At 32.7% G+C, this 72,089-nt stretch overlaps 2 protein-coding genes, 1 long non-coding RNA gene and 1 pseudogene across 3 annotated transcripts; 2 read left to right on the top strand and 2 right to left on the bottom strand.

Moving 5' to 3' along the window:
• Positions 1-11,045: 11,045 nt before the first annotated feature.
• On the bottom strand, positions 11,046-12,875 carry LOC129306380 (receptor-like protein kinase FERONIA; annotated as a pseudogene).
• A 279-nt stretch (positions 12,876-13,154) lies between these two features.
• Positions 13,155-13,487, bottom strand: LOC129306383 (receptor-like protein kinase FERONIA). The gene has a single exon (XM_054946967.1). The coding sequence runs from the start codon at positions 13,485-13,487 to the stop codon at positions 13,155-13,157; it is 333 nt and encodes a 110-aa protein (XP_054802942.1).
• Positions 13,488-14,340: 853 nt separating this feature from the next.
• LOC129303380 (uncharacterized) lies at positions 14,341-15,914 on the top strand. Its single transcript, XR_008591467.1, has 3 exons — positions 14,341-14,892; positions 15,029-15,054; positions 15,643-15,914. It is a non-coding gene; the product is annotated as an uncharacterized LOC129303380 (long non-coding RNA).
• Positions 15,915-40,155: 24,241 nt separating this feature from the next.
• LOC129316444 (receptor-like protein kinase FERONIA) lies at positions 40,156-43,508 on the top strand. The gene has a single exon (XM_054960875.1). It carries the CDS (start codon positions 40,513-40,515, stop codon positions 43,225-43,227), a length of 2,715 nt encoding a protein of 904 aa, XP_054816850.1. The 5' UTR covers positions 40,156-40,512; the 3' UTR covers positions 43,228-43,508.
• The last annotated feature ends 28,581 nt before the right edge of the window (positions 43,509-72,089 follow it).

The raw sequence follows: 72,089 nt of genomic DNA, 5'->3' as shown, positions 1-72,089 counted from the left end.
TATTTTGAGAGTTAATTTGTGTTTTGAAACTTAAAGGACTTGCACAGAAATTTAAGAAAATATAAGGGATCAAATCAACAAAAATTAAATTTGAGGGATCAAATTAATAATTGAAGCAAACTTGAAGCACTGCAAGTTTCATTATCTTTATTTTTAATATATTAAGCTTAAATTGTTGGAGGCATTTGGTTTTCTACAGTTACCGCCTCTGGATGAGTGTCACTTCTTATAATAGGCTACAATAATATTATTCTTAATTTATTCAACTTGAGAATCTTTGTTGATCCAATAATAGTAATCAACCTCTTAGCTTTTTCTTTAATATTTTAGCTTTTTTCAGAGAAAATTTCATTAAACAAATAATTCCAGTACAACAACTACAAAACAAAATGCAATACATAATTTAAAATGACCTAAAATACTTAAACAATTTTTTTAAGAAATAGTTTAATTAAATTGCGTTCCATGGACAGTCAGAGCATGCCTTTGGACTCAAAAAGTGTTTACTAAAATATTTACAAATTACTCATTACTATTGTTCTCACATTAAAAGTGAGATTTAAATTCGCAACTTTATAAATTATATATCAAATTCTTATTAGCCGGATCAACTGTAGGATCCCAATGCATAAACATGGGCTTAAGCTAGGCGACTTTGTTCCAAAATAAAATAAACACGAGCCTAGTCTCTAATCACAATCCATATACACTCATAAAGCAATGTGTATATATATGTAACAATTAAATTTCATTGATTCATATATAATTAACATTCTCCAAATAGGGATCACGCCCAAACGTTATTCCTAAATATGAATAAATAAATCTTTTCCAAAAATCCATGTAAAGCTAAATATTAAACATTAAATATTATCAAAGCATCCTAGGTCATGACAAAATATAAAAAGCAAAGACATGTGCCCATGATATAGGAGCTCTACAAATTCTCTGTAAGGCTCATTCTTTCTGCGCCTTTCGTTGGTTCTCAATTAGCTTATTCTTCACCTGAAAAGTGATAGATAATGGGGTCAGATTCAACGCCTCATCAGCACTACAAGCAAAGTAAACAAGTAAATCCATAAAAAAAGGATTAAATCAGCTGCGAAGTAATATAAATTTTCTCAAATCTTGTTAAAGTGGCGGTGCGTTATATTAAGCCACTTATTATTTATATATGATAAATAATGTTTAGTGTGGCTGATCTCAGGGCAGAGCTAGAAAATTTTATTAGTGGTTTGAGATGATTAAGTATATATGATAATCAAAAGAAGTAAATATATATATATATATATATATCACTAACATAACATAAATATTTCAACATATAGATTTATATTCAATTTTACATGTATATAACAAAAATAAATATATACATTCAATTTTTAAGTTTTGCTCATCAATTTTTCATGACATAAGAATAATTAATTATTATGTATACAATAAAACTTTTAACAATTTCCTTCTTAATATAAATTATCATTAAATTAGCAAAGATTTTATCTTTCCCATGAGCATTGGATAATTTAAATGTATTCTTGAAATCTAAAGTTCTGGTTAATATAAAAAACTTTATTACTTGTTTATTGAATTTACTATTTAATTCTTTGTAGTAAATAAATATATCAACATGGTAATGATACTTAATTATCACAAATTCTTTATATTGATGAGATCTAAGTATACCATAGTAAAAATCATTCATATAATAAATTTCAATAGCTTGGTTATTATAAGAAAAAGTAATTGCTTTTAGAAGAGCATATCTTAACTATAACATCTTAACTTTTAGACAAGTAATTTTATGATAAATATCAAGCACATAGCATTCAATATATCTTGATATTTTTGTTGCAGTGCTTGACAGGTTTGTTAGTAATAATTGTTATAATTTCTTTCATCAAATATAAAATCAAAGCAAAAGAAAATGATATCAATGCTTTAAGAGTAATTGTAACATTATATTATTGAAAATAAGTAGATCCTATAACAATTATATTTTCAAGTTACTGAAATATTTGGATTATATATGCATAAAAGACTACTATATAATTCAAATGCAAACTTTATTTAGTATCTTAAGGCTTTTATAATATTAGGGGGCTAAAAATATTACCCCTACATTTTACTAAAAAAATTAAAAAGTTATGGACTTGTGACCACTATTGGTCCCTCTGTCTCTACCCTTGGTTAATCTTGAAGTGTCTCTAAAAATACATGAGCCACTTGAATTTTTATATATATATATATATATATAAAATAAAAAATGGTTTATTGACATGTTTGGTTCATACAAATACAAAATTAAATATAGCATCCACAAAAGTTCTCACCTTTTCTACTTATGATTTCGTAGTATAATTTTCTTTTTTATTCTTTTTCTTGCGTCCTGCCGAGATGGTTCCAATGCGCATTCGCTAACTTTTAAAACCACGGCAGGGACCAATGTTGGACACCTACTTTACATGGTCCAATAATTGAATCAACACATCCAAGTCCAATCTAGTTTTTTAGTCCTAGTAAAACACCAAAACTGTACTCTTATAATAATTCACAATTTTCAGAGTATAGGTGTTCCAATCTCTAACAAACTAGGAAAATATATTGAATTCTTGGATGGATGTGGGAAGGGACAAAAGGTTTACATATCAGTCCTTGATCAATGCAGTCAAGAGCATAATTAATTCACTAACAATAATTTCACGCTCTAATAGAGAAGGGGATTCAACAACAATTTCCTCATCGATCTACATCATCATCACAAGATTCATTAACCACCTCATTACCTATATTTGCATCTTTAGTAGAATCAACCTCTATAAAGATTGGAAAGTTCGTTGTTACCTAATAAAGGAGGTGCCTCTTGGATTAGTGGTTGCTCTTCGCCTCTTGCATTTATGAAGGTACATGGCATATGTAATTCGAACATGAAGGTTCCACCACATGAGAATAATTAGCATTGAAGTCTTCTATTTTCCTTTCACGTGAATCTATGAATGCTTGAACATTTGTTGAGTCATGTCTCGATTTGATGGAACCAGCGAGCTTATGAAGAATAGTGTCAAGGCTATCCGGCTTGGTGTATTGTTTTTCTCCCATTTCTTATCCTAATCATGTTCTCCAAAATCTTCCATTTAGTTTTCATACTTTGCTCAAAGGAATCTTGAATTGGAGTCTCATGATTTGGTTGGGGGGGATTTCTCGTGGCTCTCCCTGGAGCGGAAGACTGTGAAAAAGATACATACAAAACATACAAGTCTCTTGATAGGTACAAGTCTCTTGTGGTCCTATTTGAAGTGTAGGACCACTCAAGTGATTTATGTGCAAAAGATTTGCGAAAGAGATAAGCCTCACATACTTGGTTAGTGGGGAGAGTGGGGGAGAAGCAGGGTAAGGACCATAAATGTATTGGCCAGGGGACTAGGTTTGCCTCTTTCTTGGTGGACTTGAGCAATGAGAATCCCTTCATGTGGCTTATAGCAATTGCTCACTTGAAATTCATTTTGTGGTCTTCGTGACAATCCCAAAAGTCAAGACACTCCTATGAAGGATGTGAAAAAGAATTACATAACACACAATTTTGGTTCTTTTGTAATTGGGGGTAGTCAAACATCACTACACAAAAAAAAAAAAACTTTTAGTGACGACTTTCAACAATGATTCTACAAAATTGCCGCTATAAATGAACAATCTACGGCGACAATAAAAGTCGTCATTAAAAGTCTCACTTTCTGCGACGACATTTAAAGTTACCGCTAAAATGGTGACTTTCTACGGTGATAATATATAGTCACTGCTGATTGTCAAACTTTCAAGTTTCAACAGTGACAACTGTATGTCATAGCAAAAGGTCTAAGTTTCAGCGGTGACATATTAGTTGAGAAAGACATTAATTTTTAATATTTAACATTTTAAGGCATTAATTTTATTGTATTTTTATAATTTTATAATGAATATAGAAAATAACATAATAAGTTTTCATTTAATATATTTTAGGGTTAAATTGTAACTTTAAAATAATGAAATTATTTTAAGATAAGATTAAGGTATTATTTAATACTAATGAGTCATACTAAAGAATTAAGGCAAACCGTATTATTTTATGTCACTTTTTGCTATCAAGTAATTTTTGGTTTGATTCGGTCTAACTATTTAGGCTAGTTTAGTTAATTGATTTTGGTCAATTAACACTGAATCTAACTGAATTGATTAATGCATACCCCTACATGAAGTTATAAATTCATCCAAAAGCCTAATGTTTGATATTTTAATTTGGACTGCATATAATGGAGTAATAAGTTTCTATTTTTAAATGTTTTTTGATTAAATTGAGATTTTAAACAATAACACTACTTGTTTATATATAATATTAGACATATGATAGTTAAATTTATTCATTCATAAAATGATATTTAATCTAATCTAATTTCTCAATTCAAATTCTACATTTAATACTAATAACTTTAAAACTTGATGCTAGTTTAGATATTCTCAATTTGATGGCTAATAATAGGAAAGAGAAAGATGAAAAGAAGAAAAATAAGATATTTTAAAATTCTACTTTTAACTTTTACAATATATGAAATATATCTATATATGTGATGCTATATGATTATTTTTTTTTCTTGCTATCTTGTGACATAAATATAAGAAAATATATAATATAGTGTATAATTTTCTTATAAAATTATAATTTAAAAATGAAAACTAATTAAAAAATTAAAATTTAATGTAAAAATAAGCCAATTACATTACTTAAGAGTTTTAAAAATAAGAACAAAATTTTAAATAAAACTAGCTAGAAAAATAAATAATTATGATCTAATGTAGAGTCATCTATATTTTTATTATTTATTCTTATATATTTTTATATTATAATTATAAATATGAATATTAAAAAAATAGTACAATAACCTCAAGAAGTAAACGAAATTAAAATAAATAATATAAATGATATTGTATCAATTATATTTATAGTTCACTTTAGACAAAATTAATAATATAATTTTGAAATTTAATAAATTAAAAAAATCAAATTGAAGTATTTAATAATAGCAATGATATTTTATAATATTTAATATTTAAGTTATATATGTGTTTGTTTATTTTAATAATATATATTTAATTATGTAATAATAGACTGTAGGTTCATTCTAGTGTAGCGGCAAAATGGTGGGATACAAAAGGAGAAGGTCATAAGTTCAAATATTGGAAGAGAAATTTGTGAAGTAGAAATATAAATTGGTGATACGATAACACGTGACGTGACAATACTACAAGCTTTGGTTTTCATTATAAGAGCTAATGGTAAAAGTTGGTAATGCTGAGTGAAGGTTTTTGGTTGATTAAAAATTGTATGATTTGGAAATTGGCCTAATGGTAGCTAATAAATGATTTTAGTGGTTAAGTGATAATATGAAAATAGTTAGTTTAATACATGGACCATTGTGATGGATTATGACTTATTGACTCAAGTTGTGTTGTATGAGTTATAGTTTTCTTTTATGCTATTTGCCATAAAAAGTGATGTGGATCACTTATTTATTATAGAAAATTATTGATAAAACTTATTGAGAAGTTAAAGAATAAGTCAAGTCTTATTTTGTATAAGAAAAACCCTTTTGGTATCAAAGGGTTGAAGTAATAGGAGAATTTATATTTTTTATTATTTTGTTTAGCTATTTTTGAATAAATATTACTAGCTATCATGCATTAAATGTTTTAAAAGATTAGATGTGCTTTATCAGAGCTTATGCAGTACTACTTGGGTAATAGTGCAAATATATTTTCTATTTATTTAACAACAATGTTTTTATGTAAACAAAATTGTTTGCATGTATTGTAATCATAAAGAATAAAAGTTGCACTTAAGAAAGTGTAACTAGGTTAAGTACCTTAGATAGGGTAAGGAACCGTTTAAGAGAAAATTATAAATGTTATACTACCTTAGAGTGTTGAAGTGGTCAATACTCAGGAAAGGTAGATAAAAGTAAAAGGCATGATCTCAATAGGAATTTACCAATGAGAAGGTGTGGACTTGTGATATTCTATGGCACACTACCAGTACTCAGTGTTGCCGTACATATTGTGGGTTTAGTGCACTAAAATGGTTAGTGTATTGAGCATTCGACACCTCTCAGTGGAGGAGAGAATCTGACATTTAAAGTGTGAGGTTGAGTGCCTAGGTCAAGGTAGCCTCACATGAAGAGTAAATCGGGCTGGTTTTAGGAGGGAATTAGCTTCAACTGTTCAGGATTCACATCTAAGGGCACAGGTGGTTTAGTGGATTAGATCATGCCTTAGATTATATTTTATACCTGTGGAGGTACAAGTGGGTATAAGGTTTACCTGCGAGTTGAAGAGTGTCAGGGGGCATTCCGCTGGTTAGGAAAGGCCATACCAGCCTATGTGATGCATTTTAAATAGCTAAATTACATATTATGTTGAATCTATTATTCATTTATTCGATTGTGACTTACTTTGTAATAATCAATGTAGATTTCTCTATTACTGAAACTATGGTTGTCTCACCCTTTTCTTTAAAATATTTAAAGTTCTAGGTGAAGGATCCAGTGGTGGATGGAGAAAAGAGCCAAGCTAGATGTTTTCTTGTGATTTGTAAAGAACAGCATCCCCTTTTCTTTTGAGAAAGTATATTGTAATGTATTTAGGATTAGGGTTCTAGTAGGACGTAACTATACATATATGTGAATATGTGTGGATTGTGTGCTTGTGTATGAACTTTTGCCACTTGTAGACTTGTGTTTAGGAAACTTGGTTATAGTGTGTGGTTTTGATGGATTCATTTAATAGACTAATTTTTTCACAACGAGCAAATGTTTATTTTGGTGTATATATATGAATATATGTGATTCTATAGGCAATTGCAAAGTGGTTGCATTGTGAATTATATGTTAAAGGCAAACATACACCTAGAATTGAAAGAGTGGGTGCGTAGGCCCTATAGGGATCTCTGAGCCAAGTAAAAATATATATTATGTGAATTTATATAATTTGACCACTCTTGTATGATTTGTGCATTTTGAGGGTTTAGGGTCCATTTTGGGAAATGGCACCCATGTAGTCAAATTTTGATGTATGAGGGTTTTTCATCATTTGAATATTCTATTAGGTACTCTTAGTCCTATTTGATATTTTCAAAGTGTTCTCACAAGTTTGTGACTCTTAGGATAAGATTTGGACAATTTTAAAAATAGTTTTTACTAAAAAACTATACTTTTACATCTAGGTGTTTAAATCTCAATCCAACCGTTAGATTTTTCTAAAATTTAGGTCACAAGTAAAAATTTTCATAAGCTTCGTGTGGGCTTTGGAATCACATCGATCGGACACCAGACGGAAAAACGGCGTACTTTAAAATTTGGTCCGAAGGTGCTGTATTGCTGTCATGACAGCAATGACAGCAACAGTGTTGATGTTGGGACACGCACAAATTTTAACTGTCCGTTGGATCTTTTTAAAATTTGGTACACTAGTACTACTCTTTGAAAATGACAAGTAGGCTCTAGAATCACTCTGATCAAAGGTCGGATAATGAAATGGTGCACTTCAAAATTTGGTCTGGAGGTACAGTCAAAGCTATCATGACAGCAAAAATGCCCAAATTTGTAACTTGTCTAAATTTTAATCCGACTATTGGATCTTTTTAAAATTTGAAAAACTATTGATACACATTAGAAGTAACATATGAGATTTGAAATCACTTCAATCGGAGGCCAGACGGTGAATTGGCACCTTTGAAAATTTGCTTGGGAGGGCTGGCATGATGGTAGATTAATCCTATCATGATAGTAACTAAATGCCCTTGTTTTCCTAGTTTGTTTCTGTGCGCTATACCATAATTCTTCAGACTTTTCTAAAAAGAAATTAATTTAAATGTGTGTTTTGCTATTGTGTAGATTATTTGGTGTTTTAAATAGTGTGTTTCCTAAGTTAGTTTTAGGATCAATTCTTTAATCACACTTAGTTTGTTTGACTTGGGTGATTTTTGGATAACACTCAGGGCAAGTGTTACATTTGGTATCAGTTTTAGGTTTATGATTCCTCTTTTCTAGTTGGTACCCTAAATATATTACTCTTATGCTCTTTCCCTAATGCCACTAACTTGGTTTAACATTCTTTTTCATTTTCTGGCTTGTTCCTTTAGGAAGGGAGAAAGGTCTGTACATGTGTGACTGAACACCTTTCAATTGTAATATGGCTTGAAGAGGAAGAGGTGGACCAAGGAATGAGGAACAACTATCACCTCTACCTCCTGTGCTTCCACCACCACCACTACAGGGGATAGATGCAATCATGGTTAGGCTGCTTGATGTGATTGTGGATATACAACAAAATCTTAGAGGTTGTGCTATTCCAAATCAACATGTTAACCCAGGTGGTGGGCAAGGAGCTTTTAGTGCTATGTGAGCTCATGGATTGGTTGCTGATAATCAGGAGGATGACATATTCGAACCTTGTAAGGAATTCTTTAGCTCCAATCTAACCACATATGATGATAGTATGTTTGATGGGAAAGCTAAGGAGTGGTTGGATCGAATGGAGCAACTATTTATTATGGTAAGATGTACATATGAGCAGAGGGCTATCTTGACTACAATACAGCTTGTTGGTGAAGCCAATTATTGGTGGGATTATGTTAAGCTCACGGATGGTAGATCTATGGCTTGGGCCGAATTTAAGAAAAGGCTTTATGATTTTCACTTCCCACCAACTTTTAGGGATGAGAAAGAGGTAGAGTTTCATGCTTTTCAGCAGGGAGACTTAGATGAGGAGATCTTTATAAGGAAATTCAATCAGCTGTCTAAGTTTTCGACTTATCTAAATGCTTCTAATGATAGCAAGTAGAAATTGAAGAGGTTATTAGAGAAAATAAGGCCAGAGTACCACTAGCAATTATCTTTACTGGGCGAGACGACATATAATGAGATGCACAATTATCTGACGGTTGTTGCTTGCCGAAGTCGAGCACTTAGATGGAATAGGTATGCTTATTGAACAATTACCCTATGATATAGAAGTTTCCTCTACTTTTGGTTTAGTTGGTCGATCTAGCATGGTGTGTAGGAGTAAGATGACTTTTAATGGGTGGTCGACTTAGGTGAATGTGATCAAATTGCCTATATAAGGAATTGATTTAATCATTGGTATAGACTAGCTGACAGCTTATGGTGCTATCTTAGATTGTGTGGCTAAGACCGTGACTTTAACTGAAGTGTCAGAGGTGATCGAGGAATACCTTGGTCATGTTGAAAGGTTGATTGAGCAGGGTTGTGAGGCTTACATGGTAATGCTTGCTATCCAATGGTCTGAGGCAGTAAAGTGGATGAAATTGTGATTGTTAGGGAGTCCTTAGAGGTGTTTTCAAAGGATGTGTCAGGATTGCCTTCAGAGCATGAGGTTGAATTCTATTAGATTTTCATATTTTCACAAATGATCATTTTTAAATTCACAACCAATTTTCGTTAATTTTATGAGTGATCTATTATTTCAATAATTAAAAATATTTTAATTGCAAATAAAAACCATAGTCCTTTGCTAGCATTTCAATATTCCATGCTCTTCAAATTGTTATTAATATCTTTATAAAGTCCCTAATTGTTATTTTTTTAGAATAAAACCCTAGGACCTAGTCAAAAGACAATCATTTTGACTTCAAAATTTTTTTTGAGAGAAAAACAAAGAAGTCCCAAAAGGATCAATTAATTTAAATTAAGTCTTAAGTACTAAATTCTAAAAATTTGCAACTCAATATTTCAATTTTACAATTGTATTGTGATAAATTTGAAACTTATTTTTTAATTTTAATTTGGTTGAAAAATAAAAAATTATTTTTTTTGTTAAAAATTAGAATATAAGATACAAATTCATCACAACATAGTTGTAAAATTGAGAGATTAAGTTATAAATTTTTAAAAATTAGCAATTGAAAGCTAATTTAAATTAATTAATTATTTTAAGATCTATGTCATTTTTCCCTTTTTTTTTTTTGTTTTGGCCGACATTCACTTTAAATTTAATACTCAATAAATAATTCCATAACAATTTATAGAGTATTAAATTTGAAATCGAAGTCAATGTTTGACTACAAATAAGGGTTCTCTCATGGACGTGAGTATTTGCCAAGAAGTAGCTGGTGATTGTGAGAGTACGCAGTCCCCTTAAAAAAACAAAGCACTTACGTTGAAAAGTAGAGAATACGCGTGAACGTGATGTGATGGTCCTCCCCACTCGCAAGAATGACACTGTACTATGTTATTGGGTAGATCTATTAAATATGAAATATTTAGATATATTGTTAACCAAAAAAAATTTGGTACAATAATTTTATTAAGTATTCTCTTTAATATTTATCTACTCCTTTTCTAACTATTTGTTCATTGTTAATGCTCTCATAACCAGTGCTTCCAATAGCCTTCTGATCTTTGTATATGTCCAACCATGCACTTTAAACATTGTATCATTTTCTTTTCAATAGATATTATATGCCAACTCTTTTACACAACAAAAAGAATAAAAAAATTAAGATTGCACTACTGAATATAGGAACAAAAATGTGAGATTTCTTTTTTGTGGATACTATATTTAACTTATGTATTTGTATGAACTATACATGTAATAAAATAGAAAATATCAAAATAATGCATTTTTTAAATTTTGATATATATATATATATATATATATTCATATATATTTGATTCAAGAAGGCCAATCTTTTTGTAGACGCAATTGATCAAGATCAGCCGGACTAAAAATTATTTACAATTTATATATTATACTAATTAATAATAATAATAATAATAATAATAATAATATTGGGCTCATGATGGCAATTATGTATGGACATAAACGAAAGTAAACATCGGGCATGACATCGCATTAACCTGTACATCAGCAAACTGCTTTTTTTTTTTTTTTTTTCATTTTTCTTTTTTTCCGATGGGTACTCTCATTTTGTTTTTTTTTTTAAATTATATTTTAAGAAAGAAAGAAAACATTTTATATTTTATAAAAAATAATAAAATAAGTAAAATTAAAAAGAAAATTTTATATAAATTCACCAATTTAATTTCAGAGGATTTAAATCATGATCGGATCAAACTTTACAAACATCGTTCCAGAGAGCAAAACTCATTTCTCCATTGGTGCGACCAACCTTACTTTCTTCCATGCTGGTCCCTTCACTTAACAACGCCCTTTCTTCTTCGCTTTTTCCTTCAGTTTACTGTGAGTTTTCTTGAAGCTGCAGCGCAAACTCTAGGCCCCACTCAACGTCACTCATCGATGGTCGCTCATTGGGGTCATCTTCCAAACATTTTAGCGCCATGTCGCTGAATGCTTTAAGGCTCTCTGGTGTGATGCTTTCTATCAGGAAGGTATCAACAGTTTGATGAATCACACCCTCGTGATGGCATTTTCTGACCCATTCCACTAAGCTTGCCTTCTCCTTCTCCACGGTAGGTAAGAAAGGTGGCCTCCCACATAATACTTCAAGTAATACCACTCCAAACGAGTAAACGTCAGATTTTAGGGTCAATCTCTGACGCTTGTAATATTCTGGATCCAAATAACCAATGCTTCCTTTCACCACTGTGCTAATGTGAGTCTTGGATACCCCTGTGGGTCCTATTTTTGATAATCCAAAGTCAGAAAACTTAGCGATCCACTTCTCGTCCAATAAAATATTCGTCGTCTTCACATCACGATGAATGATATTGCGGATCGCACCTGTATGAAGATAATGCAATCCACGCATTTCAATCTCAGTCCGGAACTCATGGTGGCCTTGTTGCGAACCTTGTTTGAGCCGTTTGATGGCGACCGGAGTGTGACCACCACCAATGTACCCTTTGTACACGTTTGCCGAATCCTCCGACTCCGATGTTGAAGTGTTCGTCAAAGTTGCTGGTGGCAGCTCTGATCTCAGCGATAGAAAAGTGACGGCACAGTTCCGAAGGTAGAAATGAACCCTTGAATGTTCCGCCGCTCGACTTAGAAGATTGCTTGACCTTTTTCCGTTGTCTGACGACGAATAATGCAACAGCAGAGGAAATCAAAATGATGATGGAAGCTACAACTCCAATGACGACACCTACTGTAACTGTGCTTTTGGTTTTTCTCTGTGTTTTTACGGGCAGATGATTCAGATTGGCCGGAGATGGTGGAAGAGGATCAGGGTTAGGTCCGGCGAGATTATTTTGTGAATCACTTATTTTGAAAATTTCAAGTCCATTCAAGAATGCGTCGATGTACTCATTCATCTCCTCCTTGGCAGGATGCATTTTAAGTGAGAGAGAAGCTGACTTTGCATCACCTGAAATAATGACTGCATAGTCTCCATATACAGGAACACCTTTTCTGTTGCCCCAATTCAAAACATTTGCCCTTTCCTCAGCCAACTGGTCGGCTATGTAAATATTTTTTCTGTTATAGGGATCGTTGATATCAGGATTAAGCTCACAAAAATGGAGTCTCAGCATGTAGGTAAAGCCTGAATCGACAGGAAACCCCCACTTAAGGTTAGATGTCACGTTGAAATCTTTGTTCTTTCCCATATCGCGTTCTGTTCGATAGACTTCTTCAGGTGCTGTATAATTTGGAGCTCGACTGAACACCAGGGGTCTACTCTTAAATTGAACATCAGTAGGCAGAGAACTCCTTCCAATAACGAAAATTTCATCGGCATCCCAAAATCGGAGCATTCCAGTGTCTTACATGACAGAAATTGGGCCTCCACCGACGTTTAACCTGAACTTTGTCTGAAGTGCAGTGTTGCCGGAGATGCTAGACATGCCCACCAAACCAATTAATTTGAGTCCTAAGTCGTCTGATTTGGTGTAATGGAGATCATCAGGCATGGAGACGATCTCAATTCCGTTAACAAATGCATAAAAATTTGAGTTTGTTGAATTCGGAGTGAATGTTAAGTTTAGCCTCTCACCATCGCCGACGTTGATGCAGTATTCCAGGATGAAGGTATCTTCTCTGTTGGCATCTGCAGTGAGTGAAGCATTGAAGTCCTTAAGGAGCGTGAAGTCACCAGATTTGACTGTGAAGAAGGCATCAAAACGATCAAAACCTGGGTATGAAGCTGGGTAGAAGAGGGGGAGGAATTTCTGGCCTGGAGAGACAGGGAATCAATAGGAAAATTGAGATCGAAAGAGACGAGCTGTGGTGTAAGGGACCTGTGAAGCAGAAGGAGATTGAGGAAGTGCTGTAGCTGGAACTGATCCGTCTTGTTTTGATAAGAACTTAGTGTCGACGTCTCCGGTCCATGTCCCACCATTTCCCGATGAGTTGCCGGACTTGCCATAGTTGATGCTTAGAAGATCATCGGGGGTGTAAGAAGAAGCAAGAATGGAAGGGAAAAGCAGGGGCAAACAGAGGAAGAAGAAGGTCCTTGATGATGAAGCAGAAGTTGTATGGTTGAAGCTCATGTTTGGATGAAGAAGACGAAGTATGGTCTTCATGGAAGTAAATTCTACAGAGCCAAAATGGAAATCAGTTGAGGGTCAAGAGTAGTTGTGGTTCTTGTTGATGCAGAGCAGCTGCTTGCCACGGCACTGCTTGGGTTGTGGGAGTAAACGTCCAGAGTCTTCACTACGCCAACACTCTCTCTCTCCACTTCTGGACCATTTCATTAAAATTTTATTACCAAATAAATTGACTTTTGCCCCTTTTATCTTTACTGTACTTTTGAATTATCAGATTAAATTTAAATTGTTTATATACGTTTATATATTTATCATTTAATATTGACATTATAAGACTTTTAGTAACTTAAATTTATTTTAATTATCAATTCAATCTCTATAAATTAAAGTTCCTATAGTTTTACAATCATACATAATTAATTTTTGTCCTCATGGTTTAAAAGCAAAATAAATCTAAAAAAAATTGTGAATAGTTCTGAAAATGTAGGGACTTTATTAATAAATATTAAATTTTAGGAATCAAATTAATAATGGAGGCAAATTTAAGAATTAAAAGTTTCATTATTTTTCTAATATTTTAATAATAATCCCATAACAATTTATAAAACACTATATCTGAAATCAAAATCAATTTCTCAGCCAAAAAAAAAGTGAAAATCAATTTCTGATTAGGACAATGGGACTTGGCGTTCTCATGAATACGAGTGTTTGCCAGGAAGTTACCTTGTGATTTTTAGAGTAAACGTTCCAAGTCCACTAAAAATAAACAAAGCACCTCACAGGCTTACACACATTACACACCAATCAACTATCAACTGTATTCCACAAATCATCAATCAGTATATATTAACAAATGTCGTAGAAGTCTTCTGATTGGCTGACGGAAGCACTAACTCTAACCGTCTCCATGTCTCCATTAACTCCGCTTCTCCATCCTCCACTCCTTCCCCGTGCATCTTCACGTCTCTCAATGCTCTCTATCTTCAAGAAATGTTAGGCCTCTCCCGACGGTTCGGATTCAGTGCAAAGTGAGAAAGGGAGTGAGAGAGACACAAATATCTTCATTCTTCTTAATCGTGCGGCATATAACCCAACAACAAACAAAGTTAGCGATCCCTTAGTGGCGACGGAGATCTGGGTTTGGTCTGGGCAACATGGAGTCGGGAGAGGACCAGAGGATGAGTAGCAAAGGAGGGCAAAATCAAGAAAATCCTCAAGATCCTGTTTATGGCGTATTAAATTTACGGCTCGTGTCCTAGCATGTCTAATGAACTAACTGTTTTCTTTAATTAGCAGTTAGTTTTACTAGGTAGTGACAATGTCGACTCCTGCAAGGAAGAGGCTGGTGAGAGATTTTAAGAGGCTACAACAAGATCCACCTGCAATAATCAGCGGTGCACCTCAGGACAACTATATCATGCTGGAATGCTGTAATATTTGGGTGAGTTGGAATGAAACTAGATGTAGATCCATCATTTTGTTTCTTTGCATAATATAATCACTTCTTATTATTTCTCACTTCGTTTAAGTACCGATGGATAAGCAATTTCTGCTTTCTTGTTTGCTTTGGATTGCAGTCATGATGATGTTCCATGGGACGGAGGTGAGTTAATCCTTGCCCCGCATCTCTTAAAATAATGTTGGTTCATGTGTGACTAGATTCTTCTTGAAAAACAAATTATTTCTCTGCCCTCCTTTTATTAATTTGTACATATTCTGATCAATTGGATTTAAATTTGCGGACTCCATAGATGGTTGTAATCCTGACGTTGAGAATTATGCTTGAACAGTCATGTAGACGCAACTCTTGTCTGGTGATAGATTATTTTTTCATTTATCATATTCATATCGTGATTCTTGTAAGCTGTATATTTATTGTACTGTTGACATGCTACCTAATTGTGCCTGATAGAGGTTGTGTGCTGTATACTTTCTCTGGGTACTCATAGTGTAGCCTGCTTTGCTTTATACCTTTTCACTTAATGTAGTCATGTCCGGAATCACAATAGATCTGAGTGCTCATGTCCAAAATCAAAATATGTCTGATAGTTCTGCATTTAGTGATATGGGTTGTGCTCAGATTCCTTCTCTTGTAATCACAATAGCTTTTTCAAACTTTTTTTCTTTTATATTATTGTTCTCATTCAATTTCTCCACCTTCCTTCAATTCCCTTTTTCTTTTATGTCCAAGGGAATCATGGTAGTTGAACATAGCAGGGAAGATCGAGGCAGCTGTAAAGAAAAAGGAAGACGGGATATAAGAAGTATATTTCAAGGCTGATATGGCAGAGCATCAAAGAGATATAAGAAGGTATATTTACGGGTGTCATTGTGTATTAGTAGTCATACATGTTTATATGTATTATAATAATTTCCTTTGGAAGATAGACACATATTATTGGAAAAAGATGTTTCTCTTGCAATCATTTTTCTGTTACTTTCTTTTGACTGTAATTTTCTCCATTATATCATACCAACACCACCACATGATCTTTTCTAAGGGAGTTTAGAGCTGAAGAAAAAATTTCCTAAGCTTCTAATTAGTTTTGATCTAGGTGGCTTCACCGATAAAATGTTCATGTAATGCTCAATGCTTTGTTTGAAAACTCAAGACTCAAAAGAAGCATGGCTTTTAGGGTAGCTTAAATCCAAGATCATATAAACCACAATTAATGAATGCTTTTAAAATGACAGAAGGATTTTAAAATATATATCCTCTATTATTTGTCCTAACATTTTTCTTAACTTCAATAATGATATTTTAAAATAATTCATGATTGCCTCTCTCATTACAATTTTTTCTAATTTTTAGTTTAATATCATATTAAAACAAGTTCCTCATACATTTGTATGACTTAAAACCTGTGCAAATGCATAGGAATTATTTCTTAAATCCAACCCGTACAACACACGAAAAATTGTTTAGTCTTATGGAAAGAAAGTGATTGGTTCAAAAATCATAGAATCTTAGGTCACTATATTTTGATTATTTTTTAATATCTCTCTCATTGGTTAAATCAAATTTGCATATATCCTGCTCATCCTCCTCATTCCATGTTCAATGTTCAATGTGTCCACATTATCAGGGTATGTGACTCTTCAATTTTCCGATTAATATTTCGAGACTGTCTATCTTCTCCTATTATATATGTTGGCCTTTCAGTTCCCCATGCTTTTTCATCTACACCATTTTCTAGACTCAATTCCGTCCGTTTTTGAAGGTATTGTTCTTTCAATCATTCCTCTTCTCTCAGACTGTACCTCCCTAACCACCTCTGGATATATTGCATTGCTTTTCGATCTCGACGATGCTCCTCAAGAAGCAGAGTTTGACTAAAAAGCAAATTTTCCCCTGCTACGATGTAACTCAGACAGCGATTATCTGATATTGAAGTTGACCCAAAAATATCTCTCATTGGTCATTTTTTCACAATCTAAATACCTTCCTTAGATTCGCACCATTCCTCTCAATGCTGGTAAGTTGATGATTTTTTCTTTCCTATCTTGGGTGTTATAATATAAATTGCATATTAATTTAATCATCTCTACCATTACCAAAATTGTTAAGCTAATGAGTTTAATACACTCATAACAAGAATATAAATTTAAAAAATAAACTCAAATCGTAAATTCATAAGAGTTTATCTCTATTAATAAATATCCTTTAAAAGTATATGATTAAATAATTAAAATATAAAATATGATTATAATTTAATTAAAATATATTTCAATTATAAACTATTAAAATTAAATCATCTACATTTTTATATTATTATACTCGACATAGAAATTTCAAAATAAGGCAATTTATTTTTTGTATTTTTTGTTTTCTTTTTTATTAATATTAGTTTTCATTTTTTTATTTTTACTTGTCATTGAACTGGGTTTTACCGCTTCAATGAACTAAATTCTACATAATATATATCTATCTTACTCAATGAGATTATGAATAGATTATCATAATTTTATAAGTTAGAAACATAGACATGGTAAAAAGAATACATAAGGAAAATAGAATTTGGAAAAGCAAAATGTAGAGAGTAGAAAGGGACATGCATTGTTGATGAATGAAGAAAAGGACATTGGCTATAGAACTGCGATGAGTGGCGAGGAGAAACACAAGAGTGAGAAAACAGGGCTGTTTGGGGGCGATCATGCTGGTGATCGTGGGGGAGGTAGAGAGAGGGACAAGTGTGAGCAGCCGTCCAGTTTGGTGTTCTGTAGTGGGGTGGATGAGATTCCTAATAGTGTTAAAGACAAGCTATTATCGTTGAGCCGATCGGGTTTCTTGATGAAGCATAATGAAGAGGAAGACATTGTGCATGGCTGGAGGTCGTATTTTACGAAGAAACATAAGGATGCTGAGACCATTAAGGAGAAAGCAGGCATGGTGCAAGAAGAGGAGGGATATGAAGGTGGCATTAGAAAGAAGCTTGTGTTACAGGTTACAGCTGACAAATATGAGAGCTGGTGCCATCCTTGGATGAACTCTCTGATTGTGAAACTTTTAGGAATGTCGATTTTGAAGCACATGTTAGAGCAGAGAATGCAGTGAATGTGGAAACCTCAGGGATCCATAAAGGTCACTCCTCTAAACAATGGGTATCACGTAGTATCATTCATGAATAAAGAAGATAGGGACTATGCTTTCCAAGAAGGCTTATGGATGATTAATGATCACTATTTACTCGTGCAAAGGTGGAGACCGAACTTCAACCCTTGGAAGGCAGACGCGTAAAGGAAAATAGTAGTGTGGATTCATATATTAAACCTGCCGATCGAGTTTTATAATGTGGAGTCCTTATGGAGGATTGGGAATATGATAGGGAAGACTCTCAAGATTGATCTTTCAACCTCTATTTATGATAAAGGGGATTTTGCTCGAATATGCATTGAGATAGATCTCTAGCAACCTTTGCTCTTAGTCTTTGAAGCTTTTGGTGAAGATCGTCTAATAGTCTACGAGGGTCTACATTTGGTTTGTTATAGATGTGGGAAATATGGGCATCAATGCAAGGAATGTCCTCTAGAGAAAGAACCAATGGAGAGAAAACAGAAACCAGAGATGGTAGAACCAGGAGTTCTGACTAGAAATGACAAGCAAAGTCAAGCTACACCGTTGGAAACAAGCTCACGAATAATTTCGACGAAAGAGACCAAGTCAACGATAGCGGAGGGAGACGTCTTCGGTCCTAGGAATCTGTTACAGTGAGATTTACGTAAGAAGTTAAATGAAACAAATTCAAGGGGATCTGATAGAGGAAACGCCGTGAGGAATCAGCATTATGTGAATAAATCAGGTGGTCAACTGTTGCAGGGATCTCATAGCGAAAATCAAGGGATAATAAATGAAGATAGGGGTGATGGAGAGAAGGAACAAAGGTCACGTGCCTTTGGCAAAGAGGCTAATAAAGTGGAAAGTGCTTAGGTTCCAGTGGGCTCAAAATGAAAAGGAGATACTAGATTCAAACTTAAAGGGAGAGAGAATAAAGGGATTGGGCCTAGTAGAATTTTTGTGGGCTCACCTTCTAAATTTGTGGGCTCAAAAAATATGTTCAATATCCTTCAATCTAATGAGTGTGAGGTCCTCACAGGGAATATGGACATGGGCTCGCTGGATTTAGACAAGGGGATGGAAGAAGTCTATGATTCTCAGAATGATAAAGAAATAGTGATAGAGGCTAGGATGCATGCAAACGTAATTCTATCAAATGAGAACATGCAAGACAAAGAAAAAATAGAGAATGCTAGAATGGAGATTGAGAAGGGGCAAGCACTCCTTGATATAGTAGTTTTCCCATAAATTTTCTAATATGGAGTTCTTATGGTACGAGGTCAAAGTCATTTCCGAGCCTCGTACGGGAATAAAATCCCATTACAGAATAAATTTTTTGGCTTTATTGGAAACTCAGTGCAGTGCTTCAAAGGCTACTAATTTAATAAAGAAGCTTCATTTTCCAAATTTTAGTAGATCGATGCTGAAAGGGACAGTGATGGGATATGGTGTTTATGGGATAATTGCTTCAAGAAGGTGACTGTGCTGGAAAGGTATAGACAATATATGCACCTGCTTATTGAAGTTGGTGTTAATGAGGAATGGTTCTTCACTGTTGTATATGCAAGCCCAAATGGTGTTGCCCGTAAATGTCTTTAGAGAGTGTTAAGCAAATTCAGGTCTTCCATTAATAAAGCATGGTTAGTGGGTGGAGATTTTAATGCCATGCTCCTTAATAATGAATGTTGTTCTCTTACTGTGTCAAAAACCACTTGTGATAAAGATTTTATCCAATAGGTGGATGAGGCTCAATGTTCTGATATAGGGTTCACCGGGCCAGAATTCACTTAGAAACGTGGCAGTTCTGAAGCACGCTTGGATAGATACTTGATGAATGAGGAATGGTAGATCTTATTTTTGAATGCCTTCGTGGTCCATCTACCAAACTTTAAATCTAATCATCGACTAATTCTCTTGCACACTAAGAGTAATGCAATTCAGCAGCCTCAAGATCGTCCTTTTCGATTTATTGCTTCTTGGGTCCTTCATGAAAATTTTAAAGATTTGGTAAAGTAGAACTGGATGATGAATGAAGATTGGTCAGGTAATGTGGCGCAGTTCACAGAGGCTTGTAAGCAATGGAATAAAAATTTTGTTGGCCATACTGAATTTAAGAAGCAAAGATTGTTGAGATGGTTAGATGGAGTGAACTCTGCAATAGGCCAAGGGCATAATATCGAACATTATGAAACTCTCCAATTCCATCTATGGAAGGAACTAGAAGATGTTATGGTGCAAGATTCTTTACTGTGGGCTCAAAAAGCTCAATTGAAATGGAATGTGCTTGGAGATCAGAACACTCGTACCTTCTACGCCTATGCAAATCATAGGAGGAAAATCAACCATATCCAAGCTCTAAAAGGTAAAGAAGGAGATTGGTGCTATGATGCAAATATCATCAAACAAACAATCACTGAGTTTTTCTCTAGTCTTTTTATAGAAGAATAGTAAGATCGGTATCCATTGGCTTGTGATATATCTTTCTTGAAAATTGATGAAGATATGTGCAAGAACTATGACAGATGAAGAGATAAAGGATGCGGTGTTCAATATGGGACCTCTTAAATCTCCAGGCCCTGATGGCTTAAATGCTCTATTCTTTCAACACCAGTGGGAGCAAATTGGTAAATCTATTAGTGATTTTGTGAAGTTAATTTTTCATGATCCCAAAGTTATTAGTGAAGTGAATGATACTTTTATTGTGCTCATCCCTAAGAAAGAGCCTCCTGAATCCATGAGGGATTCGAGAGCTATTAGTTTGTGTAATGTTATTTACAAGTTGGTGACAAAAATCCTTTCTAAGTGACTGAGATCTGTTTTACCACAAGTGATTTCACCAAATCAGTACAGCTTTGTTTTGAGTCACCATAGCTCAGATAACATCATCGTGGCCCAAGAGGTGATTCATTCTATGAGAAGTATTAGGGGTAAGAAAGGATTTATGGCTATTAAAATTGATCTCGAGAAAGCTTATGATAGAGTCAATTGGAAGTTTGCTATCAATTGTCTCTAGGAATTACAACTACCTACTTGGATGACTCAGGTGATCTATGCGTGTCTATCTACCCCCAATATGAAAATTCTTTGGAATGGTAGTAAAGAAAATTGTTTCCATCCTTCTAGGGGAATCAGGCAAGGCAACCCTATGTCACCCTATTTATTTGTGATTTGCATGGAGAAATTAGCCCATCTTATACAAATGTGGTTGAACTCAGGAGAGTAGAGGCCTATTCATCTTAACAAAGATAGACCACCTATTTCTCATCTTTTTTTTCCAGACAATATAATTCTTTTTCCTGAGGCTAGTGTGCAGTAGGCTTTGCTCCTCAAGTCGTGTCTTGAAAGGTTTTGTGAAGCTTCAGGGTTGAAGGTGAATTCCTCAAAAACAAGAGTTTTCTTTCCAAATAATGTTAACCATACCAGGTGCAATGAGATTTGCTCTGTTCTAAACTTCCAACAAACAACAGATCTCGGTAAATACTTAGGAGTCCCACTCCACCATAAAAGAGTGAACAAGGAAACATTCCTTGGGATAGTTGATAAAGTAAAGAACAGATTATCTAAGTAGAAAGTCAACTCGTTCTCTTTTGTGGGCAAAAGAACACTTGTCTCTGCTATTACATCTGTTATTCCTAGTCATGTGATGTAAACCTTGCTACTACCAGTGAGTACTTGTGATTCTCTAGATAAATGTAAGCGGGATTTTATATGGGGGAGTTCAAGGGAACAGCGCAAGACGTATCTTGTTGCTTGGGATGAGGTATGTAAGACCAAGAAACGAGGTGGGTTGGGGCTCTGGCATACTCGTGTACAGAATTTAGCTCTCCTTATAAAGGTAGGATGGGGGCTTACTTAAAAGAGAGATGATTTTTGGGTTAAAGTTGTTAGAGGGAAGTATCACTGTGGGAATGATCTGATCCCTAACATTGACATGAAACGTCCAGGCTCTAATACGTGGGCTGGTATTAAGGCAACTTGGCCGAAGGTGCAAGAAGGTTTAGAATTTTGCAATAATACAAACGTGAGGGAGGTGGGAGAAGAATGGCATATTTTCTATCAAGTCTGCCTATGATAGAGTAGTAAGAAGTGGTAGTGTGAATGAGGGTATTTGGGACAAGATTTGGAAATTGAAGGTTCCACAGCAGTGTAGATCATTCATATGCCTGGCCTATAAGGAGAGTCTTCTTACTAACTCTTCTAGAAAGCATCCTGGTTTATGTTCAGAGGATTCATGTGCCTTGTGTAAGAATGAGGCTAAAGATATTCTTCATGTTCTTCGTGATTGTGAGCGTTTAAAGCTATGTGGAAGAAATTTGTTAAATTTACAATGTGGAGAAGGTTTTGACTTTGACATTACAAGAGTGGATCAAGTCTAATATCTCATCACAAGTTAGTTCGAGGTCCTTGAATTGGCGTGAGCATTTTACTTGTCTCTGTTGGTGGTTGTGGAAATGTAAGAACCTTATCATCTTTGAGAATGTCAACATTGGGCTTGATCAAGTTAGTATTCAAGCAAGAGCTATGATCAAGAGCCTTATGGAGTCCTTCCAGTAAACTAGGATACTGACTAACTGCAAAAATATTGGCCATGTTAATGATAGCAGTTGCTGGATGCCACCTAAGGATGGCTGGGTTAAGTTGAACGTAGATAGGGCGTATACTCCAGTTGGGAGGAGTACAGCGTGTGGTGGTCTAATTCGAAACCATCTGGGAGAATTTGTCCTGGGCTTCATGTACAGAATGGAGGAAGGAAATAGTCTCTCGGCAAAGGTATGGGCATGCTTACATGGCTTGAAGATGGCGTAGGATAATGGAAATAGAAAAGTTATTATAGAGACAGATTCTATTGATGTGTTGCTCTTATTCGAGGAAATATTAATATAGAGCATCAGGAATACGTTGCTATTATGGAGCTAAAACGATTGTTGTCCAGAGAGTGGGTAGTCCAAGCCGGCCACGTAGCGCGTGAATGCAACCAAGTAGCTGACTGGCTCGCAAAGAAGGGCCTCTCTGCCTTATCTAGTTTTCATGTTGTTTGTCATTTACCTATTGATCATGCTACGATTATCGATAGGGATAAAGGCCGTAGGCCTTCTATGTTCACCAGAATATAACTTTTTGGTTCTCCTTGTTTATCAAGAAAAAAAAAAGAAAGAAACGTAGACATGGTAAACTTGGAGAGTCAACTCCTGAATTTAATTGAGTTTTATCTAGTTTGAATTCATGAGTTAGTTAATATGATTTTATAAGTTAAAAAAGTAAAAATAATAAACTTGAAGAATTAATTCGAAAGTTTGACAACAATTATCTCTATGTATTTAGGGTTATCGGGTTTGATCGTCGGAAATCATCAATTTCGTGTGTATTGTGAGGACTGGTGAATATGTTGATTGATCTAGCTGGAGGATGCGACGGGATCAGCAAAGGCATTGCATTTCCTTCATATTTTTCCCGATAAGAGATATTTCAGGCAATTGCTTGTGGTACAATTGTTCTTCTCTTCACATATGCGTGATGTTGGCTTCTTTCTTCCTTTATTTTGTTATAAAGATTACATTCCAGGTCAGTTCAGGTCCGTTGTCTCTTTGACCGAGCAATTTAAGTTAATTCGTTTGGGTAATTTTAAGCTACACTTTATGCCCATCAATCCTCCAGCGCTATTAAGTGCAGTTGTTGAATAAAATGTTAGAAACTCCGCGAAGAGTGGTAGCATGGTAGTTGGAAAAGAATAAACTCAGTTGAATATGATTCTGTAAAACGGAGATTTGATTCTCCTCCTCCTCCTATTTTTATGGTTATGTGCACAAGGAATAATTTGGTGATATTACACATTAATTATATTTTAAAATATTCAAAATATTTTTTGTAATAGAAAAAGTACTTGTTTTGATTTAATAGAATAAAAATATATTAAGTATATAGTGTTAAATATCTAAGTCTTGTCCAAAATATAGAGGGAGCCACCGAAAAAATAGCATGTTGGGATGAGTGATTAAAAATTCTCATACTTAATACGGAAAAACAAGCTTCTCATATTAATAAGTACCTAATTTGCTATGACATATACATTAAAGTGAGCTACGACGCAGGGGGCCGTACGCCTGGCTCCGTCCCTAAAATCGCCTCCCTAAAATGAATGAAGGGCGCCACAAACTCTTTGTAATGCAGCAATGCTTCCACCTTTTACTTGTGTTTTATTAGAAACATGAGAGAAAAACCTTTTAAAATATGCAAATAATAATGAATCTGGCAAAGTAATAATTCATCTCAAGTTTTAAAGGACCTTTTTAACATTAATATTTTTTAAAAAAATAATTAAAATACCCCTAGTTTAAAGTAAAATAGTAATTGCTTATTTTATTTTAGTCATTATCAAAAAAAAGCAATTATTATTTAAAATAAAGTAATCACAAATATTTATAATACTTAGATTTTAAGGAATAAAAAATTTGTACAGAAAAAATTGTAATTACTTATTTTATCTTAGTTATTACTAAAAAAAATAGTCATTATTTCAACTAAAATAGTTACTGATATTTACTTTTTTAAGGGTTAGAGCTATTTTTTTTTAATTTTAAATTAGGAGTATTTTAGTCATTGACCAAAAATATTATGTTATGGTGATAAAATGATGCAGTTCTGTATTTTTTTAATGATTTCTTTAAAAAATTAAATAAATAACACAAACTTTGATTATTTTTCTTTAAAATTTTTTAAGAGATACAAAACTTCATTGATTTTTTTTTTCTTTTTACTATTGTACTAATTTTTTATATCTTTGATCCAAACTAAGCTGGTCAACAACTTGCAATCGAGCACATGTTTAGGAGGCATATCTCCCACAAAATGTAAGATATCAAAATGTCTTTAATTTTATGTAAAATATAATCATAAATTATATTTGAATAAATAATTTAAAAATATTTTATTGAAGTTATAAAATTTAAATAAAAATAAACATAAATTATATTCACTCATTTATCTCTTATCAAATAAAATCCCTATTTCATTATGTTTTTTTACATATGTTTGAAATATTACTTTTTTCCGAACTTGTCATTTATTTATTTTTTTAATAATAAATAATTAAATTTTCCTAACTAAAAAAATTTAAAACATGAATAAAAAAGTAAAAAATACCCATTAATTTTTTTTAGATAAATTGAATGATTTTTAGAAAACATTTATGTTTAAATGGAGGTGGTCTAATATTTTTGATTTAACAATTAACTACAAGTAGAAAGTGAAATATTAAAAGTAGAAGAGAAGTTTGTGTTTTAACTTGTGACTGTTGATTTTAGGATATATTCATATAGATTTTAAAAAAAGAAAAATGATACCTATAATTAAGATAATTAAAATGAAGAAGATGTCAATGTATTTTATTTTTTTTAAGCATACTAGATTTAACTTTTGTATTTGATTCAAGGGGGCATGTATTTGTAGAGGCAATTCAAGATATCAACCGCATGCTTGTCCCTCAATATTAACCACATAATTACCCAAATATTAAAGCCTCTTAATTAAATAAGGGATTACTCAAGGGAAGAAATGATCAACCTTGGCTATTTGTACTTTTATAAATACTTTTGAGCAAACAAGATCCCAAAATAATTTCAAATTTGAAAACTATAAGGCCCTTAACAACATTTAAAATTAAAGCACAAATCATTATGGAAACATGGAAATAGATTGAGTATTGAAAATAGGTTGAATAAGGGTAAAAGAGTCATTTTTGCAAAATTGAGCATTCCGTCGTGACTTGTGGTACAGAGACCACTTGCTGCAACCAACTCCTCATCTTGCCATGGCCAACCATACCAAGGCCTTTTGTTGCGATCAAACTCACCATCTACCATAGCCGACATTCTACCATTTCATTTGTTGCAACTAATGATGACTTCCATCGTGGCTAATAGGCCATCTTAGCACATAAATGACAATAGTTACAATCTAATTTTTGGAATGCCTGACTTTCAATTCGGACTTCCTATTAAAGTGATCCAAGCCCCCACACATAAAAAATTATATACTCTAACTAATGACTCTGATAGCAGGTAAGGATCTTGAACACTTGGGGCTAAATCATACTTGTCACCCTAACAACATATCAACCAAGTCTCTCCCCTCTATAACTAGCTATTAGCAAAACAAGACCTCACTATATATAGCCTCTACTCGTTACTAATCACACTCATATTACTCATCATGCAATTTAAGTTAAATGGTTATCAAAAAACATGCATTTGCATGCTAGTCCTTATTCGCAAAAATCACATAAGGCCTATGAAAAGTACTTAAGTTTACATGCATATAGTCAAACTTATATAGTTAATCCTAATACTAGCAAGATAAGTGTAACATCCTTAAATTTTAATCTGGTTATTTAAGGTTGATTATATTAATTAAGTTTATTAGTGAGATATATGGCTAAAGAATCTAATAGGCATATTTGGTTGTAATTTCAGCCTGAAGCATGGGTCCAAAATGAAGTTAGGTCACCCAGACATGAAAGAGAAAGAAAATTAGAAGGTCAAGTTTTTGTACCACACGCCGCGACTTGTGGATAGGCTACCGCAGTGCATATGTACTGATATACTTGAGGAAGACTTTTTTATGCCATGCACCGTGGCACATTGTGTGTCCGCCATGATGCATGACCACTTTTCTGTTGAAATACAGTTGTGAATTGATGCGAAAGGCTAGAGGCTCAGTTAGGGCTTGAGAAATTCAAACATTAGGAGTACATTGGTGCTAGAAAACATATGTGGTAAGATTTCTAAGCTTAAATCTTCCTACTTTCTTTCATTTTCTTGATGTTGGAAGCTAGAGTTTGAGTTAATAGTGGAAAACTATCTAAAAATGGATATTAAAGAAGTGTATTGTGATTCATTATGGAGTGACTATTTTTATACCATTCAAGCTTCTTGAAAGCTTTGGGGAGTGAGTACTTTAGAGGTGAAAACTTTAACCTCTCAAAGGTTTGAGGTAACCAGGGAAATTTTACCTTATGCTTTTGTTTGTTAATTAGTTTATTATTTAATAATTGAAATGTGTGAAATTAAATGAAATGCAAGTGTGGCATAAATTATTTAAAAATCCACTATGATGATTTTTGCAAAGTTAAATGATATGTTATATGCAAAATTCTTTGAAAACATTGTTAGTGGATTCCTGTGATATGATTTCTTGGGAGTTCAATGATATGAGTTGATAGAGAGTTCAATGATTATGTGCTAAGTGGAGTCAATGAATTGACTTGATTTGTAAATGGTACAATGAAATCAAAATTGTAAAGTTTTGTGACATGATATTTATAAAGTTCAACGAAACGTGAAGTTGAGGAGTTCAATGAATTTTTGAATGAGAAGTTCAATGAAATAAATAAGTGGAGTTCAATGAATTGACTATGTGTATTATGTGATTTTCATGTATGAGATGGGTACATTGATGATGTTATGCATGCTTGAGTAATAAGCACTTGCATGTTGTGAGTTTTGGCACATATGTGCATCGAATGATCACGAGAGGCAAGAATTCATCAAGGAAGAGGAGTAGGGAATTAAATCTATATGGTAAGGCTTCTGTTAAAGCTCGATGGTTAGTTTGGATCTATTGTTTATATTGTCTCACTTGTTTAATAAGGGACTATCCCACTAGTCTAATGAGAGACTCGAACCTAGCTAGCTATCTACTGGTTCAACAAGGAAGCTAGTCTATGGAGAATGACACCTTATAGTGTGAGAAAATAGGAAAAGTCATAAGCCACAAGTGAGATGGGAAGCCTTGGTTGGGTGACCTCTCATAAGTGTTTTGACTAGGGGAGTTTTAGTGTATAGACGATCTTAATGTATGATAGCCTATGATTTCATGTTAAGAAAATAAGGAGGATATAAGGGAAGTGTGATCATGCATATAGTGAAAAAGGGGACATAGTTGTTATATTATGACCTTAAGGAGATAAAACATGTGAAAGCCTTGTTCTTTATGAAATGGCATTAACTTGATTAATATCTCATAAGTGGATGAGAATGTGGATGTAAACTTTTGAAATCTATTTTTATTACTCAATATTGATCATCATCTCATGTGTTTACCTTATTGGGAATAAAAAGGTTAAGTTAAGCTCTTGAATGTGTCCATGTTTTGAAATTGTTTGTCAATTTGCCACTTACATCTAAATAAATTGATATGCATTAGTATGATTTAGTTAGACCTTAGTTACTGAGTAGTTGTACTCACCTCATTATCTTTAATGTTATAGAAAATAGCTCAAGAGAATCAGACAGAAAAAACAGCTAAAGGCATAGGATTGGCATCTTATTAGTAGGCCTTTTTTATTTTGAATATTCATGTGTATATGATGATTGATATTGCCAACTAGGACTTTTTCATCTGGGACATACTTGCATTATGTGTTTTGTGAATTATAAAGAGTATTTTAGGCCTAGAGTGTATGTATGTGATTTATGATATCTATAGTAAGGCCAAAATGCTAGTGCAAGTACAAATTGAGTATGACATGTGACTGTTGCGGATTTTATAATGAGATGCGTAATTTTAGCTCCCCTTTCTATTTTGAGATTAAGGGGTTGAGTATTGAATATAAGTGTTATGTTTGTTATGGTGTATTGCACGGGTTAGTTTTAGTCTATTATATGTGGTCTGAGTGGTGTCTATAGCTTTTGGCTTGTGGTAAGTGTTTTGGTCACTTTGCTTTGTGAAAAGTGATATAAAAAGTGAGAATTTTGAAATGAGCATCCAATTCTCGAAGGATAAATAATTTGAGTGTGAAACCCAGCCATTAATTTGAGCTTGAAAAAGCTTTCCCTAAGCACCTTATTCACAATCAGACATCAGATAGAGAAATGGGGCACGTTGAAAGTTGCCCTTAAAACTGTCAATTTGACAATAGAATTTTGTTATCATGAAATGTGCAATGCTCTATGGCCTATTGTGCAATGAGCCGCAGCGCATGTTCAACAAGTTGTGGCACACACCTCTGAAATTGCAAAATTTCTTCATTTTTTATTTCTAAGAAAATGCACTGATCCTTTAAATGTTCTCATGCTTCTACATAGTTAATAAACTCTGATTGTTCATTTGTGAAACCTTCTGAGATGGTTTTAAACTTTAAAAACTTGGGATCTCATCTTCATAACTCATTTATGAATTTGATAAACTTGTTACTTCTTTAAGTTAATTACCTAATAATGAGTAAGGAGATTACAATAAGTATTCAGTTACACAAACTTAAACAACTATAGAATTTTCAAGATGGAAGTTAAGTCTCTAGCCTCCATTGCTTCCCTTTTGTCCTTACTCTTATCATCTCCTGAAAAAGTATTAACAAACAAGTGTGAGATTATACAATCTCAATAACCAAGCAGTTTAATCAAAGTATATCAAAGTGTGGGAATTAAAAGTAAGTAAAGCATAATTCACATTTGGCATTTCATATGATAACATACTGCATTGATAAGATAAATTCTACATGATCAAATATAACCAACTTATTCCTCTATTTATATCTTCTGACCAAATCTATGGGCTAATAATTCAAATAGGACTAATTTGTTTGACTAAATTAGTCCTATTTTACATTTTTGTGAGGGGTTACCTAGCCAAAGGTTTTTATACTCACCTCAAATCATGGATTTTCCCTTCTCAAATTATAGGGTCTCATAAATTACTTAACCCATACTATCCCTTCTAGGAACTAATGTTATTGAACATTTTGCTTAACCCCTACCATACCTATAGGTTAATGATAATGCTAAGTATATGTAACCAACAATAATGCCAACCACTGTGTACAAACTTAGTGAAGGTTATACCACATGAATTTTTAATAATGGCCTGTTACTATCCTTCATGTGAACTCCCACCCAACCATGATCACACAAGTCCCCTATATATGCAATGTCATAATGATAATCATATCCAATTAACTCAACAGTAACTTGCATCATTCATTTCATCACATATTTAAACTCATGCTCAGAAATTCATAATCAAACCATCACATCATTCAAGACCATAACAATCATAACTTTATTTAACATTATCAAGAGTCACCACTCATAACAATAATTCATTTATATAAATGATAATGTTCACTTTATTGTCACATGTTACATGCCATGGCATATACTTATAAATTGCAAACACAATAATATACTCAAATTAAACTCCCAATTATCTCTACCTTAGTCTACAACCCTAAGAGTAAAATTTGAATTTTTAAAGGAGCTTTTTGCAAATACAAGCTCCAACAACAATCAGTCTACAATAATGGTTAACAAACAACATTAATGACTAATTATCATTGATTAACCTTAATCATAGTTAAGGCCTTAAACCCTCATCAAGCATGATTAATTAAAACCAACACTAGGTTAACTAACTTTTATGAGCTTATTTAACCTCCATTAAGCTAAATAAGCATTGTTAACTAACTTCATTAACTTAAAATTTAATTATAACTCTAAATCCATCATTAACAACTATAATTACTTCCATTAATGAAAACCAATGATTAGAAACTAAATAACCCTTAGTAGACTCCATTGAAGTCATTAGAATGGGTAACACTCAACCATAAGTTCGAACAGCAACTCCATAACCAAAACTTGGAAGAAAACACACAAGAGGGAGAGGAGATGAAGAAGACTTAGCTAAGGTCTAGATAGCCTAAAAATACCCCCAAATTTTGTGAAAAGAAAACTCTAACAGAGAACTCTTGCTTCCTCTCAACCTCTCTCTCAAAACCCCCTTCTATTATACTGTCTGAAATGCTTAATATGATATTTTAACTTTTAGTGTCTCCTTCATGACTAATAACACTTTCTGCCAACAAAGAGTGCATTTCAAGAATCCTAACTTAAACCATTAATTTGGGCCCAAAGTGGCCTAATAGCTCCTATAGTCCTCTTTTAAGCCTCATATAGGGTCCAGTTGGCCCATGTAACATCCTAAATTTTTAATTCATAATTTTTATTCTAGTTATGGATAAATTAGTAAAATGTTTAGGGAAATATTATCCAAATCAAATTTTATGATAATACGTGCTAAAATGTGCACCTAGTAAGCATGATTTCTATGATATCTAATAATAGATGACAGTCAACTTCATACTTGCAAAGTGTGTTAAAAAACTTTCACATGCATTAAGCCACTTCTCATGTGACATTATTAATTTGTTTATAAAAATGCAAGAGGGAAAAGCCTCAGAAATGGTCGCCAAGCAAGAACCTAATTACAAGCATATCATAGTCTTTTCTTTATATAAAGGAAAAGCCTTCCTTGCCCTTTCATTTTGTTATGTTTGGCCAACACTTTGTTATGTTTGGCCACAGAGAGAGAGAGAGAGAGAGAGAGAGAGAGTTTTAGAAACTTAGAGAGAGAAGGAGAGGAGGAGGAAAAGAACTTGTAGGTTCAAGGTCCAAGATCAAAGGTAAACAAGACTTTCATTAGGTTTTCTTCCATCCTCTCTTTGATTCTTGTCTTGCATGTAGGTTTTAAAGGCTTGATCATCTTTTTCTCTCCCTGGCCAAAAGTTTAGTGCTTGTTTTATGGAAGAAATGTTTGAGTTTTGAGTGATTAAGGTCTTGCATGTTGAACATTACAGTAGAAAGCTTGAAGTTAGAGGCTCTTGCACATATGATTAGGGGTGTGTTTATGTTAACTAAAGTTTGAGCTTGTTTTGGACTAGATTAAAGTTTTGGGACCTTTGAAGATGTTGTTTAATTCTGCCTTATATTTCAATTAAAGGCTAGAAGTGTTAATGGCATGATCTATATTTAAAACCAAATGATATTTTATGAGCTATAAGTATAAGTTCAACATTGTCCTATTTTAAGTTATGTGTATTTCATGGTGGTTTTTGGACAATATACTTTGATTCTGGACAGTTATATAGTACATAATAAAATTTAAAATAAGTCCTATTTTGTTATGAAAAACGCAATATAGAAAAATTTTATAATTTTTTTAAATTGAGGCCAAAAATCTAAAAATTACTAGAATTGACTTTAGTTAATATTAACTTTGCTTGCAATTTCAAAAGTAAGTGTTTGCATACTTTGTTGATATGATATTTTTATCTTATTTTTCATTTCAATATGAACACATGGACACTACAATCGTGCTCAAAGGATTTTTATAGAATTAATTATGAATTTTTAAATTTTGGGTTTGAAATAAAAAAAATTGTTGTTTTAATCTAGAAAAGTGGAATTCTCAAAGTTTAATTTTTTTTTTTTTTGTTTTTTTGGATAGGGTCTCTTGGAAATTATTTTCTATTGAAGAGTACTTTTCAAGGTTTAATTCGAGATCCAAACCATGCTCAAATGATTTTTCTAGGATTAGTTATGATTTTTTTTCAGATGAGCCTTATTTTTATAGAATTAATTGTTGGAAGATGATTAGGACTATGATTGGCCTAACAACAGTTAGTTTAGGTTAGCTTAATTGAGCTATTAACTATTTATGTTAAGTCAAAAAATTAACATATGATGCTTAATTTTATATATTCCTATTGCTCATAACCTTTTTGATATAGAGAAGTATATTGGAGCATTGAAATCCACATGTAACTCTTTTCAGTATTAAAAGGATTAAGGTAATCAAATAGTCTATTCTGTTTATTAGCTTGTTGGATTGTTTATGAGTTTTGTAATAAAAGATGCTTTTAATTGTACATATTCATATATACATATATAGATACGCGCGCATATTTACCTTTGGTTTTAAGAATTTTTGTGAAGTGGGAAATGTGTTTTGAAACTAATATAATATAGTTAGTGAAATGTGTTTACTAATCTTTATGTTAATCACAATGAATGTGACTATATGATTATTGTATGAGAAATAAGAGAATGCATGGTGTTGCATTAGTATGCACGTGTCATGATCAAGTGAGGGGTGGAAGTTCACCCTAGGAAAGTGTAGATAGAAATCCATATGGTATAGATTGTCACCATGGGAAATCCAGTTTAGTATATTACCGGCAACTCCATTATCACCTAAAAGGGCATGAGCTAGAGCATTACAACACCTCGAGTATCCATAAAAGGAGAATCCATGGTTTGAAAGTGGTAATGTCACCTTTTATCGAGCTTCCTTCCATATTAAGCGAGCTCAAACCAATCTATTTGCATAGGCTTGGCTAGTATATTATTAGACTATGGATTTATTTGGAGGTTATTGTAGATGTTCGTGCAGCAATACAAGATCATGCATGCTTAATTGCTAAATCATTCTTTATATACTATGATCATTGTTTTTAATTGTCCCACTTTACATACTTATTTATAGTTTAACTTATTGGTAGATTTTCCAAAATAACCATGATTTTTTAGAAGGGGTCTTGTTTGATTAATTGTATTAAAAAGAATAACCATGATTTTTCAGAAGGGGTAACAACTGCATGATAGTAACTACCATGCAATGAAGGAGCAAAATTGACAAGTAACAATGTCCACTTATAATTAGAAAGCCTATTATATTTACATATCACTACTACAAAAAGGCTATATATAGTGGTTTTTAATTGCTATATATTTTGATGCTATATATTCTCTAAGTCAAGATATAGTAGTTTTTAATTACTATATAGTTGGCAATTATATAGCAATCATTGAAAATAATCCTTATATATCTATATATGAGCATTTTTAAAAAAAAATAGGGGCTACTGCATTATATTTTATTTTTTATTTTCCCCCTTAAATTCTTGAGCAAAGTAGAGTAAAAAAATAGAAAAAACAAATATTGGAGTAGTAGAGACATGCAATATCTAGATAAGAAATTAACAACAATTAATGCTAATGTCTTCCATTTAACAATTTAAATGCAAAATAAAAAACAAAAACTATAGATCTAGAAAATCAAAGAAGAATCCTCATGAAGGATATGAACTCAAATCAGTACCACAAATATGAAAAACCATATATATGAAACCAAAAACTACAAATTTCTACTATATAGTCTCTTTTCCTGAATACTACATCAACAATATAGTTATTTTTTCAATAATCACTATATAGAAAGTGCTATATGTAGTCTTTTTTTAATAGTGTATAAAGTGGTGTATAGAGTTTGATCTTGTGTACTTGTGGTACTATCATGGAATGCTTATGAAGGTAGCAAGGCCAAGAAAGAAATCAACTAAGATGCTAACACAATATGAATAGGCCACATAAAAAATATTTAGAAAATGTATAAATCTATCAAGTTATAAATTGTGCTTGAAGATTTGTAAAATATAATATTTTTTAATTATGTATCAATTTTGTTGCTAGCAATTGTGATCCATCAACTATCCAGTAACCAGTTAAATTGGTTGGTCAAAATCCTATTTTAGTGTTCTCCTAGAATTTATATGTAATTTAAAGGAGTTATTGAAATTAATTTTTTTATAAGATGCTTATGTGTAATTTTCTAAGTTCTTTATTTGTAATTTTTCATATCTTTTTTCAATAATTTTTAAATCAACTAACGATTAAAGATAAATTTTTTTAACTACAAAGTGCCTAGTGTATTATTTGTAAGTGTTGTAGAGAAAAATTTTACCATAGATATCAAAAACTTTTAAGCAAATAGTTAAAGGGCAAAAATATCATTTAACTCTTATTTAAATTCATGTTAATCAAATTACATTTATGGATTCAAAATAATTTCATAAACTAGATCCTACGTGGCTTCAGGAAATTTCAGTGTTCGAAAAAAAGGACATGTTTCATTTGATCAACATAAGCTTATTATTTCTATTATACATACATATACATGTACATACATATAAATAAAGATGGATTGATAAAATGAAGTTAATAATAATTTTATTTGTAAGAGATTAAAGGAAAAATAGAATATATTTGTGAAAAGTTAAATCGGGAAAGTAATTTAGAAGAATATGATCAAGGAATGTTTTATTTATTTGCAATTTAATCCTTTATAAAAAAGGGAAAGTAGCAATACAATTCCAAAATTTGAAAGTTATAACAATTGAGTCTCGACAAATTTTTTTTTAGAAGAATAAATTGTAAATATTGTATCATAAAGTTACAAAACATAAATTTTAATCGCATATTGAGTATTATATTTAAATTTTAAATGTTTTATTTACAATTAGAACTCCTAAAGTTATAACTATCGAATTTAATATTTGCAATTGATTTTTTAGAAAATTTTATCAAGGGACCTTCTTATCATAAATTCATTGTTGTGGGGCTTTAATGTCATTCTTCCTATAAAATATTCAAAATTAAGCTCTTCCTCCTTCTTATAATTTATAATTTTTTATCATAGTTTTATCTTTAGTAAGTGGTAGAACTAGAAGGGTAAGGTGTGGTGACCTGGACACCTAGTTGTACATCTCACTGACCCATTCTATTTGTTGCGTTTTTTTTTTTTTTTTTGGCCAGAAGAAATTCATTCATTCAAGAACCAAACCCAAAAGGCAAAATCCAAAACACAAGTCTCCAAAGGAATACGCAACACAAAACATTTACCGAAAAAAGAATATTTGATGCAAAAATTGTCCAAGAAATGATGCTATTTTGCACTGAAAACTAAAATGTTTAAAAATTAAGGTTTTTTTATAAAGAGAAGAACAAAAAAGTAAAAATAAACCAGTACGATCAACTAGACAATAATCAATCCCTATCTAACAACTCTAAAACGAGAAACTAGGAGGAAACTGAAGAAAAAAAGTAATGAAACACCAAGAGACTGCTTAGCGAGCATGTCCAATTCTTTTTTTTTTTTTACATATAAAGACAAGCCCACAGGCTTGAGAAAGTCCGACAAAACAAACTGGATCAGTGCACCTCTAGGTTATTGGAGATACCATTACACTTAGCGAAGTCATCAAAAACGAAATTAAAGCATTCAAATGGAACATCCTAGAAAAAGGTGGGTACAAAGTCTCCTGAGTTAGCATTCCTCGCCATCTGATCAGCACACCTTAAAATATCTTTATAAGCATGATAAATGCAAATATCATCCTCGTTAGCTAAAGTAAGTTGCATATTCTGTATGATAGTTTCTAGTGGGTGGGCACATCCACCTCCTCTAATCAGCAAGTTTAAAGCTTCTAGAGTGTCCGTATGTATATTAATCTTCTTTAAGCCATTTGCTTTACAAATCTGAATTGCTGATTGAATAGTTCATAACTCTGCTTCAGTTGGAGAACAGATTCCCAGTCTTTGTTTGAAACCCAAGATCCACCTTCCCTATGAATCACGGATTACTCCCTTGCGTGCCGCAAGTCCTTCTTGTGTTACAGACCCATTCACATCAAACCGTAATTCTCCTTCCCCAAGTGAGTACCAATCTTGTAGATCAGAAGTCCGTGTTTGCAGCACTAATTGCTCAATTTTCCTAGTAGACAAGCATTCTCTAAGCTAGTGCAAAATTGAGTGATAAACTTTCTAAGCATTCATTATGGTTCCTTCAAAGACACCATTACACCTGTTTTTCTAAAGTCCCTAGCAAGCAAAGGCAAAGACTCTTTTCCATGGCCATTTTGCAATCAGGCCAGTACCAGCTTCATGATTGATATTCCATTTTATCCACTCCTGTAAGGAAAAAATTTGAAAAACTATGCAAATACATGGGGTTAGTCAAAAGTAACTAAAGATCTGTTGCTATTGGACAATCATGCAACAAGTGTAATATATTTTCCTCACTTTGACACTCAAAAGGACACCTTGCACTCTCACTAAGACCTCTCATGGCTCTTAGAAAGTTTGTTGGTAATCTGTCATGAGTTGTTTGCCAAAGGAACATTTTAATCTTCTCAGGTATTGGGAACTTCCAAATTTGCGGCCATGGACCATTCTGAGGCAGATCATTGGCTCTACTAATAAGAGCATATGCTGCTTTGATAGTGAAGTTTCTACCTAGACCATACCATCTCTAGTTTCCAAAACAGGAGGCCTAATCTAGGATATCCTTTCAATAATCTAATTAGGAAGGAAGCATCTCCACTCCATAATATTCCAGGCACCTGAAGGTAAGACGAAGTCTCTGACCCAAGCAGTGGGATTAAAGCAATTATCATTTGTCACCACATAATAAATCAAAGGGTGTTCAAGTGGTGCCAAAGATCCCACCAAAACTGAGTAGCCCGACCATTAATAAATTTCCTCCCCATTCCTTTCAAGAACATATCCCAAACCTGTGTAATCCCTCTCCATATTTGTGACAGCTGACGCTTCGGGCTCACTTGAGGAACATCATTCTCCCCACAACCATACTTTGGGCATAAACAAGAAACTCACAAAGCTGATTTACATAACCAATCCCCAACATAGCTTGAGGATCAAAGATATATTTTGATTCCTGAGATCCTTGAAACCTAAGCCCCCTCTATCTTTCCCTATTTTAATGGTTGGCCAAGAGATAAGATGCAATTTCCTTTGACCAAGGTGTTCATTCCATAAAAAAGACCCTGCTGATTTTCTCTATCTCGTCCAGTACTCCCTTAGGAAGGATTGTTGTTTGCATGTTATAGCTAGGTATGGCAGACAGCACCAACTTAACTAGAACTGATCGACCTACCATATTTAAATATATACCTTTCCAAGCAAGGAGCCTCTGTCGAACTTTGGAAACTAGTGGAGCAAAGGTAGCTCTAGTTACTCGCTTGTGAAAGAGAGGAACTCCTAGGTATTTACCAAGATCAGCTATAACTCCAATGCCCAAGGTCTCACTAAGTTGCATTTCACGATTAAAGTTTACATTTATTGAAACGAAAAGCTTTGATTTTGCTAAATTAATCCTGTGGCTTGACATTTTGCAAAACAGTTCCATAATGTTTCTAATAACCTCAATCTGGTCCAAGGACGCTTCCGCAAAAAGAAGCAGATCATCCGCAAAAAATAAGGTGAGAGTTTTGGACTTTTAGTAGACAAGGAAAGGGGCTTCTATTGCTTGGATGTATAGAGCTATGTAATCAAATGTCTTAATCTTTCCATGCAGAGAACAAAGAGATAGGGGCTTAGTGGGTCACCTTGCCAAAGGCCTCGAAACGGTTTAAAAGGATCTAGCATTTGTCCATTCCAGGAAATTCTCATCTCAGCCGTGGATATGCGTGCCATGATGATAGCAATAAAATGTGAGTGAAGTCCCAAAGCAAGAAGTGTTTCCTTCACAAACTTCCATTCAAGCCTATCATAGGCCTTTTCCATATCTACTTTGACGGCCACGTAACCCTTTCTAGTACGTTTTCCTCTCATAGTATGAATATTTTGTTAGGCAATAATGATATTATTACAACTTTGGCAACCTACAATGAAATTGCATTGATTAGGCTTGATGAGATGGTCCATGTAAGGGCGCAATCTGTTCACAATGATCTTTGTAACTGTTTTCAAAGCCATATTGCATAGCAAATTGGCCTAAAATCCTTAACTTTATGCGGATAGTTAATTTTGAGAATCAAAACTATATTGGTTTGATTAACATTTATGATTGAATTACCGTCCTCAAAAGAATTTCTGACAAGATCACAAATTTTTCCTCCAAGAGCATTCCACTGATTATGAAAGAAGTGGGCTTGGAGCCCATCTGGCCCAGGTGCCTTAAAAGCACACATGGAGAACACAATATTTTTTATTTCAATGGCTGAGGGCTCACTTTAGATAGATAATAGATTAGTCTTGGAGAGGGGAGGAAAGTGAGCCACTAAGCAACAAACTTGCTCTTGCACTTGTTCACTAGTATAAAGATTCTTGAAAAAACCATTAGCCATGCAGCCCAATTGATTCTGATCAAAAATCCATTCCTCTTGGTCATTGAGAAGTCCCTCAATGGTATTTTTCCTTCGTCTAACCTTAGTAGAAGCATGGAAGAAATGTGTATTCCTATCTCCTCTTTATAACCCACTTGCACGTGGATTTTTGAAATCATAAGAACTCCTCTTGGCTAGCAAGACGAAAGTACTCATCCTAGAGTCCTTTTTTAATTCTCTAAAAACCATTCTAATCATTAGGACTGCGAGCTCTATCCATCCCTTTAAGTCTATTCAAAATCTTTTTTTTTTCTTGAAAGGAATATTGCAGACTTGTGTATCATTCAAGTGGGAGGCTAAGGTTCTAAAATTTTGGACCCCATCTATCCAAGAAGAGTCTTTCCAAGCTTGGTCCGAGCATGTCCAATTCTATTTGCATCCTCACTGCACTAGTTTACACTTGCACTCCAATCTCTAAGACAAATCTTGAATCTCACATACCAAGTCTTTCTCCATATGTGTATATCATTATAGCCAACTTCAAGTGTCTCCACTAATGAGCATGCCAATACATGCCCTCCAAGCGTGTTTGATTTGAGGGGAGGTATTTTAATGAAGAAGATGGAAGGGAGGGATCTAGGAGAAGGGAGGAGGTTTTAATAAACCTTTGTTTGGTTTAAAAATAGAAAGAAAGAAAATAAAAAATAAGTTAACAATTTTATTCTTATTAAATTTAACTTGATTTTTTTTTTGTCTTTCAAAAAAGTTGTTATATTATAATTTATTAAGTTTTATTTAAAGAATATGAACTTATATTAATAAAAAAATTTGATAAAAAAATACATTAATATTATACTTTATCAGTGAGTCTAATAAAAAACATTAAAATTTTCTACATTAAAAATTTATATATTAATTTTTGTAAGGTGATAAAATTTATTTTATCATAAGAAAAAAACAAAGAGAAATAGTACATAATCTTTTAATGTTAATGATAGTTTAAAATTTTTAAAATGAATCTTTAAATAATATTAATCATTTTCTCTATCATTTCCCCCCTCCAAAAAACCCTAAATTGGAAGGGAGGGGAGCTTCCCTCTCTTCCCCTCTAATTTTTTAACTAAACAAGTAGTTTCCCTTTCCTCCTTGTATTAGAAACTAATCAAATAAAATAAAAGGGGCAACTCTCCTCCCCTTTCTTTTCCTTCCCTCCAAAAACTTGCAATCAAACACATCTTAAAACAAATCCACTGAGAGATTGACTTCTGTGGCCTCTTGCTATCCCAACGCAAGCCGAAGCCATCCCGTCCCTCGAGCGCACCATTCACATTATCAAACCCCTCTCGTTGCTTTTTTTTTTTTTAAAAAAAAATAATAATAAATAAAACACTATTAATAGCGGCCGCTCGTAATTTTTTGATGATATTCATGTTATGGGTATTGGAATTATTTTGGGCTACAAATAAATGCACCATCCCATTTAAGCTCCAAGACAAAAAAAACCTCATCTAGTTCCTGGCCTGCCATAACCATTCAAAATTATCATTCTTTTTTTTTTTTTTAAATCTGCATTATCTTCTTTCCAAACCAGGTACGGCTGGCACCAAACGTTCCCCAGGTCAAGCGTCAACTGTTAAGTGCTTTGTTCTTTTGCGTAGACTTGAGCGTTTACTCTCACAGGCGGCTTCGTGGCAACTGCTACAATCCATGAGAACTACGAATCCTACTCTACTTTTGATTTCTATTTTGGCTCTGTAGAATTTAATTCCATGAAGACCATACTTCGTCTTCTTCATCCAAACATGAGCTTCAATCATACAACTTCCGCTTCATCATCAAGGACCTTCTTCTTCCTCTGTTTGCCCCTGCTTTTCCCTTCCATTCTTGCTTCTTCTTACACCCCCGATGAACTTCTAAGCATCAACTGTGGCAACACCGGCATCTCATCGGGAAATGATCGGACATGGACCGGAGACGTCGACACTAAGTTCTTATCAAAACAAGACGGATCAGTTGCAGCTACAGCACTTACTCAATCTTCTTCTGCTTCACAGGTCCCTTACACCACAGCTCGTCTCTCTCGCTCTCAATTCTCCTATTCATTCCCTGTCTCTCCAGGCCAGAAATTCCTCCGCATCTTCTTCTACCCAGCTTCATACCCAGGTTTTGATCGTTTTGATGCCTTCTTCACAGTCAAATCTGGTGACTTCACGCTCCTTAAGGACTACAATGCTTCACTCACCGCCGATGCCAACAGAAAAGATACCATCCTCATGGAATATTGCATCAACGTCGGCGATGGTGAGAGGCTTAACTTAACTTTCACTCCAAATTCAACAAAATCAGACTTTTATGCATTTGTTAACGGAATTGAGATCGTCTCCATGCCCGAGGATCTCTATTACACCAAACCAGACGACCTAGGATTCAAATTTATTGGTTCGGTGGGCATGTTTAACATCTCCGACAATACTGCTCTTCAGCTAAAGTTCAGGTTAAACGTCGGTGGAGGCCTAATTTCTGCCATGCAAGACACCGGAATGCTCCGATCTTGGGATGGCGATGACAGTTTCGTCATCGGAAGTTTTTTTCTACCTACTGATATTCAGTTTGAGAGAAGACCCCTGGTGTTCAGTCAAGTTCCAAATTACACAGCTCCTGAGCAAGTCTATCGAACAGAACGCGATATGGGAAAGAACAAAACTGTGAACGTGAATACTAATCTCACCTGGGTGTTTCCTGTCGATTCAGGCTTTACCTACATGCTGAGACTCCATTTTTGTGAGCTTAATCCGGATATCAACATTTCCTATAACAGACAATTCAACATTTACATAGCTGACCAGTTGGCCGAGGATGGTGCAAATGTTTTGAATTGGGGCAAAGGAAAAGGTGTTCCTGTATATAGAGACTATGCCGTCGTTGTTTCAGGTTATGCAAAGTCAGCTTCTCTGTCGCTCAAAATGCATCCTACAGAGAAAACGTTGGACTTCAACGAGTATAGTGATGCATTCTTGAATGGACTTGAGATTTTCAAGATTAGTGATTCACAAAATAATCTCGCCGGACCTAACCCCGGTCCTCTTCCACCATCTCCGGCTAATCCAAATGATCTGCACCAGAAAAATACACGAAAAAGCAGCCGCAAGATTGTAATTGGGGTTATCGTTGGTGTTGCAGCTTCCGTCCTCGTTCTGATTTCCAGTATAGCATTCTTCCTCTTCAATCGTGGAAAGAAGGCCAGTAAATCTGGCAAGTCCAGCATCGGAACTTCCAAGTGGGCTCCGTTCTCGTTCGCCACAACAAAATCAGGGAACACCCCCTCTAATGCCTCATCTCTTCCGATGGAACTGTGCCGTCACTTTTCCATCGCCGAGATCAGAGCTGCCACCAACAACTTCGACGAGCTTTTCAAAGTCGGAGTCGGCGGCTTCGGCAACGTCTACAAAGGGTACATCGACGGCGGCCTCACTCCGGTCGCAATCAAGCGGCTCAAACCGGGTTCACAGCAGGGGGTCCACGAGTTCAAGACCGAAATAGAAATGCTCTCGCAGCTTCGTCACTCCCATCTAGTCTCTCTCATAGGTTACTGCTACGAAAGCAACGAGATGATCTTAGTCTACGATTTCATGGCTCGTGGGACCCTCCGTAGCCATCTGTACAGCACTGATAATCCAGCTCTTCCGTGGAAGCGACGTCTCCAGATCTGCATCGGCGCAGCACGAGGACTGCATTACCTCCATACAGGCGCGAAGCACATGATCATTCACCGCGACGTGAAGACCACGAACATCTTGATAGACGACAGATGGGAGGCCAAGGTTTCAGACTTCGGGTTGTCCAGAATCGGGCCCACTGGGCTCAAGGCCCATGTGAGCACAGTGGTAAAAGGAAGCATAGGATATCTTGACCCGGAATACTACAAACGACAGCATTTAACGGAGAAATCCGACGTGTACTCCTTTGGAGTAGTCCTCTTTGAGGTACTGTGTGGTCGCCCGCCTATAATCCGTATCGCCGATAAAAAACAGGTGTTGCTATCTGATTGGGCAATGAAATGCTTCCAAACAGGAAACCTAGGTCATATAGTGGATCCAGCTTTGAAAGGGACGATAGCACCGGAGTGCTTGAGAAAGTTTGGAGAGATAGGAGTGAGCTGTTTGCTTGACGACGCAACGCAGAGGCCAACGATGAACGACGTCGTTTGGGGGCTGGAGTTTGCTCTGCAGCTGCAAGAGAATGTAGAGAAGATGAGAGGAAGAGAAGGAGAAGATGATGATGAAGGAGGCAAGAAGAAGACGACGAGTGGAGAAGATAGTGATAGCATGTTTAGTGGTAGTAACAGTGTTGAGGTGGTTTCGGACTTCAATAAGAGTAGTGAAGTGAGCATGACAAGCAGTACTGAAGATCGTTGTAATAAGGATACTTCTAGGTTCCTGGATAGTTCTGTTTTCTCTGAGATTTTAGACCCAAAGGCACGATGAAGATGAAGATGATGATGATTGATGAGTTGGAGAAAACTTAATTACGAGACTACAAGAGCAAGAGAACTGGTGGATAATGATGAGCCAAAAGAAAGAAAAAGTATGTTGGATCTTAATTAAGTATATTATTGTTAATGACAGTTTATAGTGTGAAGCTCATCTTAAGCTTGTGTATATTGATGTGATGAGTTTTATTATCAACAACTTTACAGGGAATATGTATATATAACAAAAACAAATAAGAAACTTTATAGAGAATATACATTATTGCTCGTCCTTAATGATATAGTGAGTTTTGAAGTAGTTAAGTGTGGTGACTAGCATATGGAAATTTTGATATTTAGATACTACATTATTAAAAATTTAATTTGGCCGTATATTGTAGTTGTGTGTACATGTGCGTGTGGGCGCCTGTGGGGATGCATGTATCTGAATTTTCAGAGAAAAGGAAAGGTGCTCGAAAAATATCACATATGCCTAATAAAAGCTTACGAGTGAAAAAGGAAAGCCATAAAGAATCACCATATTTATCTATCCTGTGAATCATGTGATTCGTTGTAGACTATGTGCAAATAGGAATTAGTTTTCCTACCCATCCCAAAAATAAACATCATGTGCTCATCTTAAAATAAGATTTGAACCATTCATATTTTAATTTGAATTATCCAAATTTAAAGTATTATTATATTATTATACATTATATTTATTTAAATAAAAATTTATAAAAATTATAAAATAATTTTAATAATTTTTTATTTTTAATCTACTCTAGATTTAATTTAAAGGATCTAATTTAATATTAAAATTTTTATAATTAATATATATTAATTATTCAAATATACTCTGCATATATAGTTCAAGATTGTACAAAATACATTTAGATAATTAATATAAATCAATTATAAAAATTTTAATATTAAATTAGATCCTCTAAATTAAATATAGACTATATCAAAAATAAAAAAATTTATTAAAATTATTTTGTAATTTTTATCAAATTTTCTTTTCATAAATATAATACATAATAATACTTAATAAAATTTGAACTAATCTAAATGGTTTAGACCTCATTCCAAAAATGAACACATAATGCTCATCTTTGGGATAAACATGAAAACTGGACCCATGCAAATATGACCCCTTTAATACATTTGTTTGTTATAGCAAGAGATTTGAATATTCCTTAACCTTTCTTGAACTAGCCATGTATAGCTAATAATTTTTAATATAAAAATAGATTATATAGAAAAATTTTCTATGCACTTGTTTGTAATATAATCAGGGTTTAAATTTAAAACAAATCTTTTTTTTTTGTCTTCAATATTATCTTACAAATTCTTTGAATTATAAAAGAAATTCTATAAATAAAAAGTTCTTAAATAACAATTCGTAAGAGCATAAAGTAGATTGATCTTCAAGTTCTAGATCAGGCACCATAGTTCAAGTCACCCCTCTCCCCCATGGTGTTCACATATTGAGAAGATAAGCCTGCTATAACAATAAAAACAAAAACAAAAAAAAAAAATAGAATCAATACAAAGAGAAAATGAGCAAACAAACATATAAAATTTTGAGTTATCGCATCTTGACTTACAGGGATGCGACAAAACGATCAACAAAACAAGTGACTATAGTCCGGCCACAAGCAAAGAGAAAATGAGCAAACAAACATATAAAATTGAGTTCTCGCAGCTTGACTTACAGGGATGTGACAAAATGATCAAGAAAACAAGTGACTGTAGTCCGGCTACAAGGTTCAGTAGAATTCACCAGAAACTTATTCTCAAAACAAAGTAAACTCAAAATAAATCAAGCAACATTAAACAAAGTAAGTACACCATTGTAGAGAAGGATAGAGACGCCTTCCATGAGATTCAATGTCATTTCGTACCAAGGTGGAACCACCAATAGAGCTGTGAACAGAGCAGGAAGTAACCGATAATAATAGAGAACATTGTAAAAGTAATTATATGTGAATCAGTGTTGCAATCCCATTGTATGGGACAGAACTTGAGGATATCACATTACATGCATGAGATTTTTATGAAGATTTCCTAGTAATTAGATTAGACTCTCTAACCTCATACACTTACTTTTGGAGCATGACTCTCAAAAATTCCCATAAATTGCTATTACAGCCCTTCATTACATGTGTTTAAATATGAAAAATATTTGTGATGATGGAACTGGAGTAAAGAGTGTCAGAGTGATGAATGCAAAAGAAGCTTCTAGGGTTGGGAATGTGCTTTCAGTTTGAATAGCTCCAGAAAGTAACAATGTATATACTTTTATGCCTCCTTTGAATGTGCCTTTAAGAAGGTCATTTTGGGTTAAGAAAGTCAGTTTGGGTAAAAATTGTTACCCAAACAACTTTATGGACATTTTGAAAGTACAAATAGACTTTCTGAATGTAAAATGTTGGGTTACCAAGCAACCGTTAATATCAACTTTGAAATGCTTTTATCGAATTGAATGTTAGCTAGGTGCTCAAGTCTGTTTCTGCTAAGTAGCTAATTAAGTTACCCATTCAAGAGTTAAATTATTAAGAGGGGTTGTTAATTTCCTTGGGACAAAATGAGTTGTTAGGGGAAAAGAAAACAGAGCAAGAGACCACCATCGAAAGTATTAAAATGTGAATAATATAGGGAAAATAAAACAAGAATCCAGATACATAAAAAGGTGAACAATTGTTGTTTACAATAATTCTAGTTAGAGGATACCTATGTAAGATTTTCAAGTTTTTGCAAGATTGAAGAGAGGAGGGGGGGGAACAGAGGAAGACATGAACCAATCATTAACTCCCCCACTATTCATGTGTAATTAGAGTCAAAACATAAAATTTAAATTCGATGAATAGCTTAAATTTACTAACTTAATAAGTGTCTTAACTATAATTATTGAATTTCATCAATATTTAAAAATTATCAAAACACATTTTTCTTTAAAATTTTAAAATAACCTTCATGATCAAAATACTTCTTACATAAGTTATCCCTTTCAAAAATTTGAGATTTGATATTTTTTAAATATTATATAACAAAATCTCTTACATTCATTCAATTAAATTAAATAGTTGTTATTATAACATATAAGAAATTCATTGAGTGAGTAAACTTAGGCCACTCACCGGATTAATCTAAATCCCAGAATACCTAATTGGTGGTAATAATTAGATTAAGTGTACGGCCTATTTGTTTTCTACTTTTTTAAAAAAAATGAAAATATTCATTTGTTTAAGTGTTTGGATTTAAATGCATGTTTTAAAAAATATTTTTATTTTTTATTTTTAAAAATAAAAAATGGAAACAACTTAAAGAAATTTTCATTTTTTTATTACATTTTACCATTGTAAATTATTTTTAGTTATGATCAATCATTATTATAGGCCATTATCATAAACTAATATTCCACCACTATCGGTCTTTTTTTTTTTAGTCTTAAATTATTTTTAAATTAACATAACCATGCTAATATTTATTTTATTTTTTAATAAAAGTTTTTTAGAAGAAAAAAAAAAGAGAATAAAATCAAACAAGTCCTAAACGACTCAATTCTGTTGAAGTCAAACTAAGTGTTGAGGGTTTAATATTTGAACATGATTAATGGAACTCCATATCGTAAGTTGTAACCATGATTATGACATAATCTAATAATAGTTCATCATTATCCAAGGCAAGGGTACGGTTTAGTAACTATAATTAGGAAGCTACAGTTACAAGTAAAATCCAAATTGGCAATTTTTTTTTTAAATCGTTTGTAAGATTCAATTGACGTAATAATTATATTACAAAGTCTTATAGTTAAGCTATATTGGATCCCACAACAATTAAACCCAAATCGTTGTTATGTCAACGCCCAAAATATTTTGGGCCTACGCATTTTGGTATGCAATAATAAAAATATCTTATTTCCATTAGCCTTCTAATGACTGTAATAAATCATGTTATACTTGTATGTGACCACGGACATCATACATAACAAAACATTGGTCCCATATATCAACAAGAAATCTAAAAATGATTTGTGAATAGTAAATCTTCATGTGGCTTTTACAAAGATATTGACATTAATGATATTGATACATGCTCATCTGGCCCTATTTACAGGAAAAAGAAAAAAAGAAAATTAATTCTTTACATTCATGTTTATATTTTTACCTTTATTAAATGTTAAAAAATTATTAAAAATAATTATTTTTGTCCTTATTAAGGATAGAGAGATAAAAAATTATTAAATTTTAAGACAAAATCAAATGAGGTTTAAATTTTTTTTATTCTAATAAAACATATTGAAAGTGATTTATAAAAAATTATTTTTTTAATAGAAATATATTGATATTGATAGCTATGAGGATGTTGATTTTGCATGTTGCCTTCGTTGCATATAGCTGTAGAGGATGCTTGTGGGATCTAAGGTCCACCCACTTGGTCACATTAACTGCAGTTTAATTTTGGGTTTGGTTAATTCCCTTGCCTTGAAACCAAAGATAAATAACAACAACTATTACCACCATCATTACTACTACTACCACTATTATCACTACCACTGTTACTACTTTTGTTACTGCTGCTGTTGCTACGACTACCGCTATTATTGCTATTACTATTACTGTTGTTATTGCTACTATTATTGCTGTTGCTATCGCTGCCACTAGCACCACCACTGCTATTACTATTACTACTACTATTATTACTATTATCTAATTATAAAAAGCCCGACAATTGTTGTTTACACTAATTCTAGTTAGAGGATACCTATACAAGATTTTCTAGTTTTTGCAAGATTAAAAAGAGGAAGCAAAAAAAAAAAAAAAAAAGAACAGGCAGACAGAGGAAGACATGAACCAATCATTACCTCCCGCGTTATCCATATGAAAATAGAGTCAAAACATTATTGAATTTACTGAATAACTTAAATTTATTCACTTAATAGTATCTTAATTATAATTATTAAATTTTATTAATATTTAAAATTATCAAAATACATCTTTCTTTAAAAATTTAAAATAGTCATCATAATAAAATTACTCCTTACATATGTCTTCTCCTCCAAAAATTTGAAATTTGACACTTTTTGAATATTATATAAAAAAAATTCCTTACAATCACTTTGATTGAATCAGATAATTATTATTGTGTCATGTAAGACATTCATTAAATAAGTAGACTTAAACCACTCACTAAATCGATCCAAATCCCAAAACACCTAATAAATAATGGTGATTATTAGATCGAGTGTAAGGTCTATTTGTTTTCTATTTTAAAAAAATTGCTTTTAAAAATAAAAAATACAAATATTCATTTGTTTAAGTTTTTTCGATTTAAATATTTTCAAAAGTATCCTTACTTTTTATTTTCAAAACTTACAGCCATTTTCGTTTTCTTTTTTATTTTTAAAACACATTACATTTTACCATTATAAATTACTTTTAGTTGTGATCGTTAATAACTGTTTCACCACTATCGATCTTTTTTTAAATTTTAAAACTATTTTTAAATTAACATATCTAAAAGAATTTTATTTTGTTTCGTTTTTTAAAAACACAAAATGAGAACAAAATCAAATAAGTCCTAAAGGACTCAATTCCTTTGAAGCAAAACCGAGTGTTTATTTTGACCCCAAAAAAAAATTGAGGGTTTAAAATTTGAACATGATTAATAGAACTCTATATCGTAACCATGATTAGATATAATCTAATAATAGTTCATCACTATCCGTGGCAAGGATACGATTTTATTAACTATAATGAGTCATCTACAGTTACAAGTAAAATCCAAATTAGCAAATTTCTTTAAAATCGTTTTTAAGATTTAATTGACATAGTAATTATATTACAATGTCCAAAAAAACAAAGTTGTCGTTAAGCTATATTGGATCTCATAACAAAAAAACCTAAATTCTACCAAAAAATGACAATGAAACCAAATAGTTGCTATGTCAAAGTCCAAAAACCTTTTGGGCCTAAGCATTTTGGCATGCAATAATAAAAAAAAAATCTTGAAAAAATAGCAATCAAGGATTGCTATACGAAATTTATATTAATTAAGGATGAATGAAAAACAATCCTAAATGAATTATTTTTAATTTAGAATGAGTTATTGTTAAAATTTAAATAGATACTTATTGATAAAAAACTAACCTAAATCAACAAGTATTCATTCAAGTTTTGACAATAAATTAATGTTTTAAGACCCGGACCGACCCAGACGACCGGATCGGTTGGACTGTCGCCCGGTGAAGAAAACAGGCTAGTTCAACCAATTAACTCATATTAGCAGTTGACCCGAGTTAGCCCGCCTAGAATCGAACGGTTTTTAAAGACCTGGGAAAAACCTGGAACCCAGAGTGGGTTTCTGTGGGTCAAAAGCGGGTCGCAAAAAGAGAATAAAATTGGTATTTTGAAAAATAAAAAATCCTTCTCCTCACTCTGTCTAGCAGACCGACACCTAAAAGGACCCATTCTTCTTCTTTTCAATCTCACTTCTCTCTGTCTCGCATGATGCACGCACTCTTTCTCATCACCTTCTTAAATCTCAGCCATTTGGGTTCTATTCTGTATGTCTTTACCCTCAAGCCACTTAGCCATCTGGGCTTTGTCTTCATCGTCTTCACCGTTCAGCCATCTTGGACTCACCTTATCAACCATTTGGGTTCTATGTTCACCCTTCATTGTCTTTACCATTCAGCTTCAGCCATCTCGGACTCTCTCAAACTTCAAATGCTTCTTCATTCTTCATCTTCACTTCACTTTCTTCATTTTAGTTCGTGACTTCACGTTCTTAGTTAACTCTAGTGTAGGCGTGCAACTGTTGAAGACAGTCAAATGGCATCGAGCTCGACCCCCTTCTTCATTCTTCATCTTCTTCGTCAATTGCTCTCTCTCTCTCTCTCTCTCTCTCTCAGTCCCAGTGAGATTTTCTTTCTTCCTCATTTATATCTCTACTCAATTTAATCTAATCTCCATGGTTCTAAATGGAGTAGAATGAATGCTAATGGATGAGCTTGCTTTTTATTATCTGAGTTGTTTATTGCAAAATGGAGGATTGCTAAATGGATGAAGATGAATCTATTTTTTATTGTCTAAGAGTTGTTTATTGCAAATAGAGGTTTTATTTTTTTTTCAAGTGATTATGCCTAAATCCTGATGCATTCAAGAATCTAGTGTTGTATTTTTGCTAGCTTGTTTCTTTTATATATATAGATATATAACTTTTTATTTAATTATTAGGTCGCCGGTCCAACCACTAGTCTGACCGGTTAAACCATAAGACCCATGACCCATTGACATTTTCAGTTCACTGTCCGATCTAAGTTTTAAAACATTGCAATAAATGATCTTTGATTGATATAAATTTCCTCTAGTAGTCCTTAATTAATATCTTCCCAAACATCTTATTTCCATCAGCCTTCTAATGACTGTAATCCGTGACTTATATACTCATATGTGACCGACGGACATCAAACATAACATTGGTCTCATGTATCAACAAGAAATATAATAATGATTTGTGAATTGTAGAGCTTCATGTAGCTATTACGAATATATTGATAAGTACTCTTTTGATTCTATTAATAAGACAAAGGGAGAAGATCAATTCTAGTCAAATAAAACACTTCATTATTTTCTAAATTTATGTTTACATTTCTGCCATTATTAAATATTAAAAACATTATTAAAAATAATTCTTTTTGTCCTTAAGGGTAGAGATAGAAACTTATTAAATTTTAAAATAAAACTAATAAAATTTTTAATTTTGATAAAATATATTAGAAGTAATATATAAATAAGATCAGAGAGATTTTTTTTTTTTTTATAGCACAAATATATTAATATTGATAGTGATGATAATGTTGATTTTACATGTAGCCTTCATTGCTTATTGCTGTAGAGGATGCATGTGGGATCAAAGGTCCACCCAGTTGGCCACATTAACTGCAATTTAATTTGCGGCTTGGTTAATTCCCTTGCCTTGAAACCAAAGATAAATAATTGTAATAACAACAACTATGATTATTATTATTGGATAGAGACTTGAAACTGCAATATAATATATATATATATATATATATATCTGTTTGCCAAATAAATAGCCTTAATTAACAGTGCCAAAGCTTCAATCATGAATGAAGAAATTGCCTGTATAGATAACATTGTTCCCTTGCACGTGATTTCTGCAACATCATTTCCTATCCATTCCCTACAAAATTTAAGAATCATAGGATAGGAATGGGAAAGAATCAAGCTTTATTGAGATGCTATGATATATAAAGTTAACACTTATACTTGGACTCTATTAGAAGCTATGTCATTGATAAAATGTAGGATTAAACAATAAAAATGTTCTAGAACTTTTTCTGTATCTGACATTCTAAATCTTTTTTAGAACATTTTTATTTTAGAAGTTTAAAAAACAGAGCATTTTTATTCCACCGTTAAAAATCACAAATATTGATCATTAACTAAAGTTTGACTAGGATATTTTGATGATTTTTTTCTCTTTCATTTCTACATTTTTTTTTGTCTTCATTTTCATTTGTTAGAAGAAGAAAAAGTTAAAGAATTTACCAAAGAATGAAATCGAAGACTAAATATGGAAGGAAGGAGGGAAAAAATGAAAAAAATATCCTTAGTCAAACTTCAATTTAACGGCTAATGTTTGTGATTTTTAACGGTGAGGTGAAAATGATTTCTTTTTTTAAACTTTTAGAGCAAAAATACTTCAAAAAAATTTAAAATATCAAGCGCCTTGGAGAAAAGGTTTCAAGACATTTTTATCCTTTAACTCTAGAATGTAAATATATTATATACTCTAATATGACCTGATAATTTCTTTTTACTACATGGGTTCCTTATAGCCATGTCTTGAAAAAAAAAAAACTTTAGTGACCATGCATCATGGCTAGTATAACAACATTGTTTTAATATGATGATCTTATTTTATTTTTTTGGTAAAAATATGATGATCTTTAATTACTAGGAAAGTTAGATCAATAATCCTTGTTTAGCAATTTGCCTCTTCTTTTGCTTACCTTCACGCTCCTTATATATATATATATATATATATGTATGTATGTATGTATATGTTTTTTCCGTCCCAATACTCAGTAGCAGTGAGTGGCCATAATAATTATGTAATTTACTCAGTTTTTTTTTTGGTCGAAATTTACTACCATTATTTTGGTGATTATATATGACTTTTGGTTATAGTGAGATTATATTTAAGGTTAAAGTTTCTTTCTACTCCTAAATTTTTTTTTTCTGAGGAGCGTTGGGCATCTTATATTGATAAATTGGGCAATTTTTTCCCTGAACAATTTTTTTTTAGGAGCAAAAAAATTCCTTTCATTAGTCACTTATTACCTTTTCCATTTTCTACTAACATGACATGTGCGTGCAGCCTATGTACACTGATAGGTGGGACTCTAACCATGTTTTTTGGTGCAATTTGCCCTAAGCTCTTTTTCGATGAACGTTGGGCATCCTAAAGTTTTGTTAAATAAAATTTAATAAATATTATTAAAATATTAAATATTATAATATTTAATAATTTAAATATTATTATTTATAAATATTGATCCAAAATTTATAAATTATTATTTAAATATTAATAGCTCAACTAGTTTTTTAAAAATTTATAGATGTTTTGTAAATTATATATAAATATTAGTAAATAATAACAATAATTTTTATAAATAAATTACAAAAAATGACCTTATAAAAAAATTAATATTGATTAAGTTTCTTAAATTTTCTAAGTCATTCTCTATAACTTTTTTGTTTAACTAATAGTCTTTCTCCAAAATATTACACAACTCAAATTTAATATTTAGATATTTTGAAATTTTGCAACTTTGTATTAAAAATGGAGAGAATGAACCTCTGAAGTTAGTAATTCATTCATCTTGATGAATATGAATTACTCTAAATATATTATAATTAATATATTTTTAGCTTAGTTGAAAAGTTAAGCAACTAATGCATAAGTTCTAAATTTAAAATATTGTACTACCCAAATTTAATATTTAGATATTTTTCAACTTTATATTAAAAAGGATAAATGAGCAAATTATCTTCTAAACTTTAGGTCTAATAATATTATTAATTCTGAACTCATATATTATACAAATGCTTCCCTAATTCTCCAAAGAAGTCAGCTCTATATAAAGTGAGTATTATTTTATATATATATATATATATATATATTTCTTCGTTTTGCGAAATTAATGATGTCAAACCTGAGATATAATCAACTTTCTCTCTGCATAATTTTTTGGAAGCAAATTCAATGGCAAGTCTCAATCATGTTGTGGAAGTTGTGGGTGCTCATGACCTTTTACCCAAAAGATAGGCAAGGTTCATGTAGTGCTCATGTGGGAATTGTCTTTGAGGATCTGAAATTTCGAACCACAATAACACCCAAAAAAAAAAAGTTCAAAATTAAAAAAAAAATCGAGTTATTTATCAGGTCATTAGCGACATCTCGTTTTCGTTTTCGTTTTGGACCTGCCATTGGCCACATTTTTAACTCTACCTAATGAAGCTGAATTTTTCTCACGCACCGACTTTTTGTCTCTCATTATTTTCAATTGATGAACTAATGACGACGAAAAAAGGCTGCCTGATTCGTTTGCATGGGAAATGCTTACCTTCGGGAGAGGTAGAGCATCTTCTATCCTTTTCATCACTATTCTTTATAATATTTTAGAATATTAATTTTTTTATAGGCTCCTTTCAACTTATTTATAGGATAGAAAAAAATTAATTTTGGTCTAATTTATAAAACACTTTATTATTTTCTATGTTTATATTTAACTTTTTGTCATTATTAAATGTTAAGAAAAAAATTAAAAATAATTATTTTTGTCTTTATTAGAAAATAGAGGTGAAAATTTATTAAATGTTAAGAGAGAGTTAATAAGATTTAAATTTTTTTTAATTCTGATTAAACATGTTAGAAGTAACTTATAAATAAAATTAAAAAAAGTATATCATGTATTTGGGATATGTGATGTAGGGTGGCAAGATTGGGCAGAAATTAATATGATAGTGGGATTTAGCGTAATCAATAGGAGGAATATTGAAAACTATATTTATGATGATGGATTTGGATTTGGTGACTCAATGAGTATTTCATGTGACATTATAATAAGCATTTGATTTAATGGAATGGTAATTATAAGATATTTTGTTATACCACATTTCACATTTCTTGGAGGGGAGGAGGAATGCTCTGGTTATGATAATTATTTTGAATTTTTTTTAAAAAAACGTATCTTACAAATTTTCAAGCATTAATTAGTCCAATAGTTATAATCGAGACACTTATCAAATGAGTAGATTTAGAAAACTTTAATACATTAACTAGTAGTTTAGTTAGCTAATTTTCTTAGTATATGTACTCCTTCGGATCTTTAATATAAGATAGTCTGAAATTTCTTTTGTCCTTAATATAAGACAAAATTAGAATAATTAATATTTTTTTCTATTTTACCTCTTGTTTATTTGTTATTATTTGAATTCCTTGACAACAATTTATTATAGTCATTAATAGCAAAACAAAAAAGAATAAAATTAAAAAGTTACGTGTATATATATATATATATATATATTTTAAATAATTTTAAGGATATAACTATAATTTTTTTAATAAGCGCAAAGTTGGTTAACTCTATCAGTCGGAATATGTTAATCAGTTAAAAGTAACTTATATTTAAGATTATAGGGATTAATTGACTCCTACATAATGTTGTAGTTGCTTCAGCAGACTAATTTCACAAATTATGGAACATTGTCGAGGAAGATGTCTTTAATATGGTCTCTCACATTTGGACTTTTATTCTCAAGTCTCTCAATCGTATACTTTCGTCACTTTCATCCCTAAGAGTAACTCCATCAAGACTTTTAGATATACAAGACAAATTAGTCTCTATATTGTTTCCTACAAATTATCTGGAAGGTCTTGAGTAATAGGCTCAAGATGATTCTTCCAAGATTGATCTCCTCTTTTCAAAGTGCCTACTTGCCAAATAGACTCATCTCTGACAACATATTATTGACAGCGGGTCTAGTTCATCAAATCCATTCTACAAAAAGGAAAAGGAAAAAACTTGGAGCATTAAAACTTGAATTTCTTCAAAGCTTTTAATAGATTGTCTTGGAATTTTTTAAAGGCCGTCCTCCACAAAATGAACCTCCCACCTAAATGAAGTAATTTGATTCTTCATTGTATCTCTACGATGGAATATCAAATTATTTTTAATAATGGACACCTCTCTCATCCAATTTCTCCCTCCAATAATATTCATCAAAGAGATCCATTATCTCCTTATCTTTACATTATTGCTGCTAATGCCTTATCTTGCCTCCTCATTCATAAGGAGTAATAAGGGGGCTTTTTCGAGGGAATCAAAATCTATCAAAACTCTTACTCAATCTCTCATCGCTTATATGCAGATGATTCTACTATTTTCTTTGAGTATACGAGGGGTGATATTGAAAATATTAAAGGGGGTAATTCAAGATTTTTACAAATGGTTTGGTCTTCTGGTGAATGTTCAAAAATCTTCATTGCTCCATAGCCTAGGTGTCTAGCCCTCTAACTCCTTTGGTAAGTATCTAGGCACCTAGATCGATGCTAAAAGGGATAAATCTTTATTTATGCCTAGGTTATGCAATCTGTTGAGAAAAGGATTGCCTCTTGGAAGGTTAAACTTCTATCATAAGCTTCTAGACTCACTCCCATCTAATTTGTGCTATCTACTTCTAATATCTATTTCTTTTAGGGATTCAGTGATGGTAAAAAGAATATTCATCTTCTTAAAAAAATGTCCTTTTCTCTCTTGTAAAAGATGATGGGCTTGGTTTGAGGGACACTAAGGATATGGATGTGGCTTTATTAGCTAAGCAAATCTGAAGAGTTCTTAATTTTGAAGAACATTCACTTTTGGGTAATATGATTGAAATTAAGTATTTTCATCATACAAATGGGCTTCGCCATAAAATACCTCACCATATCTCTTAATTTTGGAAAGGTATTTTCAAAGCCTTGGATCTGATCAAAAAGCATCTTACTTGGCAAGTAGGTAATGTAACAGCCCAAAAATCCCCCCCCAATTTATTAAACTAATAAGGGTAATTATGTAAATTTAAGTATAATTAGGTTTAAAGATAGTTAAAGATGACTAATAGGCCTATTGGATTTGGACTTGGTTTTAGCCTTTGAATTGGGTTTGAAAATGAATTGGGCCACCTAAGTTTAAATTGTAGAGAGAAAATGACAATTTGACCCAATGTGCATTAAGTTGTGGCATAATGCATCTACGTCATAGTGTAATGTTAGGAGTCAATTTTAAAAAAGAAAATGCAGAAAAGATTTGAAACAAAGAAAGAGACATTAGAAACATAGAGAAGGCGATGGAGAGAGTACTTTCCCTACTAGAGCATTAAGTTTTGGGCATTTTGGAGGTGCTATGAGCTTGATTTCACCTAAGTATGCCTTCTTTATCTTTTTTTCTCTCTACACATTTTAGAAGTAAGATTTGAGTTGGGAGATGAGAATTTTCAAACCTAGGGCTATGAGTTTAAACATATTGATCTAAATGAAACTAATGGAAATTGTTTAAGTACTCTGCACATAATTTAGAAGTTTTTACAAGGTTATGAGCATGGGTCATCCATTCTAAATGAATCCTAGACCTCCGTACTATGATTTTGGATTGTGGGGTGTTATATTAGTAATTATTTAAGTTAATGACAAACTAAATAAAGCTAATGGGAGTTAACAAACCTAATGGTTATCCTTAAATGCAAGAGATTGGAATTTTGAATAATGAAAGTGTTGATTAATAGAAGTTAAAAAAGTATTTATGATGATATTAATGATGACTAGTATGATTAATTATATATTAATCATCTTGCGCACCATTTAAGTTTCAATATAGCTTTTGAAGTACTTTTATTGAAAGGTAAATCTTTAACCTCTTAAAGGTTTGAGGCAATAAGGAGAAACTTAACTTGTATTTTTGTGTGTTAATTAGTTATTTTATTTGTAACATTTTGAGTTTTCAACTTTGAAAATTTAAGTTTTTAAGAAGATAAATTGGTCAAAATAAGTTATTTATGAATTAATGATGTTTATGGGTGACTAATGAGGTTTTTGGGTCGTTGAATAGCCTTAGAAGAGGACTAAGTTGGAGTTCGAGCTACCATAACACAAAAAAAGGCCTAAAATGTGTTGAGCTTTCCTATACCATCCACTACAAGAGACGCATCATGCACTAAGGTAGATGTGCAAAATTTAGTTTATCAATTTTGTGTGCGCGTCAAAAGACAAGAGGGAAAGAGTAAACACAAAAAGGTGATGATGGATGCGCTTTTGGCTACTAGGGCTCAACTTTTTGAGTGATTTAAAGGAATTTGGAGCTTGCTACATGTTTGGGTAAGTTCTTCTTCACTCCCTCATGCCTCTATACAAATTTGTCTATGGATTTGGGTATGTTTAAGGTTTGATTTTAGTTTTTCTTAGGTCATAATTGAACCCATTAGTTTAGTAGAGGTATTGAGGAGTTAAATCAAGCTTCTAAATCAAGGTTTAAGGCTTTTATAGTAATTTGAGGTTTATGGTTAGGGTTTAGATGAACCCTAAATGAAATTTAAGCTATTGAGAATAATGTGGGTAGAGAAATGACCTAATTTAAGTGTTGAGGTGCTAAATGGAACTACTGAAGGGTGTTGGAAGTGTTGATGGTATTAAAATAGAATTTTGGATATAATAAGTACCCAAAATTGAGTGATAAAGGGGTTTAATTAGAATGATAATTGATGATTAGTGTTTAATCATGGAGATTAAATATTAATCAGGTATTGTCACACGGGTGGACACTTTGGAGCTATTATTTGACTACGGTAACCTTTTTTATGATAAAAGGATTGAGGTAATTGAATAATTCACTCTATTTAATTAATTACTTAACTATTTGTGAGTAAAGGTGAAATGTTGCATCCAAGTATTTTGAAAAATGTTGCATGTTATGAAAAGAGTATTTGTACATAGAAAATGATTGTAAAACAATAAAATTATGGAAGTATTTGTATATAAGTATAGATATAGATTTGATACAAGTATGCAGTTTGTATGAGGGTATGAGCATGATCATATTAAAAGGTGGGAGTTCACTCATAGAAAGGAGTAGTAGAAGTCCATATAGCATACATTCTCCTTAATGCCCAATGGGGTACGACATTAGAGAATTCCTCTCCTTAATGCCTGTCTAGGTGCGATGTTGGAAAACCTTAATGTCCATGTGGGGTATGGTATTAGAGATTTATGCTCCTTAGCATCAATGTGATATGGTGTTGTAGTAATGATGCCCCAATCATGTATGGTAGTGAAAAACCATAGTCTAAAAGTAGGATAGAATGCCTTTAGCCTAATAATTCTACTCGAAAGGTGAGCTCAGGGCCAAGGTGTGAGTGTCTAGTCTAATAGAGCCTTTAGTTTTAGTCAGAGCAATATGTAGGCTCAAATGGTAGAATGATCGTGCTAGAGTGTGAAAATGACTTATGGATATAGAAATGCTTATATTTAGATAAGTGTAACTATATTTTTGTATACATAAGCTTTACTTGTTTACAGTTGTGCATATTAATTGATAGTTGTGAGTTATTATGTTACTGAGATGTTTATCTAACTTTATGGTTATATTTTAAAAGAGAGGGCTCTGATAAGGGCAAAGGAAAGGAAGATTTGACTAGGATTTGGATAGCTGAGTTTGTATAGCTCTTCCTCTTTTCTTTTGGTATTTGTAACAAATATTTTATGAATTTAATCCCAACTGAGGACCATGCATTGATTTTTGTATTCACTTGCATAAGATTATGTAATGGTCGATACCTTGACCTAGGATGTTATAATTGTAATGAGATTATTATTAGAGGTTGGGATATTAATGCAAGTGTATGTTATTATTTTATATGTGTGGTTGATTGGCCAAAAGATTGATGTATGTGAATTTTGTGTCACCCCTTGAATTATAAGGAATTGGGGTTTTCATGGCCAATATATGTGTGAAAAGTAATTGTTAATGTATGATTGGTATATGAAGTTGTGTGTAGTCTATTTAGGTTCATTCAAGTGGTTTCAAAATTATTAACACTAGGTTGGAGGGTTTGGACACCCTTATGTATGTTTTGAATGGAAAATGGATAAAATGAAAACGACGCGTTCCAAAAGTTAGTCTTGAAGTATTATCATGATAGTAAGGTTGAGTGTACTGTACAATAAAGGACTTTTCCCTTTATGCCATCTACCATGGTGGATAACACATACATTGTTATGGATGGAGCAATTTGAAAGGTGTCTAAATTTGACCTGTCTTTATGGTATGATATGATTCTTGTTCTTTTGCTTCCGTTATTGTGTTTTACTTCTTTTAAACTCTAGTTTGAGCTCAAACATCTTTTAAAAAGAGTTTTTAGGGATCATAATCTTTTAATACTAATTTTTAAACTCTTATGTTGTGATAACCTTATATAAGAAATTAATTAATCCTGGTTATCATAATAGTCTTTTATGCTCGTGTGCTGTGTTATAGTAATATCAATGTGAACATTACAATTTGATATTAGTTTCATGTGTTTTGAGACTGGTCTACCGTGACTAATGTGTTGATTTGTATTGTGTGTTGCATTCATATATAGAAGTTGGCATATATAGTCATTACACTTACCTTTCCTTTGTATAGTTATTTAACTTGTATACTTACCCTCTTTATGGTTACTTCCATTCTCAGGAGGGGAAAGAGGATGGCAGAAGATGATTTACTAGAACTACTATTGGTAGTAACCATTCCAACATGGATGTGGTACCAGAGATAAATGAGTTGCCACTAGAGAACCATATTCCTATTGGTCAAAATTTAGAGCAATGAGGAATAAGTTATAGGGCAATGAGGCTTTGTTACTTGAGATGAGAAATCTAATAAGAAAAATCTGTAGCACCATAAGGGAATAAGGAAAACCAAGAAATGAAAAGGCAAAAGGCGATAGTAGGACTATAAAAAATGAGGGAGATATGTATAAGGAGGAAAATGAGGCGTATGAGGAGAGTCCCAAGCAATCTTGGGCTATGGTTGGCAATAGTTTACAAAACTTTGTGGACCAAGTTTGAAAGAGTTTCTCATAATTTAGTTCACCTACATTCGATAGAACTATGAAAGAAAGAGAAGTAGAGGAGTAGATTGAGCGGATCAAGACCATCTTTGAGGTAGTATCTTGTTCAAAGGAGAAAAAGGTAATTTTGGCTTTAGTGTTGTTCATGAAGGAAGCCAAACATTAGTAGAAGTCAGTGAGGTCGACTGGTGGAGTTTGTTAGACTTAGGATGAGTTCAAAATAGGATTCTTTGATTTCTACTTTCCACTGGTCTTTAAAGCTGAGAAAGAGGTCAAGTTTCATGAGTTTAAGTAAAGGAACTTGGATGAAGAGGCCTTAATCTTGAAGTTCAACTAGCTATTCAAATACTTTACTTATCTCATAAGGAATATTGACTCAAGGTGGAAGGCATAGAAATTACTTGAGAAGATAAGGCAGAGTATCAGCAACAATTGTCTTTATTTGAAATCACATCTTATGATGAGATGTGTAATAAGCTAAGGATAGCTATGACAAGGAATAGAGGGGCAGAGATAGAGAAGAAAAGAGATAGCCAAGGTAGATTTTCTCAATCACTTGGCCCTATTGGTGGAGTAAGTAAGAGATCTAATTTTAGCTCAAGTAGTACTGGGATATTTAGAAAGAAGAAAATGTTACAGAAAGGACCTCAACCCTGAGGTTATTTTTAGAGAAGCAGTGGACCTAAGAATAGTGCTGGAGGTTTACAGCCGTCTCAACAGGCTTTTACAATACTGTTCCAACTCTTAGCATTGCCAGGACCTCGCAGTGCACTAAGTGTGAAAGGTATCACATGGGTATGTGTTGGGCTTGCTTCAAGTGTAGCAAGGTAGGACATATAACCAGGCATTGTAAAGATGACGGAGTGGGTACCATAAAGCTAAGATCTATTATTCCTAGAAGGGTGTTTGCGTTATCCTAGAAGGAGGCTAGTGAGTCTCCAAATCTAATTCAAGGTAAAGTATCTCTTCATGGTTGTGATATAAATGCGATGTTTGACTCGAGTGCTACCCATTCCTACATATATGATGAATGTGTGTTGAAATTAAAATTATTTGTGCATACTTAGGGAGAAATAGAAAATCTAAACCTATATGGCATGGCTACCCTTCAAAGCTTGATGGCTTGCCTTAATTATATTCATGCCATTATATTTATTCGATAAGGGACTGTCCCATAGTTTATCAAAAGGCTCAAACCTAACCTAGTTTCCACTTGTTCGATAAGAAAGCTACTTTAGGGAAACAATACCCCATAGTTTGAGATTTGGGGGGAAATTGTGAATCACAAGTGAGTCAAGTAACCTTGGCTGAGTAGCTTCTTACAAGTGTAAGGCTAGGATAATCTCATTACATGGATGAGCCCATTGTGTAATAGCCTATGGTTTCATATTGAAAGTTATAAGGAAGGTGTGATCGTCTATTTATTATTAAGGGCGTATAGTTGTTAATATTATGACCCTAATGAGAATTTATGTGAAATCATGTGATTGATTATGTAATTGTGTATTGGTCCCTGACTTGAATGCACAAGTGAAAATTATGTATGCTACTTGCATTTTAATTAATTAATATGCAATAGTATATGTTTGCTATACCTTGATTACTAAATGATTGTATTCACCCCTCTCTTTTCAATATTATAGGTGCTAGCTCATCAAGTCAAGATAGAGAGAAACTACTCGAGGCATAAGATTTCTTATCCTAACCTATAGGCCTAATTTATTTTATGCTTTATATGTATAATGTTAAATGATGTTGCCAACTAAGAGTCTAATCAGTGTATAGTCGCTTAACCCTCAAAATTAACTAGAACTAACCCTAATGTGGTATAGGGTCAACCCTAAGTCTTCTCACAAGGAGTTGATTCACATGACCTAAGCAAATTAACTTGGTGAATAGATTACCCAAATGAGTGAAATTGTTATCTAATTAACTAATGAATTAAACTAACAAACTAAACTAAAGTGTGATTAGTGAACTTTCCTATTAAAGTAGGAACCCTAGGGCATTATTGATGGAGGAATCCTAGCTTCTAAATGTTAATAGCTGCTCACTTAACTTCTCCCCCTTGGCTAAAAAAAAGAATCACTCAAGACAACTATCCTAAATAATCTAGCCTCACCAACTCAATTTCGTAAGTGCTAATTACAAGCTCTTTAAGTAACCTCATTAGCTTAGTTTAAAAATTAACCAAGTGTTTGATTAAATCTCCTATCCTTATGCCATAGTCAAAGTTGTACCCAAACACAAAACCATACAACTTGAACATTTCATTAAACATTTACCAGACAATTATATGCTAAGCTAATGCAAGATATTTAACATTAGAAAATCACATATTATAATGTAATATTCATAGTGGGCAAAATATCCAGCTATAAAAGAAGAAGAAATTCACACCAATAAACTTAGTTCACCACAAACATTTACAATCCAATCATGAAACTAGAGTCAAATTAAACTACAATCAATCATAGTCATAGTCTGCTAATGAAATTGAAATAAGAAGGGGAATAAGTTGAGCTTAGCCAAATGTAGTCTTAAATACTCCTCTTCTATCAACTCCTCCCTAGGATTCCATGGAGAATTTAGCTAGAAAACATCAAAAACACCTTTCTCCTCCAAGAATTAGACATGACCACGCAGAGCTCGATGTAAATTGTAGAATCAAGCTTCAAATCTCCTTGCAAGTGGTAGGGATAGGTTCAACCAAGTAAAAGAAAAGGAATGGTGGTGGTTTTGTGGAGGTTTGATGGCTAAAAGTGAAGGTGGAGGGACTGAAAGTGTAGAGTTTTTAGAGAGAAAGAGGAAAAAAATGAAGAATAAGATGAACTAGTGAAAAAGAATGGAAGAGATAAATGAGTGCATGTTCTGTAAAGTGTTTGAATATGAAAAAATAGAGTGAGGAATGGATAGAATGGTTGATCCTCAAATTTGGCTCCAAAAATGATTAAAAATGAAATTAAAAAAGTTAGAGAGCTTTATATTTTGTGCACATGCCCTTAGATGGCACATTCTCATTGGTTAGGTAATAATTCCTATGCTAATATGAACAATCACATGCTTTGCACTTAGAAAATCTTATCCACCCCTTCTTTTAGCCATTTAGCATACCACTCTTGCCCAAAATGCCCTTTTTGCACTTCCTTGACTATTGATACAAATCCAAGTACACATGTATCACCTATGTCACATAATGAACAAAATTAATCAAAAAAAATGCATGTGACATGATAATTCATATTTAGGAACATGAAAATAATCATTTAAATGGGATATAAATAATAAAATTCAATCCAAAGGCTGCCCCACGTGAAAATCATGCACACACACACGCACAAAATCTTAATTAGGTCAATAAAGTCAATAACCCTAATTTTGTAATTTTTAATTAATATCTCCCAAATAAAATTGAATTTTCAAAATATAATTTCATATTCATTTTCTTTGGCATCAAATACAATTGGAATAATTTCTTGTATATTTTCTCACAAGTTTAATTTTTGGACCAAAATGTCCTTAGTGCACAACTTTGTCCCTTAGGTGATTTTATTACTTTTAAGACCATGAATGCACTAAAGTAGGGATTATAACATGTAAAAGAATCCTAAGTGAATGGATAAAGTATGTAAACAATGTATCTTATCAAAGTCACATGTTTGATTTACTTGTACTGTTGAATACTTAAGTTAATTATGTATTTTGCACCTTAGGTTGTATATGAATTAAATGTAAAATCTAAATAGTACTAAAATCTTAGTGCAAGTAAGGAGTGAGTATATTCATGAACGATGGTGAATTGGATGTAGAATTACATGATAGAGGCCCTCTATTATTTTTTAGATTAAGAGTTTGAGCGTTAAAAATGTGTTGTACCTATAACATCCTAGAAAAAACATTAATCCTAACCGACTAAGCTTAATAAGGATAATTAAGTTATTTAATATGGTGTGTGACCAAAGAGGTTTAATGAGTGTGTTTGATTGTGATTTCATTCCTAAATTCAAGTCTGAAGCAAAGTCAAGTCACTAAGGCATTAAAAAGTGGGAAAATTTGAAAGAGCTATTTCTATGCCATATGCTACAGCACGTAACACATCTATCGCAACACACTTGTGATCATTAACAAAGAGAGACCTCTTTGTGCCATACGTTGCGGCATGTGGTGCGTGCATTGCAATGTATGGTTAAAATTCTACTTAAACTAGTTTGTGTCAGAGTTCAAAATTAGAAGGAAAGAAAAGGAGAAAATGAAAGGACCAAGGTTTCTTTGCTAGGGCTTGCTTCCTTTGAGGTTTGGGAGTATTTTGAAGATTGAGAACACCCAAGGTGAACATATTAAGCTTTATTCTCCCTTTCTCCTTTATTTTCTCTAGTTGGGAAGTTAGGATTTGAGTTGGAATGATTATTTTTTGTCCATATAAATTATGAGTCCGAACCCATTAGCTAAAATAGAGTTAATAGGAGTTGTTACTTAAATTTTGTATTAACGATTTTAAAGGTTGTTGTTGGTAAATTCCATAAATATCCAAAAATAGCATTAATAAAGGTAATTGGATTAGTTGAAATGCCATTAATGGAGGTTTAATGGGTCATTAATGATAATGTGAGCTAAGCAAATCTAACAAACTCAATAGGTATGTTGAAATGGGAGACTTTCATTGTATGTGAGTTTGAAATGTTGAATAAAGTGTTGGAAATTGTCCAAATAAGCATACTAATAGATATCCTTGTGATTTAATTGTATATTAACCTAAAATTGAAACCGTTCAAGCTATTCGAAGCTTTGAAAGTTTATATTTTGAGAAATAAACTTTTGATCTCTTAAAAGTTAGAAGTAACCATGTGAAATCTAATTTATATAATTGTTTGTTAATTAATTATTTGTTAAAATCATTTGGTTGAAAACTCACTGAATATTGTGAAATTATTTGATGCAAAATAAGGCAAGTTGTGTTTTGGGTAAGTAATCTGTTTGAACTAATAAAATCATATGAATGCTATACATGTGTTATTGATGCTATTAATCAAGAACATGCATAAAAGTACAAACACAAGCTATATGATATATTGTGTGTGAGGAGATAGGTGAAGTATGATTGAAGTGGTTTGTGATGAATATAATATGACATGATAAGTGTTAATATAATGCCCTTTACCAATATTATCATATGCTCTACTACATTAATTGAAAACCATTTAATTTGAAAACCTTGGAATCCCAAGAAAATATTTTCAAAAATCATTTTATAAATCGCTCAAATTATAAAACCCTAACACACAGTGGAAGCATTTTACCTAAGTGCATCAAAGATCAAGAAAACATGTGTAAAACAAGAAAATAAAGTAAAATTTGGCACCATGCACCACGGCTCTTACCACATGCGCTGCAGCATGTGACGTAGAGGATATAGCCATTCACTCTGTTCCGTGTGCCACGACATGTAGGTATATGCACTGTGGGTCACACACCTGAAATTGCTATTATAGGACAGTTTCTGAAGTGAACTTCAGATGCACGCCATTTTTACATCGAATGTCTGATTGGGATGGTTCAATTGCTCACATAAAGCTTGTTTTAAAGTCTAGCTAATGACACTGGTTTTATCTCCATCTAATATTTTTATCAAAAATTAGACACCCACGTATATTTGGATTGTTTTCTACTAAAATTTTATTACTTAAGTGTCTCAATTTGAAACTAAAACATCATTAGCTACTTTATGAGCCTTGACCACATCCAAATGGACAATACACGCCTAATTGACCACACATATACACAATATAATACATATACACATATTTAGCCTGTAAACAACTTATTTCACACTTTGGGCCAAAATCATATTTTCATTTCTTAATCTCATACAAGGCCAAATCACTATCCATCCACTTCAAGCATCACATATTTACAAACATATATATTCCTCCACTAGCCTATCTAGTCATTTCATTATTCACATATATATAAGGCTAGGGAACTCAAAATCATCAAACATACCACAAGTACAACTTTATGCACATGTATTGAATCCTAGGACAACTTATATACATTCTTGACTAACAATCGACAAATCATTACACCATATGTGAACACTGTATTTTATCCGAACATTTTTTTAATTTAATAAAAATAATAATAAATAACCAAAAAACATATAAAAATACAAAAAAAGAAAATTCAATCTTTTCTTTGGATTATATTTTCAAAAATATATATATAATACAAAAATGAAATCCTCCTAGGGATTATATATTTTTTTAAAAATTAAAAAATAATAACCTTGCTCAAATCTTTAAAAATCTCTTTCAAATTATTTCAACAATAAGAAAATTATGAGAATCAACTTCTTAAAAATTAAGTATTTTTAAATTCTTGTAGATATGATTGTCTCCCTTATATGTACATATATAATAATAATAATAATAATAATAATAAACATAATAAACATACTTAAAAATTAAAAGAAAAGAGAGTTAGCTTTTAAAAAAATAATAAATCATATGGGAATCAAGGGGTTAAACGCTGGAAAATCCAGCATTTAACCAACACCTCTGTCTATTCATCCAGGTGCAGCAGCGGGAAGCATATAAATAAAATAGAGATTAAGCATGCACAGGTTCCTCATCCAAACGCACTAGAAAGGAAATAAAAAGTGACTGAAACATGCACACAAAACACACAGCAGAGATGCAACAGAAAGGAGATAAAGAAAAGGAAAAAATAGAAATCAAACCATGTCCAGGTTCTTCATCCAAATGTAGCACCAGAAAGAAATAAAAAACAGAGACTAAAACATGCACACAAAACACACAGCAGAGACGCAGAGGAAAGCAGATATGAACTAAAGGTTTAAACACTGAAAAATCCAGTGTTTAACCAATAGTCTGGCCCTTCATCCAGTGCAGCACCAGAGAAAGAAAAATAAAGAAAAAAAAAACAAAGACTAAAGCTTGCACACGAAACATGCGACTGAGAGACGTGGAGAGCAGCTGTAAAAGCGAAATGCAGAAGGAGCAAAAATGAAATACTTAGCTAGCCATAACAGCATGCATGCATGCACAAAATACACATAAAAAGAAAGTAAAGGCACGAACACAGAAGACAGGAAAAAGAAAACACGCACACTCATGCACTTTTAGCCAGGAGCAGATGGAAGCATAGAGAAAGGAGACCAGAACCCCGCACACACACGAAAGATAGACTAGAGAAGAACAGACGCACAAAAATGCAATGGAAAAGAGGAAAAAGCAAAAAACAGAGAAGGCAAGACAGAGGCCGAAGCGTGTGAAGAGCAAATAGTAGGTAAATAATCATGACTTCAAAAAGGCATCCATTCTATTCTCTATATAAAGCTGATATAGAGAAGGAGAGAGGGAGAAGAGACAGACGGAAGGGACACAGATGGAGGATGAAAAAAAACTCAAAAAAATAGAGCACAGAAAAAACAAAAAGGAGAGGGAAGAGAGACACTAAAGGAAGAAAACAAAAGCTGAAAAAGGGAGAGACTGAGATAAGAAAAAAGGAGAGCACCGAGACTGAGAGGAGAAGAGAGAAAACTAGTACAGTACACCAAGGAGAAGAGCATGAAAATGAGAGAAAAGAAAACAAGGACGAGAGGAAAAGGAGGAGAGGTCCTTCTCTGTGCTAAAAGAACGAAGGCTGCATCTTGCTTGAGGAAAGAGCAGCATTTCGGTTCAGAACTGGGAGCTAGCTATTCTTTTACATCTCTACAAGAAGATTGATTTGCTGTTTTTTTCTCCCTTCTCTACTCTGCTATCGATATGTTATACTGGTTCTTGTTTTATCTCATCTCTATTCTAAAGTCTTGCAACAGATATGTGTGTGGATTTTTATCATGAAAGGGATCCTTGATGATAACTCCTCATATTTGAAATAAGGAATTTGAAAGTTTTGAACATTTAAGTATGGATAGGGAATATTTATGAAAATATTTGAAGAGAAAGTAGCTTTGTAACATTGCATTTTCTTTCTCTAAATAATGTCGCTTACCTTAAATATGCTCTAACATGTATTTATTTGCTTTCACAAAGTGAGGTTGATTTAGTTATAATACTTTCACATGATACTTTTGATTCAAAGATTTTGAACAAAAAATTTTATTATTGAGCTAAATGATAAGTTAGATTTAAGTTTATCTTCTAGCATTAATTAGCCTAAATTTAATTTCTATTTATTTATTTCTCAAAGCCATACATTACTTTGTGTTTAATTTCCATTTGATATTAATGGATTAATTCTTGAAGATAATTTTGATTTTAAATGACATCATTTTCATGTAGAGATTATAAATATGTGGTTAAATAAATAAATTTGTTCATATTATTTCACAAATGTAGTCAATTAAAGTAGTTGAAGAGTATCGTGAGAGATTTAAAAAAATTTCCATAGATATTCAGTTTAATCGCCTCATTGTGAAGGATAAGAAGTCCTTGCGGATGTTGTGGTTATTAATAAATATTATAAATAATAATATAATAAATACTTTTTTTTATAGTCCGCATGAGCCCATTGAATAATTTTTAACACAAAAAAACATATTAAAATAAAAAAATATTGTGTATCTAAGATTTTATATTGTAAAGAAAATATAGAATAAAAAAAGCATTAAGGTCATTTGAATGTCCACGAGCGGTAATAAATCTCAGTTGACATATTAGAAATTTCTTTCTTTTAAATTACTTTTTTATGTTGACAAGGTGAATCTTTAAAATAAGAAAAAGGAAAATAATGAAAAGATTTTCAAAATATAAAATGGGAGTAAGAAAGTGAAACTAAATTATCTTTACAAATTAAAATACATCACATCTTAGAAAATTATTTTAATTGCAACTGATAAATTATTTTCATTTAAACTTCTTTTTTATGAAAATTACAAATAAAGAAAACCATTGACAACATTCTTAGCCTGAATTACGTGGGCTTTGATCCCCATCACAGGGTACGTAGGCCTCAGAGTCGGATTCTAAGTCAAGTCTTCCCTCATAAATAAATAAATATTTCTCACTTAATTCTTATCATTTTTATATCAAACACATAAATATAAAAGGAATAATTAAAATAATTTTAAAACCATATTTATATAGCACGACAAACTTCAGGTAGTCGGATTCTTACGAATGGGTGTTGTAGGGTGCCTAACACCTTTCCCACATTCAATCGACTCCCGAACCTATTTTCTGTTTTCGCTGACCACCCTTATTCTCCTTTAATCGGTTTCCCAAGATTTTCATCAAAATCTTAGCGGTGACTCCCATTTTTTTGGTCTTTTTTTCGAAGGCCAGAACCTCCACTCTCATGCCGTCCGCATTGTATTTTCTAGGTGCGACACCATATCTTACAAAGACTTAGACGAGAGATGCCAACTTAACCTATATCCTTTCCCTTCGACCCACTAATACTAAAACCTGAAAAATGTAAATAACCACAGGTGAGATAAAAATCTCAGTAACCAATATAGTTCATCAAATGCTTATTACCTTAAATAACCATGTTAAAGTAATGAAAACCATATTGTATCATATATATATATATATATATAGTATGTCATAGCTAAATCATCATTTTTGCATATAAATCATGTTTCAAATACTTTTACACTTTAGCATGATCATCTATCCACCAATCCTTCAAAGCTCCCCAACACGAAATCATAAGCTCTCCTAAATCAATCACTTATTGACCCGAGCATACTTTCGGTGATAAAAACACCTGGCTAATAGTAATCTAACTCACCTACAGACTATAATTTCGCTCTTCACACACTTGTGATAGAGGCATCATTGACTCTTAACTGCACCTTAACGGGTACTAGAGAGCTTCCAGACTACCTGAATGTCCCATGGTAATAGTACCACAATATACTGTACTGGATTACCTATGGTAATAGCTCGTATAATGCTGCACCGGATGTCTCATAGTGTTAGCTTGACCACATGAATTTTTCACTCACATGTCTTCACACACACATAGCCCTACATATCCTGGGTGAACTCTCACCCCCTATGATCATGCTCTTTCAAAATTATCACTACTTATCCACATTTTCGCAACATATAAAATCATAATGTATGAATATATATATTGATTGAAATCACATAACCTTTCATGTTTCATTTCATAAATCAATGTTCATGCTAAAACCATTTTCAATATCAAATCATGCACAAAACTCATAAAACATCAAGTTTCTCATTTGTATTTACTTTTATATAATTATAATAGTTAATAAATATAAAATTATATGGTTACCTCAATCCTTCTATTTATTAAAAAGGGTTACCCATGTTCTAACAACCCTATTCAAGCTCCTTCTTCATAATTTGTGCACTATACACTACAAAATTGACATTCTAAGTCAATTTCACTATTGACAAAAAATGTCGATTATCGAAATTACACACCTAATCACTATCAAATCCACAATTCACACTCGATAATGAGTATTACTACTAATTACCCCTCATTACCAACTTTAACCTTTCTAGCCAAATTTTCTCTCACTACTCTCTTTCTAGATTGGGGCAAATCTTGCTTATAGCTTCAAAGCTTTATTGTTTCGATTCAAACTAGTCATAAAGTACTAGTTTAGTTTTAAAGAACTTTTCTATTACTATAGGGTAAGAAATCAACTCCTTAAAACTCCTAAATTCAATTTCTCACCAATTAAAACTAAGAGAAAATAGGGTAGACTCGGAGGTTAAGGTAGTATAAGACTTAGCCGATAAGTAATAGGTCATAAACACTGTCCTTGTTCCTGATTAGGCTTGCCCTAGCACATCTCCTACTCTTCTCCATGCCAGAACCCTTCTCTCACATTCTCCTCTTCTGTTTCTTGAGCTAGACATGTTCTTATTAATCAAAGTTCTACATTATGTGCCGCGATGCATCTATCCCTTGCCGCAGCGCGTGGCATAGTGAGAAAAATTCTTACTATGCACACATGCTCTACTTTAGGATTTCACTCTTTCACTCATATCTATTCATATAACATTCCAATAAGCTAAAATATTACTTCACTATATAAAACCTTAATCCTATATTAAATCACTGACTCAACTACTAATCAATCATTAATGCAGGATTAGAAATTCAGGATGTTATAGTCAATATATGTGCATACTATGTGTGATGTACATGGCATGATTATTGTGGTGGGAGTTCACTTAAGCAAAGGAGTAAAGTTAAATCCACGTGGTATTGAGAGCATACCGTTAAAATTGAAAGCTAGCCGCGGCACTGACCATTAAAATCAAGATGTAGCCATTGTCCTATGATCAATTAGAGACTGTTCTGCTTGTTTTTCAAGGAACTTGAACCTAATTAGTCTTTCTTAGTTCATAAGCAAGCTAGATTAGGGGTACAATATCCCATAGTTATTAGTATTAGAGAAAATTACAGATCACAAGTGAGTGAGTTAGCCTTAGCTAAGTAGCTCCTCATGAATGAAAGACTTGATTAGTCTGAGTTATAGATATAGCCACTTAATAGTCACCAGTTTCATATCGAAGGTATCAAAAGGGTATAAGGTTTGCATTAATCATATACTTCTATTTTTGGCCACATGGTTGTGATTATTGTGGTCTTGTATTTTTTTGGAGGTGTGTGGTAGTTACTATTGCAACCTTAATATGAGCATTAGTGATTATATGTGATGATATCTATTTGTGCT

The sequence above is a fragment of the Prosopis cineraria genome, unplaced genomic scaffold (genome assembly GCF_029017545.1).
Source record: "Prosopis cineraria cultivar Desert tree isolate PC_DT_omini unplaced genomic scaffold, ASM2901754v1 PC1, whole genome shotgun sequence".
Taxonomy (NCBI): domain Eukaryota; kingdom Viridiplantae; phylum Streptophyta; class Magnoliopsida; order Fabales; family Fabaceae; genus Prosopis; species Prosopis cineraria.
The sequence above is the reverse complement of the archived record's forward strand: the minus strand, read 5'-3'. Positions and strand labels throughout refer to the sequence as shown.

Coding starts and splice junctions, on each gene's coding strand:
- LOC129306383 (XM_054946967.1), bottom strand. CDS start 13,487: ATGAAGACCATACTTCGTCTTCTTCATCCAAACATGAGCTTCAACCAT.
- LOC129316444 (XM_054960875.1), top strand. CDS start 40,513: ATGAAGACCATACTTCGTCTTCTTCATCCAAACATGAGCTTCAATCAT.